This window comes from Barbus barbus (genome assembly GCF_936440315.1).
Source record: "Barbus barbus genome assembly, chromosome: 10".
Taxonomy (NCBI): domain Eukaryota; kingdom Metazoa; phylum Chordata; class Actinopteri; order Cypriniformes; family Cyprinidae; genus Barbus; species Barbus barbus.
In genome coordinates this window covers 750961-818287 of record NC_136738.1, presented here as the reverse complement: position 1 = coordinate 818287, position 67327 = coordinate 750961, and the positions used below count along the sequence as shown (strand labels likewise).

Below are 67327 nucleotides of genomic sequence, written 5' to 3'. Positions count from 1 at the left end.
CGTTCCTCAAGGTCAAATTGCAAAGGCTTTGCAAATCGCATCATCAACAGTGCATAACACCATCAAAAGATTCAGAGAAACTGGAGAAATCTCTGTGCGTAAGGGACAAGGCCGAAGATCTTTTTTGGATGCCCGTGGTCTTCAGGCCCTCAGACGACACTGCATCACTCATCGGCATGATTCTGTCATTGACATTACTAAATGGGCCCAGGAGTACTTCCAGAAACCACTGTCTGTGAACACAATCTGTCGTGCCATCTGCAAATGCCAACTAAAGCTCTATCATGCAAAAAGGAAGCCATATGTGAACATGGTCCAGAAGTTTATATTTAAATCAATGACCTACACCTGTGGTTATTCTGATAGGACACATGTGTGAACGTCACATATCCACTAAAAATCTACTTTGGACCATTTGGTTAAAAGACATTGCAACAATTATTCAGAAGTTCTTAAACTACTGTGCATTGTACTTCATTAATTGTAATGCATTAATTTTTACTCTTAAGTGTTTCTCTTTTTGTTTTAGGACCTGTTTAGGTTTTACAGTATAGATACTATTTTTCATGTTTCAAACTAATATAGACAATATTGTGAAGAAATCAAGGATTAAAAATCAGAATCAAGATAAAAGATTAATTGGGAGTTGTTCTCAAACTTGCATAGTACATTTCCACCACTCATTGTGAGACAGTATGTGATAGATTAAACACTTCTTATGGCAAGCCGTTAATCATGTTGATGTCACCAATTCAGCTTTCAATTCTAATTCTTGATATCAGGAATGGAACTTTTAACTAACAATGGGAATTGATATCAGGGATTTAATATGATTTTATATCAAATAATTTAATTTTTACTAGTTAAAATGCTAATTCTTGATATCAGAAATTGAATTTATGCAAGTAAAAGGGTTATTGGTGTCAGTAATTACATTTCCACTAGTAAAATGATGAAATATTGATATCAAATATTGCTGAATTACTCGCAGGAATACAAATTCTTGTCCGTGCTGAATTTGTTGTTGTTTTTTTACAATTAACCATAGTGCATAAATAGTGCATAATTAACTCTGGTATTAGTAAGATCGTGGTAGTCACAGGTAAAACTATACTCCATCACCATTAGGCAAACCCACACAAATCCTCCATAAAGTCACTTAAATTCCCTTGACATCAAATATTTAATGTTGGCATAAAAATAGCAATATTCATATAGCTACTGTCAGGGAGTTTCACGGTGCGTTCCAAACGGGATATATTGCCCTCCGAAGGGTACTTCAGAGTGAAAGCAACCATGGCCGCCATACTTAAGGGTCATTCCAAACCGGAGTCAAAACTAGCCACTTCAAAGGGCCCTTCAGAATGAAGGATTTCGAAGGGTACAACTGATGGACACTTCGGGCTCCCATGATCCTTTGCGCAGATTTTTTTTGGTCTTCTACATATGTCAGTTTAGTACTTACAAACACACTGATATAGTGAGCATTGATTGGCCTATTTTTAAATCGGAGTGTCTATTTACACTAAGTGCTAATAGCCCGCGTTGTTGGCTGAGGCTATTTACAATAACTCCGTCCACCAACTACCTATTTACGAGACTGGACCATGATGGTGACTGACGTGTGTGCTTTTGGTGTGATTGCGTTAGTCAACACTGAAAAAAGACCCTTTTCCTATATCAGTTTAGTAGCATACAAGGTAAGGCTAAGGCTTTTTGACGCTATCGACCCGAGCCTGCCTTTTGCCAAACTTTTTTTTTCTCCCTTTTCAAATCTCATATCACATTGGAAATGCATCTATTTTCTATTTAAGGAAATAATCAAAAAGTTGAATATAAAAGCATCGGGTAGGTGTAGGGAGGGCTTTATTGTTCCAATAAGGTGGCATCCATTTAATACTTTGAATTAAAATGATAATTTACACACTAAGTTATTATTGCGTACTGTTTTATAATGTACTACAATATTGAGGTGCAGATAATTGCCACTATTTGCAATACGTAGTATAAATTTTCACTTGTTGTAAATAGAACCTATTGCTATTTGCACTGTGTAAATAGTATCTATCGCTAAGAAAATATGCTATTTACATTTAGTGCAAATAGCCGCTGCCTTTTTAAATAACCATGCCACAATACAGTACTGTGTTTTCATTTATTTGTCTACGTAGGCTGTAAAATGCATAAGATGTGTTTGTGTAAACGGTTACCCAAACAGCACTTATTATCTCTTTGTGCCAAACAAGGATGTGGGTTTGTTTCCAACCACATATGACTGAGTTCTCATATGACATTCTGCTTTGTGCTAAAGATCCTTTTAGAGAGCTCCTAATTTAGCTTAAAAATTTCTAACCCTGCATGGTTTATCAACATATTCTGGTTTTGACATTTAAACAGCTGGCTGACTATATAGGACTGGCTTTGTGAATTTTGTCCAACCTATTGTCAGGTGCAGGTAGCCTAGAGATGAGAGCATTCAATGAGAGTGAAATGGGGGTTTTGCACATTTTTATGAGAGTGCAGTAAAGTAACTGCTATCTGAAAATCTAAAGAAAATGTTAATGCCCTACTTCACGCACCACAAATTAGCACATAACAACCACATACAATACATACAACATAACTGTGGCTTTCTATATGAGTGAGATACTTGCATCTCAGATGGCATCAATATATTTGGACCACAAATGAGGGGGTGACAGTTCCTGTCTGTCCGTGAGAAAGTCTGCTCACCTGCTTAATTTGCATTTTACTAGTGCATACATTGATTTACAAGATAAAAGTATGTTAAAAAAGAAAATTAAATAAAATTGTGTAATGTACAAGAAACCAAGGATTAAAATAATGTATTTAATTAAATTTTTTTCTTCCCACACCAAGACACTCAGCATTCATTACAGCAAGGGGAGGAGACCGTAGGACAGTAGAGGGGAACGCTGCTATTGGAGTATGTTAAAACTACTGTGTACAAACCTGTAATGTACTACTACAAATCTGTCTGAGCTGCAAGGATCTGCCAACATGGTGCACCCAGAACATCCCATCTTTGAATCCACCCTGATGAATAAGCTGACGTCTGGCAGTGCGTTTGCAATTGCTTTTATATTTCTTGTTTTTCAGTACACTTTCAAACTGGACTTTCAGTGTCCATGTAATGATTTTTACCAGTGGTTTTGCGGAATATATATTGGTCTTCCATTTTTCGGACTTTTTTTAATACTGACCTTAACCGCTAAAACATTTACAATTATTTCTGCATTGTGGTGTTCTTGTGCACGTGCGTTCTGGTCGCATAAGGCCTGCACCCCGAGTGAGGACAATCGTAGACCCTGCTCCTGTTCATCCTGCTCTCGTGCACGTTTCTGTCTGGCATGCAGAAGATTTTCCTGTAAACATTTTATGAGAAACCTATCTCTTTCTGCATTATGGATCATAACAGTTTTGATTGATGGTGACGCTGTGGTGTGCTGGAAACTGACAGAAGAAAACATCACACGATCAAACGATCAAATTCCTTGCAAAGAAAGCAACAGACTTACTGCTGAAGAATCTGATCAAATTAAACGTTATCAGGCTATATCACAGGTATGTTATTAACCATCAAATAATATGAATTTTAATGATTAATTAATATAAAAACTAGTGCTGGGCATTAATCACATCCAAAATAAGTTTTTGTTTGTATAGTGTGTGTGTGTGTGTGTGTGTGTGTGTGTGTGTGTGTGTGTGTGTGTGTGTGTGTGTGTGTGTGTGTGTGTACAGTAAACACACATATATAAATAAAAACTTTTTATTTTAAACTTATTTTTTTTTTATTTTTTTTTAATTGCTGCCCAGCACTAATATTAACACTTCATTATGAAACAATATACATTTATTCTTTGTAACTTTGTATACCGAAGCCCAACATCTTTTGTGGCAGCATGGATGTGAATACACTGACCATCAGGGACCGAAAACATGACCTATTTTAGATATTAGACGTATAGTGACCTGGTCCCGTTACGTTTGCCTGCAACATCAATTATTTGAATTAGACCTGCAGTCAATGTAATCAAATCTGTACTGATTGATCCATATCTTATTGTATCTAATAACCATTTGTTGTACTTTTGAAACAATTAAGCTGCTCATATAGTCGTTATTGTCATCCAATAGCCTAACAAATATATAGAAACAATTACACAGTAAAACTAATTCTAAACCACAAAACAATTAATGAAATCTATGTAAAAGGCAACAATATTTGGCCATTGTTTTGACCAACAGAAAAAAACCTGCTCCATTATGGACACAATTCCCCCTTTCAGTCAAAATCTGCTATCCTTTTATACCTTGTATGTTTCTGAGGGTGGTTTTAATGTGTTTGCTGATACACTTGAAAAATATGAGGAAGGTTAAAATTAAGAGTTTTGAACCTTTGAGATCAACATATAGTGTACTTTGAACGAAAATCTTGTAGTTCCCCGTGTGCTCGTGACGTTTAGCCATAGTTGTCCATTTACAAGCAGAAACTCTGAAATAAACAGTAACGTTTTTGATTGACACCCGCAATTTACAGCGTAACTTTTTTGTAATTATAGTGTACCTATTCTGTGCCTCCATGTAGGTATAAGGGAATAATATGTTTTTGGAGGGATGTCATTTTTAAATCATCCCTATTGCATCAAAATTTGTTAATACTTTACTATAGTTAGGGGTGGATCATTTTATCAGCTGTTTATTATTCAATGTTGGCATATATTAATATTTACTTTCATTTTAGACATAACCAACTGAGTCTGTATGTAAACCTTGTGTGTTTTGACAGTATTAGCGCAAAAGATAACTTAGTTGAGTAATCAGTTGCTCTAGACAGGCGTTAGTGCGCGCGCTTCAGGTGGACGCGCGCATGTCTGACCAGCACTTGAATGAAAAGCTTAACTGGCAAGGCTTTAAAACGCATGCAAATAATGCACTTTTGTGATTGTGAGTAAGTGCAGTGTTCTTCAGAGTAACTCTACCGCTGAGTTAACGCTGATGTGAATATTAATCGTATATTAATACGACGCCAGAACTGTAACTGATAGAATGTGCGCTGTAGCGCGATACTACGATATTTCTTCAAAACACATTTTTATCAAAAGACATTTTAAACTAATTTTAAATGCATAATATATTTTATTAGAAAACAAACAAACAAGCATTTTTACAAATTCTGCCTCTCATTTGCAACCCCAATTGAAGAATGACCCAGGTAACTCAAAATACTTCCAGTAGAAATCATTAGTAATTTTACAGGTTATTACCCCTTTATTCCCCAAACATAGTATATTATTCCCTTATACCTACACGGAGGTACTGAATAGGTACACTATAATTATAAAAATGTAAATTTTGTTTACTTGCGCTGTATGTTGCAGATTGTAATCTAAAGCGTTACCAAATAATCTAATAATAAAACTCTGTGATAACTATGCATATTAATGTAGTAACATTTTTTTTGTCCATAGGCATTCGGGTTGGGATTGCTTTTTGCTCTACCAATATTGTGGCTGTTAGTTTCTATGTGTTTTCAGTTTTGTAAAACATCCTACTACAAGTCTCTATTTGAAGACATGCGTGAAGAGGAGACCATAAGGTCCACGGAGGAGGGAATGCAAGAGATAGCAAGAACAGAGAGTAAAACAAAATGTATTGAAATTTTAAATGTACTCACAACTAATACTGTGGACTGGGAAAACATGTCTAACCGACTGATTGACTTAATCATGGAGAAAAAATCTGAATCAGAACCGTCCACAGAAACAACAGAAACCTCCTCTGTCAGCCCAGAACTTCCCTCAGAAAGACCAGGATCCTCCTCTACCAGGACCCTCATCAGCAACTGATCATTTAACAAATGAGGAATACAAGAAGTGTCACCATAAAGGCAATAAACATGAAAAGTGCTATAGTAATACAAAGTTTCAGACATCATTCAGAATAGTTCAAAGTAGACCATGGAGAAAAGTGAAAGCACATGTTAGGAAGATTTTCATTTTTTCTATAGGCAAGGCAAGTTTATTCATATAGCACATTTCATGCACAATGGTAATAAAGAAAGTAAATTAGTCATAAACAAATAATAATAATAATATTGATCACAGCAATAAAAATAAGGAGTTGAAAAAATAAAAAAAATTTAATAATAATAATAAAGACAAGAAATTTAAAAACATATTCTCAAGCTTTCTTCAAACTCTTCCGCACTAAGTGAGCGGGGGGGGGGGGGGGGGGGGGACACACCTTACTATTCCACTACTTAGGAGTTTAGTGCTCATGGAATATATTGTTAGCTATTTGGCATTCTGGATAGAATTGGGAAGATCATTCCGCTAGTAAGCAACAGTGAATGAGAATATTCTGGAAAGTGATTTTGTGCCTCTCTGTGATGGTAGTACAAGCAAGGCACGTGGCTGTACTGTATGTAAGCATCAATGTATGCGACTGGTAACCAGCGTAGAGAGATAAAGATGTGTAACGTGCACTGTAAAAAAAAAAAAAATTATATATTTTTTTTAATTATGGTAAAATTCCGGAAAATGAGTTTACCATAACATCACCTAAAATGGTAGCAACATTTTAGGTTTTACAGAGTTAAACATATTTCATTAACTGATGAAATATGAATATATCAACCTATTGAAGTACTTGTATCTGTTTTGAACCATTATAATACACTGATCAGTCATAAGAGTAAAGCCCCCACGCTCCCATCTCAAGGGTTGCCCCCCCTAAAAACATGACTAAAAACCATGCTGTTTATTGTAAATAACAATGTTTTATATTTTTAAATAATTTTGTTAGTAAAATATAGTGTCGTATGGTAGTTACATGTAACAGAATCACGTAATTAAATTACAAAATAAATGTAATTGTAATTATTACAGAGAAAAAATATAGAATTCAATTACAGTTACTAATGGGAATGTTAACAATTACAAAGGGGGTTACATCTGAATTTACACACACACACACACACACACACACACACACACACACACACACACACACACACACACACATTTAATTGACTTCTTTCATAAACTGCAGTGACTGCTCTAAAATATGAGACACCAATGTTTCAGGAGTTTGGGACACAGAATAGGACACATTTCTTTGATAATCATTAGTTGTCATTATTGCAATATAGCTTAAAAAAAGTTAATCATTTATTGAGTTTTGATCATATTAAACATTTGGTTGATGCTTGCTTGATTTGTAAGATGTTAAATGGTTATGCACCTCCTCCATATGCCAGTTTCCAATGCAGGAGGATGATAATGGCAGAGCAACAAGAGCATCTAGAGGAGACTGTGCTGTACAGTTTAGCTGTACAACATTTGGACAGTCAGTCTTTTCAATTAGAGCCATTAATTATTGGAATACCAACTGAATTAAGGAGTAGTACATTATTCAACATTTAAATATAAATTAAAGAAATTGTTAAGAGCTAGTCATATTTGTAATCATGTGTAATTTGTTTTCTCTCTCTTTATGATACTGTCATTATTATCCTTAGTGTTATTGTATGTAATTGTAAATGTTATTGTATGTGTATGCGTGATAATTTACTGTATTTTATATTTTTAGCTTGCCTTTTTAAAATCTGGCAACAGATGAAAATGAAACTCTGGCTTACAGTATTTTACTGTTGATTAACGAGCACTGTCCCTGTTAAATAAATACAATTCAAATTCAAAATAACTGTTTTATTTCCTATTTGAGTTTATGCATATGCTTTATTTTTCAAGATTAAGTGTTTTTTCCCCCCAGAGCATTGTTAGATGCCATGCAACAGTGTCAGTATTATAACAGAGCAATTTTGTCTTTACTGTTCCAATACTTATGGAGGGCAGTGTGTGTGAATATATATATATATTCACACACAAAACACAGAATATATATTTCTCATACAAGAATATGCAAATGGTAAATATTAGATTGCAACTGCATGAACAAATAAAGGTTTCTATTAGTTTTATTCAATATTTCAAATAATGAACTAAAAGGCCCCACCCTGCAATGACTAGAAGCCCCCAGTGGAGCCCCTAGTGGTGAGTCAAACTTCCCTGAAAATATAAAAACCTAAGTTATCTTTGTTTGCTTGATTCCCAGTTTATAGGGTTGTTAGCAAATGATAAAATGCTCTCATTTAAAAAAAAAAAGAAAACATGGCTCTTTATATATTATTTGACAATCTCTGGGGGTCAGTAGAGTAAACACTCTAAGTCAAATATCTGCCTATTTCCTGTGTTTGTTTGTTTGTATGCCTTGTCAGTCCGAGGAGAATGTGTACAGAAGACCTTGAAAGGAAGCTGAATGATGATCGTTGGATGACAGTGATATAAAAATGACGACAGTAATAAGTGCAAATAGAAAGATAAGATACAGATAAACATGTGTATGTGCGTTGTTCTCGAGTTCAGGTGTCATTCTGAACAGATGGATACTTTTCCAAATGATCACAGACTTCAAGGGCAGGCCTGAGGGAGTTCAATCTCCTTCCCATGAGTCTCTGCTGTCCAGGTTCTGTTTACAGAAAGACAAACATCTGCTCGTCTTCCTTTCGCCCTTTCTCATGCTCACTAGAGAGAGGTCATGTTATCTCTGCAATTTTGGGGATTTCTATAAAGCTTAACATCTAATGCACATAAACAAAAGTCACACTAGTCTAGTCCTTTATTCTGCTCTTTATCTCACGTTAATGAATATGTCTATTAGTGTGTTTTGTGAGGATATAACGGCTCTTGAAGTTTCTCTTAAAACACAAACACCCACCCACACATTTAAACAAAGTTATTATTATTATTATTATTATTATTATTAGTGTGTATTTAGAGTAGTGAGGTGCAAGGGCATCTCAGCATCTTCATGATTAAAGTTGAGGCAACAACCGTGACGTTCAGAAGTCTGGTCCTTCCTTCTTCAGGTTTTTATAGTCTGTGTTAATGGCAACAAACTAAAGAAGGGAAAAAAGAAGACATGCATCATTGATTGTATGGCAGCTGGAGACAGACATCAGTACTTTTAATATTATAATGCCTATTTTTAATGTGATTCTTTGATGCATATAATGTCTCTCATTATCATAATGCCAACGTTTCTAGGTTTCTTTTATTTAGAAAATGTAAATCATGTCTAAAACACATCAGTAAATGAGGTTCTGCTCTGAACGCTCTGCTTCACATCACAGGAAAGCATGCAGACTGGCGTCTTTACACTGCTGCTCCATCATATCAACCCGTGAGCATCTCGCATGCATGCAACTTTAAAACAGCCAACCTAGTAATCTAATGAAATATTTCCACACATGCTAGCATAACCAAATTTATGGCATTTACTTGTTGCCATATCAACACTATATAGAGAAAAAAGTGTGCCAAAAATCAAAAATCTTTTGAAGATATCGCTGCATATTTATTTTACCATAGTAAAAGCTAATTTCTGGCTAAAGTAAAATTTTCAACTCAGTTTTTAGTATTTATATAAAATTAGACAAATCTGCTACTTTAATCTCCAATCTGTTATTTAGCAGTTTGGGTAGTTTTTTTAATGCTTCGCTAACTAGTAGAAGACATTAACCGGTTTTGAGTTATTTATAATAATTTTCGTTTTCCTGTCTTTGCAGAATGAACATTTAATTTATATGGAAGCCTGTTTCTGCCAAACAAACAAACTAATAAATTGTAACACTGCGCTACAATGTTATTAAACCATGCTATTCTATGATATATTAGTGATTGATTTAAAAGTGATTTACACTTTTTTTACTTTAATACATTTTAATGAGAAACCACAAGATACAGGTGAATAAAGACTGATGTTTAATGTTCAGAAATGATTATTTCAGGAAATGTAAAGCATTTTGGCTGGTTTATGTGTCTCGTGTGGAGGGAGGGGAGTGAATGTCTGTGTTTCTTCATATATTTGCCCGTATTGTTTTGAACCAGGCTATACTGTATACAGTAGCTGTGTCTTGTGATCAGGCCCGTCTCAAGCATGGTTGCAATGTGTTTTTTGTCAAACTTCAAAATTAGATGAGATTAAATTCTTTAAAAAAACACCATTATTTTATTTGAAAACGTTCATAAATTTATTTTATTGACAAAATATTTGAGTTTGTCTTGTATATTTTTTGTCATTAGATATGTTTTTCATATCATGTTTCATTATCTTACATTAACATTTTAAGTTGTCATATGATCGCTTCACAATGTGCCCCTCACATGTTACAATGTACCCCATCTACGGGGCATGTTGTCACATTTCACTTCCACTCTTTTGAGGTAAATAAAGAAAAATATATTCACTGTAATTATGAAACAAAGTGACATATTTGTACTAGACAAGTGTGAAATTAATGTGGGTAAAAATTACACTCTGAACTCCACATGAATTTACACAAACTGAGAAGTCAAAAAATATTAGGTTGTGCCCTGCGCTCCCCTACATTGACCAGCATTTAGATTTCATTCCCAGTTGTGCTGAAGGAGTCAGACTTATGCTTATGTGCCGCAATTCAGACCATCAGGGAATTAACATCCACAGGAAATACCAAAACATCCTGTTCTACACTGATGAAGCCGCTTTGATGAGTGGTGAAATGTTCTTAGTCTTACAGAAAAACATGCAGATAAACTAGAATAAATTATTTGAGTCTCTTGTGTGCTTCTCTTGAGCAGCGCTATTCCGTTTCTCACACATCTATGAATAATCATCAGCTCCCCAGTCATCTAAAATGCAACTGTGACTGAATGTTTGCAATAATAATAATGCTAAGTTATCAAAAGGGCTGTGGCTAGAGAGAAGAAAGGTGGCGATCATTATCACGGCCCCTGTTCAGGGGTCCCCTGTGATTTCAATGCAACTAAAACCTGCTCTTTTAAATATAAATATGGAATATTGCTACACTAGTTTTAGTGAAGAAATGTGTACTAGACAAATCATAACTGGCACGATTGTTGGTTTTAACAAGCATGGACCCTTTTCACAGGCCGGTATGAGGCATTTCTACAATAATTAACATTATCAATTAAAAAAAACATTATTTGGTTATATTTAGTTATCACTGCTGATATGATGTCAACAGCGGGTGCGTGTACCTTGTACTGGTAGCTTGGACTGAGTTTATTCCAGGGTTCAGGGTTGCTGCTCTTGTTCCAGCTGTCGGGAGTCAAAGAGAAAACAATATGTCAAATAAACCACTATTTCTTTAGTACTGGGGAAAAAATGGACTACTAACTAAATAAATGTTATTAAACTGTCCAATATGTTCAGTGGCAGTTTTCTCCTGTTACTATTTTCTTACAAAATGTTTTTTTTCTTGCCATTAATGAGTTAATACTGTCACATACAAAAATATAATGTATTAAATGATTAATATAAATATTATCATGCATAGTATTTAATAGAATGACTGAATGAAGACTATGGGGTGCTATTGAAATGATTTTAGCTCCGCTTGAATTGAACTGAATTGTGAGTCAGTCAGATATTCTTGATACTTGTGCTGTTGACAAAATAACTTATTTTGCACAAGACAGATGCATTAAATGCAACAGTTTTTTTGTTTGTTTTTTGGGGTGGGAGGTTATGGAAATAGGACCACATTAATTATCAAAAAGAGTCAAAATTGAAAAAATAAATAAATTAAAATTGCTGTGTCTGAAGTTACTGTTAATATGCTTTACCCATTAATGTAATAATTCTCTTACGTGACATGAGGTCCTCTGGCAAGACGAAACAAATAAATGAACGCTCCACCCATGCCCAGACAGATGAAGAAAAACTGTGGGATGAGCTGGGAAAAATGATATCATTTGTAAATTGCTCTCTTGGAAATTGCTATAAAATAAAGGTTCATTGTGTAGTAATTTAGACGTTTGATTAGAATATTTTAAAGCTGAATATTGTTTTCTTTGTCGTCGTCAAATAGGATTTCTAATGTCATATAGATCCAATTGTTGTTTTTTCAAGGTTTCATTTTACTTTTAATGTTTTAAACGTTGACTTCACAGTAGATGAGTACATTAATACTATACTTTTACTCAAAAAGCATCTTTTCAATTGCTCAGAAGTTAAATGATAATAATAAAAAAATCCCACAAAGCATGCAATACTATTGGTAACATATTAGATACAAATATATATTTTTAGAAAACAGGTTATTACTCACTCCTGGATGTTTCCTGACCTGATCTCGGAGTTTCTGCAGCATCTTTCCTGGAGATTAAAGCAGAACTGTGTGTGTCTGTGTGTCTTACAGCTGCTATGAAGGGGGTGGGGGGTGAATGGGAGGTTGCTCAAGGAAGGAGAGAGAGGGAGAGGTTTAGACACTTTATTTTTACAAATTCTTACATTCATAATTCAGACATCATGTACATTGAAATGCAATTTAAATACTATTTAAAAACTGAAGACCAATTAATCATCATGTAGAACACATAGAACCTCATTAATGCACCACATTTCACAAAAAGCAGTTACATTACTTGTAAGACTGTAATATGCAAATTCTGTTCTTATTCTTGCTGCCACCAAATACATAAACATTACTTTAGGATAAGTTGCTGCCAACTCTAAGCCCTTATTTTTCCTTGCGGGCGGGCTATTTGCACTTAGTGTAATAAAGAAATCTTTTTGCTGCTTGTAATCTGAAAGCATAGATACGACTCTTAACATCTACCAAGCCATGTCCTCTCTTGCAAACTGGCAAAACAAATCACTGATGCTCAGACCCAGTGTTCACCACTCCAGGCGAAATTGACCAATTTCCTCTGTATTTCATATATGTGACCCTGGACCACAAAACCAGTCTTAAGTGTAAATGTTTCCAAATTGAGATTTATACATCATCTGAAAGCAGAATAAACAATAAACAGAATAAACAATCTTTCCATTGATGTATGGTTTGTTAGGATAGTACAATATTTGTCTGAGATACAACTATTTGAAAATCTGGAATCTGAGGGAGCAAAAAAATCTAAATATTGAGAAAATCTCCTTTAAAGTTGTTCAAATGAAGTTCTTAGCAATGCATATTACTAATCAGAAATTAAGTTTTGATATATTTACGGTAGGAAATTGAAAAAATATCTTCATGGAACATGATCTTAATATCCTAATGATTTTTGGCATAAAAGAAAAATGTATAATTTTGATCCATACAATGTATTGTTGTCTATTGCTACAAATATACCCCAGCGACTTAAGACTGCTTTTGTGCTCCAGGGTCACATATAGTGTCCTCAGGTTGATCAAAGACTATACACCTGTGCCACAGTGTAGAAGCTGCCAGGTTATTAGCGACCAGAACGCTTCCTCTGTACGACAACTGTGGTAATAGCCATTCCCACTTAGACAATCGGCAGATACCTTATCCAGCATAACCTCCCAATTTTTCATCTGATATTGAGCATTACCTATAAAAACCCATAAAACGTGAATGCCTTCCCTTCCCATCTCAAACCACCTGGAAGTTTTAGATATCCTACCTCATCCCACTGACCCATTATATAACCCTCACCTTTCTCCCAATTAACTTTGGCAGTAGATGCGTTTTCATAAAGCTTAATATTCTTATTTAAACTTCTAATATCCTCTTGCCTTGTGATAAACACCGGTATATCATCTGCATAAGCGGATAAAACCAGTTTTACACTTTCCATTTTGAAACACTACACCTTTTCAATCTTTTTTAAGTCTAAGCAAGAGGTGCAATCATTAAGCTATATAACTGCCCAGATAATGGACAGCCTTGTCTGATCCCTCTACCAACAGGTACTGGAGCACTAAGACCCCCTCCTGTCTTTACCATTGTATATACGCTGAACAAAATTATAAACACTTTTGTTTTTGCCCCCATTTTTCATGAGCTGAACTCAAAGATCTAAGACTTTTTCTATATACACAAAAGTCCAATTTCTCTCAAATATTGTTCACAAATCTGTCTAAATCTGTGTTAGTGAGCACTTCTCCTTTGCCGAGGTTATCCATCCACCTCAGGTCTTCTGTACTGCAGCTAAACATGCGGTAGAAGATTTAAATCTCACTCACCAAGCCATTCATTTAGTTATCAGATTGTATTTGTATCCTATGCAATAGGTTGTTTTTAATGTAAAATGTAATACATAATGTGATTAATAACTTATAAGATAGTAATATATAAATGCAAATATGGGTTATGTTTTTAAGCATTTCCAAGCATATATAATTACCTACAGCTGCAATACAAACGATTTTGTGGGTGGACAAAAATCAGTTGTTGAATAAGTGTGTGTTCAACACCGTCTCCTTTAGCTCATTCATGTTGTAGAGATCATTCCTTCGCTATTTGACTTCTCACGCATTACCTGTGTGTTCACTTGCAGGGGTTTTTGATCATTTCTAAAAACACATCCTCACCCATCTGTAGCAATATTTCAAGTCTGTGGTATATTGATTTATGCCGGAAAGTGCATTAAATTATGATTATTTATTTCATTTTTACCATTTCTTTTGTGTGTTTACATTTTGTTTTTAATTTAGCCAGATTCTGTCCTCCATGTAGAATGTATTAATGTTTGTAAGAAAGAGCATGAGTGATCATGCCTCGTATCTCAAACCTATGTTTGCTGAAAGAGCAGCCTGTCATCCAGCTCACGGTTATCTTGAAGATCTGATCTCTTCATCTGTTCCAGGAATGAATGGCAATAATGATGTTGGTTACAGGGGACAAAACACCAGACTACCGGCCACTGAGCTTTGAGCTGAAGCAGATGTTGGAACTGAATGAAAGATCAAAGATTGACAGCAAATGTCTCTCACTCACGCAGCAGGTGAAAGCACTGTGTCACGTCTAATACACACAAACTGTTGTGAAAGATGCCTGACCACAGCAACATAACATACACAAACACAAACCCCTGAGCCATGTTCGACCTTTGATGGTAGAGGGCAGAAAAACCATTGAGTCCCATGGATTACCGAAAAGAGTAGGAGGAAAACAGACAGGTGTCATACACACAATAAACAGCATTAATAATAATAATAATAAATAAATAAATAATGACAAGACAATGAGGTATACAAACACACATATGTATAAAGCCTATTTTTTATTTATTTTCTATTCTAATACTATTCTTTTTTTTTTTTTTTTAAATGCTCCCTTTTAGACTTGAACTCTATTCATTTACTAACTGCTTGTTTTCTTAAAAAAAAAAAAAAAACCTAACACTAGCTTCTCTATTATTTTTGTATTCTATCTATTTGTTTTCTTTTTATTTATTATACAATTGACTAAAAACAAACACAAGGCCTCTAACACTAACTTGCTCTATTCTTTTTTCTATTCTATCTGTTTTATTTTTATTTATCATAACAAAAAATTTAAAAACTTGCATATCATTGCTCTTTTGTTGATTTTGATTGCTTCGCTTTGGATAAAAGCGTCTGATAAAAGACGAAATGGAAATGTAAGTCTATGCTCACCAAATGTTTGTCAGGTGTTAATGCTCAGTAATATTAATATTTATTTAATAGTAATATTTCTTGAGATGAAGAAAAAACAGCTAGGACAGGGAAAGCTCTGGCTTCGTGTGGATGTGGCCTAAATGACACCTTCATGTGGTGTAGTGGTACATGTACTTTCTTGTTATCTTACAGTGGATAAATCTCAGTGACGTGTTTATGCTTTGTGCCTTTGAGTATATTATATCCAATGAAATATCCTCTTGTAAGCCTTGAATCTAATCTTGCTTCTTATTGTGAGTGTTGTCTTTATAATTTCCATCCAATATATAATTAGGTAACCCCACTAACTTTGTGGGGAAAATATTTCCAATAATGAGAGTCAAATATGAAATATTTTTGTATATGTCTTTTTTTTTAACAAATGTTAGCAACTGCATAAAAATGCCCTTGATAACCAAGTGTGGCAGTTGTGTTTTAAGGCTCGGGGTAATTATAGAGCTAATTTTTTGCACCTAGGATTTAAACCAAACCAAAGTTTCAAGTAGATATTTTCCCAGTCATCTGTGAAACCAAAATATAACTTTCTTTTCCACTGTCTAGACGTCAGACCAAAATTTGATCCTCTTACTCGCCTTTGGATAAAGCAATGTGAGAGTAAGCACATGCATACAGTATTTTATTTATTTTCTGCATTCACTAATAAATATATCATATTTTTTGCAAGCCTTTGCAAAGTTGTTGGGGTGAGACTATATACACACACACACACACACACACACACACAGCAACATAACACCAAAAGTATACTTTCCTATTTTTAGTTTAAAAGAACTACACTAATAGCACACTTGAATAAACTTGTTTTTTGTAAGGGTGACTGTGTTTGTCCTTGAGATGCTAATGTGTACTTTATTTTATTTTAATATATTTTAAAAAGAAAGCACATACACACAACAAAACATTTCACAAATGTAATTTTATGTTTTAAATGATAAAACAACATACTGCATCATATTCATAGATAACGTGATACTACAGATGTGTGTTGCTCTGCTAGGACATCTGTGTGAACTTGAGAAGAAATGAGTTCATACATTCACTAAATATCAGCGACAAGTGATTGAACAAATGTCTAGTTTTGGGGGAAAAGCTATCAAGAAAAGGGCACTTGTTTTGATATTTCCTTTCTAATGCAATACAATTTGAACATTTTAATACAGTTTTGAGAGCACTTTAAAGCTCTATAAGCTCAATATTTGTTTTAATATTAAGCAAGTAAGCAGCAGCTCCAGTTTCTACATGACTAATACATCCATACGTCTCTCCAGCACAGGTTTGAGAGGGGAATATGGGTGTGGAGAATCACAGCCCAATAGTTGGCGCGTAGATGATTCCCAATCCCGGCCGATCTCCAGCCTGCTGCACACACACGGATACTGTCTGTCTGTCCGGGCGGCCCAGGCCACGGCCCTCTTCACTGCCTCCCAGTACATCGGTCTGAATGGAGAAGAGCACAGAAGATTATGGATCTAAAAACACAAGAGTCAATCACTACACCGCATGCGGACGTGTGCTGGTACCTGGGCTCCTGGGACTCTTTTAGTCGGAGGAGAGACTCGAGCAGCCGTCCCTCTTCCAGCTTCTTCACCCGGATCAGCTGCAGCACCAGCAGAGTCGCCACCAGCCGCAGAATTTCAGCATGAGCCTTCACACCTGACACACAAAACATGAGACTGATTAACTGATTCTGACTCACAGACTGTGTCTGAAAATTAAAGATCTGATTATTTTAAACTATATTCAGATTCAGCCTGATGCATATTGCACTTTAAACTGCAAAGCACGTTCTCATTCTAGCAAGATCTGGGTCAATATCACTGTAGGGTGCCTTTTGGTGTCCTGTACATAACTCATTTGCTATGATAACATAAAAATCACTATGAAAGGGTGTGCTATATTAAGTTTTTATATTCATAACAAAAGCATAACTTGGCTCTTTAGATACATTTTCTAGATTTTTTTAGTTTTGTGTAAGAGGATGCATGCTATTTTGCTATGTCCCATGCACTGCTCATTGAATTTGAATGATAGTAGATACTGGCAAATCATAAAATTTAAAAAATATATATATCCTATTAATATTTTGTTAAATAAGAGATTACTCAATTTGAGTGTATTGATCATTTGGTAATAAAAACTATATTTTTATTTAATAAAAAAGACGAGTTTGTCCATGTCCCTTGAATGGTTGTCCACCCTGTCATATTGGGGAATCCGCCCCTTTAAGAAAAGGCCGTCCCCTTTAGTGACATCAGGGCAACAGATTTTGGTGGAATTTCAACAGCTGAAGTGAATAAGTTGTTTACTTTTCAATTGACAAATTTTCTTCATCTGAGTTTGCTTACTTGCTTTGTCAAAGCTTAACATGTCCACCCTGTCGGCATAAAATATGCCAGAAGTGATTAGAATACAGTATCTTCAAAATATGCACGTTTAAATATACCAAATTCTCTTCAACAACCAGATGAAATATTTAGCTTGTCACAGTTTGTTGTAAACTAATATGCTAATTTAAACTCAAAATGTCCACCCTGTCGGCCTCTTAGACTCGATAGAATGGACATAAACATGGCAGGGTGGACATAGCATTATAAACTAAAATGAATGGGGGGGGGGGGGGGGGGGTATATTAATGTGATTGAGGATGTAATTATATCATTTTTTTTAATAACCCTGTTTAGTAAAGGGACATCATACCTTTCAGAAAATATATTTTGCATCTTAATTTAGCAATGAAAACATATTTAACAGTAATATATATTTATATTTATTTATTTTTTGGAGTATTGTGAGGGTTGAGAAGCACTCTATGGTGATATTGACCCATCTACTATGATTGGCTGGTGTAACACAGTAAAAACACACACGTGTTTTTCTCAGTTTGTCTGGAAACAGTTGTGTTCACAAGGTACATATGGCACCTAAATGGCAATATGAACAACTGTCTAAATGGGCAGTTCTTGCAATATGGACAAGACCAGCAACAGGCATTTAAAAAATCGTCTTACCTAAGGAACGGATGCCTTTCTCTTGAAGGAAGACATTTGCAAAAAAGTCAACGTCCAGGTTAAGGAAGCTGCTCAGCCTGTCAGTGCACTCCCAGTATCCATCCTATATCCAAACACATCGCAGGTGTTCATATTCCCTCACACATTTACATACTATATAAAATCTACTGTATTAAATCATGTGTAAACACCTCATGTTGAAGTTCAAACAGCTCATTCCAGGCCACTTCTCGGACTCGTCGTAGTCTCCGTGACTTTCCCCGTGCTATAACATGTGAGGAACCAGAACCCAAACACTTGGGTTGTTTGAGGGAACCACCAAAGCCACCAGATGCAGTGAGAGAGCGTGGTGGAGACACTGCAGGTTTAGCAATGACCAAACCATCCAATGTCTTCCTGAAAGAATATGTTCCCGACCTGCGAAAAATAGCAAGAGGGGGAGCAGGGCTTGGAGTCATGGACGTGACATGCTGAGATGCGAGAAGATGAGGAGGATCTGCACAGACAGGAGGATTTAAGGAATAAAGCTCAGTGGCAAACTCTGTGGCAGAGGAACCGATTGCACACGTTTCTGTAAGGGAATCATGGCATTCTATCAAATCCAGTGATTCAAAATGAGGAAGATCAGAGGGAGGAGGCTCATAGGAGGAAAGCGGGGGAGACGGGGGAGCGGGACGCCTTTTCATCAAGAGGTCAGTTCTGGACATCATGGCATCAGCAGGAGGTAAAATCCGGCGAATATTGGGGAGACATTCCGCTGAGAGAGGAGCAGACATATAGTATGGAACCTGGGAGGCAGCTGGAGGGCGAAGCCTGTCACTCATGGAGGCACCACCACGAGGAAAAGATGGAGGAGGAGAACGGAGAACTTCCACTTGTATTTCGCATCGATGAGTGGCTTTAGGAATGGGAGCAGCCTCTAATGCACCAAGCTCAGTGGCGGGGCGAGGGGGAGGCATTGCACTCATTTTTTTCAGACAGCGTCTGGAAACATTACTGCTACCTTCAAAACGTGAAGGACGCCAGGAGCTACTGGAGCTAGGACGAGGAAAAGAGCAAACTGCAGATCTTTCTTTTCTAAACTTTTCAATATTTTCATAGTCATGCTCTAAATCATCATCAAAATCAGCTGCTATACAAGAACTCGGGAGATCTTCAGATGTGGAGCTACTGAGCCATTCCTGTAAATCCATCTGAAAAAAATTAAAATCACTGTTGTAAATACTAGAAGCCGAATGATGTCAACATTTAGATATTTATATTATCACTACATTACAGCTTTAATAGACAGATTTTGTTGTTACCCTAACATCATCATCTTCAGAACTACTAATATGCGCAGCCTTCAGCTTCTCTTCAGTCCAGCCCATATATGGCAAAATATCCACATCCTCCTCTGATATGATTTTAGGAATATCTGTGAATCCAGTGTCAAGCTCATTTTTTTTCTGCAAAGAGCAAATGAGGGTATTTTTAATTGTCATTCAGTTTAAAATGGTACACAGAAATTAATTCATTAATTCAATTACTTTGATTCTACCTTTTTGTGAAAAAAGTGATTCCCTGTGTGTACAGATGTTACTTTTTTTATTTTCAATATTAAACAATTAACTTATGTGCGAACTATTTATTATAATGGCGTGACTGACTAGATACAAAACATTGGTAACACTTTCTATGAAGCCCATATTTATAACATTATAAGGGTAAGGAGAGTGGCGGCGATGGGAATACCCTTATAATGTATTATAAATATGGGCTGCACAGACATGTATTTTTAGATCCTTAAATTAGCAGCAATCATACCCTCTCTTCAATGGCGACAAAGCTTGTGAACTGGGACAAGATGGAGAACTCTTTACTGAGCTCAATGATGTAGGACTTCATCTCTGCTTTCTTCCCCTGATAAAGAGATAAAAAAAACGGCAAGTAAAGGTCTGCTGTTATATATAATCTGCCAGTTATATAAAAAATATAATCGTGCAGCCAAATATTGTACCTCGTGTTCTGCCTCACTGTTAGCTAGAATGCCATCTTCATAGTCTCTGATGATCGCTCTTGCTGTTAATTTGTGAAGGAACTGCACACACACACACAACTCTTCAAACGCCTGATAAACAATTGATAACGTTTCAGATTATATGAAGTATTTAAGATGCTCACTCACATTTCCCTTTGACTTTTGTAGTTCTGTGGTGGAAACCATTGTTTTGATCTCTTGTCCACTCAAATCACCAAACAGTGTGGCCTAAATGAATAAATATTACACAATTCAAAACAAATCAACGCACAAATAACTGGGCAATTCAGCTAAAATGTACTAATCTTGATTGTTATCTTGATAAACCTTGCTGTTTAAAAAAATTCAGTTAAAGTCTAGTTAAAAATAATTAAGGCATGTTTTGCACACTGCTGGTTACTAAATAAAAAATTATATGAAGAATGATATTTCATTATTTTAATTTATTATATGCACCAATCATGGGACTGGAACTGGAAAATTGCATAAAACATTTCTGAACAGCACTGCATGCCACTGGCAACAATATAAAAGTTATCTGTAAAAAACATCAGTATTTAGCCACAGTACATATATTTTTACTGAAATATTTTGATTCTTGATACTTCTACATCCAGTCTTCATACACATTTTTCAGTGATTAAGCAAATTAATTGTTGATTTGGAGTTTTGAATCAATTCAATGAAACAGTTTGAACTGATTAACAAAAATTAATAAAAACATAGCAACCCAATCTGTAACACTGAAGAAACACAACATTTACCACTACATTCATGATGTTGCCTAATTTTTATTGTGAATATTCAATATATGGCCTAGGGGTGTGCGATATGACCAAAATCTTATATAATGATATGAGTCATTTTACATCACAATAACAATATATAGAGGTAAGAGATTTTCTCTCACTGTTGTTTGATTAATATGAATGGCAGGCAGACGAATATTGGACAGCTTCCTCTTTAAGACCGAAGTCTGGATCCAATATATTGATACTGTATAAGTGTTTTCTTTTCCAGCTGTTTACTCTCTCTTAAGACCTAAATCACTGTTTTAAAACTGCAGTGCTTAAAAATGCATGCCCATGCTACAGATGTAGTCCCTCGTTTAGGAACGAGCTCCTGGTTTGGTGGCGTGTAAGATTGCAGTCAACCAGAAGATGAAAAACGTTTTATTTCGTCCATCCGATATATATCGTCATATCGCACAGCCCTAATATGACCCATTCCTAATAACAACTGCAATTAATAACAATGCAGTTTTTAAGTAAAGCCTGTCTACCTGAGTGCAGTGTGGCACAAGTCCGTATACGAGAGTGTGACAGTCACTGAAGAGAGCGTGAAGCTGTGAGGGGGCTTGAACAGGAGGCAGCGCTCTGGGATTAAACTGCTGCCACTTCACTGCCACTGATCTGCAGCCTGGAGACTCCATACGCTGAACCTGAGCGCGCACCTGAAATTACCCACAAATCTCTTCAACTCAAGCCTCAGACTCAAGCCTGGCCCATATTGCAAAGATAATGTTTCCTTTCAAGTTATTAAAAACAATACAATAATGTGTGTGATTCACCTTCTCTGCCCAAGTGTGTTTCATCTTTGTGTCAAAAAATTCATATGTTCCTCCACCTGCCTGAGCTAAAGCTCTGAGCATATGACGATTAGCTGTCAAGCTAGACAAACACAAACACAATCAAACTGTATGTTCAGAAATTCGTTAAAAAATAAAGGAGAAACATAAAGAGATGTGTTCAAGGCAGACCCGAGTCCGCAGGTGAAGAGGCGCGTGTGGCAGGAGTTTTCTCGGACCAGCTGTAGGGTCAGAGGCTGGTTCTGAACATGTCCATCAGAGAGCAGCAGCATGTTCCTCGCTCCCCGGCAGGGAGGCAGCAGACTCAGGCTCCGGAGAGGCCGCCACAGATCAGTGCTGCCACCAGAGCCGCCACACGACTGAAGAGAGGACAAATGCAATGATACGCAAAGAAACTGAGATTCAGAACCATCTTTAAACATGTGTAAACTTTACTCACCATAATAAATTTTCTGGCTGCTTCAGATGCCTCATCTAAAGGCACTGGTGCCGGAAAAGCTTCCCTGTAATCTGTAAAAATGCACACATTTACCCATAATGCTTTACTAAAGTAACAGGGAAATGAAAATGTCCACAAGATGACAATATCAGACAGTTTCAGTGAGCAGTAACCAGTCGACCCGGATTACTTCTTACCCGAACCCGATGTGCATCAATTTATTTATTTTTTTAAAAGAAAGACCCGACCCGAAACAGACCCAATGAAAGTAGACCCGAGTCCGACCCGACCCGATGGCATTTATTTTCGAACCTGACTGGACTCGAATATAAACGCCATTGATGTGTGCACAGCCTGCAACCCCGCAGTCAGTCAGGATAAAAACCTTGCTGTCCTGCTGACTGATTACTTTTGTTCATTTATTTACTTATTTATTATTACTTTATATTTTTGCCTGTCTGATAGATACATGTTATTTCTGAGTTCGGCTTTCAATTGTGACCGGATCTGAAAAACGTAATAGCTTGATAAAAAAACAAATCGATATAAATTGTGTATTTAACAACATTATTTACCTAATCTCCGGTGAAGAGCTTCTGCATACAAAAAATGAAAAGCCCTGCATGAACAGTAGATTTTCCTAATCTCATATGGATTTCAAGGTTACAAACATAGGCTATGTTCCTTTTCTACGTGCATTTCTCAAATGAACTTGTTCGCATCCAGTATGGTGTAAAATAATTTGGGTCTTATCGGGTCCATTTGAAAACAAAAAAGCTAATTTATTTTAAAATAAATTGCTATACAGTCCGAGGCACTCATAGAAGTTTTGGACCCGAACCCCAAGTTTTCAGATCCAAGTGGACCCGTGAAGACCTCTACTAACCAGTGCTGAAAGAGATGATGTTGATCTTCACTGAGCGGTCCAGAGATTTGAGGACTTGAAGGGCAATCCTGCGGGCGTTCAGCATGGCGTCTCCCCGCATCGACATGGAGGAGTCCAGAAGAATGACCACATCGCTCACACTGGACGGACCTCCAGAGCCGGACACCCCGCTTGACTTAAAGTCTGGATAAAACACCAGCATGCAAGCCTGCAGGGATCAGATCCGCATCAGTGTTCATTTTTGTCAGGGAGCGTAATATGGAAAGTGTCAATCTTTGTGTGCAATAACCATGAAAGACAGGAAAACAGATTAGAGTGATCATTTCTTTACCTGACTATCTTTATCCGGATGGTTCTCGACCCACATCCTGGGCATGTGGATATTAGAAAGACTGAAGGACACCTGTAACCCTTCAGATCCCAGAGTCTGTCCCGGTAATGTGCTGATCACTGCCTTACAGTCTGTCCTCTGAACAGACAAAACAATAATACTGTTAATATAGGCTACTTCACGTTAGTAAGACGATGCACCAAAGTGTGTTACTAACCTTGGTTTTGATAAGGTGTGAAGAGCTCAAGTTGATGATCTCATAAGGCATTTCAATGGACATAGACAAAGAAAACTCCCTGAAGAAAGAGAGGGAACAAAAGAGTTGAATATTGAAAAGAGATTGAAAATGTTTTAGCAAAACCATTCACTAAACAGAACAATGCAACAACCTTGTAACCAACTAGACCAGGTGCTACTGTATATAAAGCTTGATGTTATGAAGGATAAAGGTTAAATGTTAAATGATGTTACACATGGTTTGCTACATGAAATAATTGGCTTTTATATTGTTGCTCATCAGCAGGTGCGTTTTAAGTTAATCTTGAATGAATTTCCCCGTGGATTCTCCAGTATTTGGGATTCTCACCCCTTTGACTGAAGCTCCGTCACACCAATCTTTTCCACAGTGGCCTGAAATGCAACACAGGTGTCAGTCAAAACGCTAACAATCAGCAGACCAAACAGGATTTTAAATACAGTGACAAAAGAGCGTCGTACCTGAGTTGTCTGATTAAGGGCGGCTCTCTGTTGCCATGGTGCCACGCTGCCAGACAGTGAGAAGACTATAGAGCCTGATCTGACCACCAGCTCAGTGATGAACGTCACCTTGATCAAAACTGTGGCTCCAGGAGGAAGATTCCCCACGCTGATAGTAAATACATCCTGCCTCACATAAACACATGACCTTAAAGAAACCTTCTGATACATTACCACACACACACATGAGCTCCAGATCAGTTACAGTAACTCACAGGTGCATCCTGGTCCATCAGGTAGGCTCCGTGACCTTTCTTTATAGCTTGCTTGTACTCCTTACGAGCCTGCTCCTTTTCCTTTACCTACAGGACAAAACATTGACTTCTATGTTAGACTAAAAGTAGACTTTCCTATTTTTAGTTTAAAAGAAGTATACTAATTGCACACTTGAATAAACTTCTTTTCTTTTTATACTGATGAGAAAGAGGTTGAAAAAGCAGAGACTGCATTTGACAAATTCTGAATGACTCTCACCTTTCCAATGACGTGTTTTCCATTGATAAAGGCTTCAAATCCACACACTGCTGCCGTCTCCTCCAGTGGAAAGACATACTTCGCCTCAATGGGAACAGCACTCTGGTTTGTGTAGGTCTGAAATATGATGACCTGGTGGAAGTGGAGAGAAAGTTAAGGATGTGGTTAGAGTTGGGAATTATACAGTAATAATCTGGATCTATAGCTGTGGCAAAATGTAAGCCAAAATAATTAAACTAAAAGAAAAACACAAATCCAAGACACAAGATGGTTTAATCTGTGTCTGTCTTTTAGTTTGTTCATGCTTTCTGCTTTAATTTGGAAGTTCTTATGTATGTACGCCCGTGGTCTGATTGTGTCCATCCCTGTTTTGTTCTAGTTCTAGTTAATTAAGCTGTTTTGTATATAATTTAGTTATTTTAGTTTGATTGCATATCTTTAAATTGCACTTCCATATGTGAAAGCCTTTTATAATATTTTTTGACTTGTTTTTTTTCAGTTTATAAAAAGCGTGTTTAACATTTAAGAGAAACAATGATACTTTGACAGCTCTTCTCTCACATACTAGCAGTCCACAGCTGTAGTATCATACCTGACACAGCAGGTCCATCAGCTTGCACCTCACATTGACAGCCTGTAGAGGAAGTTTCTGACCGCTGCTGTCCAGCAAACCTGCGTTCATCTCCTCCAGAGGATTCTTAGTGGACTCCAAACCCTCACTGTCATCACTGGACACTAAAGAAACACAGAGCATCAGATATCTCTGAGGAATCTAGCGCTCCACCATGTAAAAACTGTTATTATTAGGGATTGTTAATTTAACACAAATGTAATTATTTAATTTTAAAGAACACAATTAATTCAATCCTATCCTATGTAAATTCTAAAATGGTTTGCTTTATTTTTGCAAATATCAATAAATTGAGGTGTATTGTGATTAATTAATTTAATTAAAAATGTTGATCAATTTGACAGATTAAAACAGATTCCTCCACATATAAAAGCTGGTAATAGTCTCTCTCTCAGCATGTCCTGTTCACTAAACTTCAGTCTCACGTAGCCAGACCTTCAGACTGACGGCAGAAAGTCTGGAAACCTTGGCCGCTTTGAATGGCCAAGGCCCGCCCAAGAGACCACATGACTGACAGGTAAAGCAACCAATCACATTTCGTTTTTTGCTGTGTCATGTTTAGGGATGTGGAAATGTCGCCACAATAACAGACCAGTGTGCCCAGAGTCTATGCATGAATCATACATATTTACATATTACATAGTTACATATTTCACTTCAGATTTTCACATATTTTTGAAAATCCAGCGTTTAGGTGATCCTGATAAGCGCTCATCGTCACAGTTGTAAACACAGCATCTTTGTTACCAGATGGAACATTAAAGAACGCGACATATACGTCTCCCAGAAATCCTGTTTAATTTAACCAATCCAATGTCGACTTCAAAACTCCTGATGTCACGAATCCTGTCCATGGACTTCCATCCGCTTGCCACCAGAGGTCGCTCTTCCGTTACACTGACTCTCACAATACACAGACTGTTACATATCACTCCAGACTACATTTCCCATGTTCCATTGCACTGATTGGACTCACCAGCTGTAACAAATCACACACACACTATTTAACACCCAAATCGTCTTGCCTTGTCTGTTTCTTTTCCTGCGTTCTGATTCTAGCCTGTGTATCTTGGATTAACTGTGTGCCTGGCCCTGTTTTGGATACTGTTTGCCCCAGCCCGGACTATTGCTCGTGTTTACGGATTAACCCTTTTGTCAAGCCCACTGAATATTGTTAGCCGTCGACCGACCACGCCTGTTTTGGATTATTCTCTTACCTTGCCCTCAATATACCAGTTTGCCATTGTTTGAACCATGCCTGTTATGTCTCTGCAAGCCTGCAGATGGATCCGAACGTCTCATGCCCTGATCATTCCGTAACACCTGAAGTGTTTCCAATTTTGTGTGCCATATGGATCAGACATTTAGCCAACGGTCCGTGGGCGTGACGACTGAGACTAAACTTTACTCACAGATATCAGGTGTTGTGTCTGTGAGCTCCACAGAGGTGTTGATTTGAGGCTGGAACTCTTTTAACTCGTCTCCCTTCAGACTGTACTGCACCACATACTTCAGTCTGATCTGCTCTGTGTTATAGACCACAAACTCATCATCCTGTCAAAGATAAACACACACACACACACACACACACACACAAATGCACATCAGATCCCAAAAACACAAGCAGAATATTTAAGCACACAGGAAATGAGCAAAGCACCTCAAATTCAGAGAGTCTGTTGGGAGAGCGTTGGACTCCATGAACACTGTGGTAGCCGTCAGGAGCACAAGTCAGAGTGGTGTCTTTCTTCAGCAGGTCCTTACACCGACCCAGAGCCACTTCACACACCAACAGCAGCCGAGAGCCGTCAGTCTCACTGGGCTTGGAGTATTTCACACTAGTCCTTTAACACAGAGAAGAAACCTGCTGACTGGCTAAAATCTCCAGTTGTCATCATGAAAATGGATTCACATTATCAATAAATTTGTTATATTAATCGATGACTGAGTAATGCTAAAAACAACTGACTTCAGAGAGTCACTGAAGTAGATTCCTCCTCCGAGATTCCCGATATCCGTCCTCTCAATTCCATGCTGTTCGACTCCAACCCTGGGCAGCAGCAGACCTCTATAAACAATGTTTAAAACATTTAAATGTACAAATTTAAATTCACTTGGTGCATTCATTTTCATTTATTTAGATTTTAATATCAGCCAGAAGAAACTTGATTCAGCCACGTGCAGTGTGTCTGTCTTCACTCACCCCACCACAGTATATGTGACCCTGGAGCACAAAACCAGTCTGTATATTTGTAGTAATAGCTAAATATGCATTGCACGAGTCAAAATTATAGATTTTTCTTTTATGCCAAAAATCATTAGGACATTAAGTAAAGATCATGTTCCATGAAGATATTTAGTAAATTTCCTACTGTAAATATATCAAAAGTTAATTTTTGATTAGTAATATGCATTGCTAAGAACTTCATTTGAACAACTTTAAAGGAGATTTTCTCAATATTTAGATTTTTTTGCATCCTCAGATTCCAGATTTTCAAATAGTTGAATCTCAGCCAAATATTGTCTGATCCTAACAAACCATACATCAATGGAAAGATTATTTATTCAGCTTTCAGATCATGTATAAATCTCAATTGACCCTTATGACTGGTTTTGTGGTCCAGGGTCACATATATGGTATGTGACAGACATACTGTAAGTGTGTGTGCTGTTTTGTCATTGCATGTAAACAAAGGTTTTTTTAAGAATGAGCTCTAACCGTGACAGTATTCCAACAAAACTGCTGGGACTAGAGGAGTGGAGGAGGGGTTTAATGTTGCCTAAATCCTCCATAAACATCTGAAGCTCCACCCCTCTGCTGACACGCAGTATCTGCTGAATCTGAACAGGCCTGTAGTCGATACAAGATTATCATAATTATTTGAAGACATACTCTGAAATATATTCATGTTTGAACTTCAGACCACAGTCAGCACAATCATGTTTACCTGTCCTGAAGAAGTTGAGAGACAACATGAAACTCAGAGTTTTGTGGTGGAACGACCTCAATGCTGCACCTCAGAGCTCGATACTTTCCCAGAGACGAGGGCGAGGGGCTTCCCAGAGTGGCCTCGCTCACATTTACAATATCTCTGATCAGCTGCAGACCACAGAAGAGATACAAGAGTGAAAAGGTCAGATCTGCACTGTTGAATTAAAAAGGCAAATTCATCTACCAAAATCTTCAAATGTGAAGGAATTTCACTCAGTATTTGATTTTAAAGCATTTAAACAGTGAAATCATTGTATTACAGTAATTAAAAAATCTATGTATTAATTAGTAATGAACTATTTATATAACAGACAATGATTTTTAAGAATAATGAGAATTACAAAACAACAAAAAGTAAAACCGTCCAGTAACAAAAACACGAAGAAACTCATGAAAATAATATTATTATACCAAAATCTTAATGATCCTAAATAATGATGTACAAATTAACTCAACTCATGATGTGATGAGAGCAGTTTATTATCATTTAGAAATTTTGAAGCAAAAAGAGTGGTCTGACTTTGTTATCTTTCTGAAAGCTGATACCTGACAAAGGTCCAGTTTCTGAGACACAAGCTTGTGTTTGGACGGAGGGTCTGTCATTCTGAGGGGCAGAAGAGTGTTGACCTCCTCCAGCAGGGCTTTGACTTCATCCTCTTTCTCAGTCTTCTGTGCCTGCAGTAACAATCCCTCCACCCTGCTCACCTGCAGCAGCACAGAGCCAACAAACACAGCGTTAAACACAGCAGATTCCTGTCAGCTTCTCTACTGATGATCTAAGCTCATTCTCACATCATTGAGGCTGATTCTGGAGACAGGGACGGTCAGGATGTTATTAAGGGAACCGAGAGCTTCAGTCCAAACCAGCTCCACAAAGACACCAACGTCCTGAGACAATGTGCTGCAGTTCAGCTTCTCCTCCAACAGCAGCTGCCAATCAAAAGAGTGAGCAATTACGTCTAGGGCTGGATATCGTTCAAAGATTTCCGATACCGATACCTTGACATTGATACTGGTTCCTGAACGCAACTTTTTTTCGATACCAATTTTCTGAAATCAATTTAAACAAGATGACATTATCTAAAAAAAAAAAAAAAATTCTTTCAGCTTACTGACATTTAAAAAAAGACTCAAAGACTCAAAAAAATATATCCAACACAAAAGATCAGTGCAAATAGTTGTAATAAAGCTCAAATAGTTTTCAGTTTACACATCTGTTGGGCTGATGCTCACTGATGTTGATGAGATTAACCCCTTAGGTATTGAATTTTGATACCGAACGACAAGACGTTTTTCGACACTCGATGGTATCGAGGCAATTTGGTCGGCACCTAAAAAGTATCGAACTCGATACCCAGCCCTAATTACTTCACAGCCATTACTCACATGTTATACATATATCAAATAAATAAAAACAGATCTGTGTTGTGTGTATCTAACCTGCTGAAGGCTGTAGGATGCCAAGCGGTCAACCTCAGGGGGAAGTGTGTGTGTCTTTGTGAATCCCTCGGTCTCCATCTCCTTCATCAGCTGCAGATATGCTTCCACAGCATCTTCAGACGTCACGCAGAACACAAGCTTGTCCTGAACCACTGCGGTCTATAGCGAGAGAGATAGAGTCCATCACTGTCACCACAAGACAAATTCAGCATCTGTGTCACCATTTATGATCCAGATATAACAACATTCAGGATGATCAAACCTCAGATTCATGCAAGACTGAACACAACACGCGATACTGCTGGCCTGCTCGGCCTTTGGCACTCTGCAGCTCCAGAACAGACAGAGTCTTGGGTTTGACCTGAAACACAAAAACACTTGCAGATATCAAAAACACATTCAAACAGTGGTGGGCACTAATAGAATCAAGAACGTGTTAAAGGGGTCATATGATGATCTTTAAAATTATTTGGTGTAACAGAATATGTTGACATGCTTTAATGTTCAAAAAACACATTATTTTTCAAATACTGCACATTATTGTAGTTCCTCTATGCCCCGCCTCTCTCAAACGCATCGTTTTCTACAAAGTCCCTCCTTCCAACAAACATAGTCTGCTCTGATTGGCCAACTGACCCAGTGCATTGTGATTGGCCAAACAATACAAGCACGCTTCGGAAATGTAACGTCCCTTTCCATAATCGCGAGATTCAGCTTTCAAAGTAAATATAAAGACAGTTAATAATGTCCTTAGTTTTACCATCAGTTCAAGCCCGAGAGGGGAACAGAGTCGCGTGACAGACATAATGATGATGCTCATGTTTGCAAACAAGCTGCGATTAAGACGATTTCTGATGGGCTGTACACTCCACTGTGATGTGACCCTGTCTCTCTCTTTCACACACACACACACACACACGCACACACACACACACGATGCGCAAAACTCCACATTTGAACAGTCAATAGCAAATACTTAAACTAATAACAAAACATACTTACAGTCGCTGATTCAGAAGCACCAGATTGTCAGAGCAAAGTCAGAATGACCTCCTCTCCTAGGTTCACGAAACAGTCGTCCATAAAATGCGTTGCACAAATTCGAACATCTGGGTTGTGCTGTTCTGTTGTAAGTAATCTTAATGATTCCTAAATGCATCTGCTTTCAGAAGGCCAAATAAAGTGCTTTTGCTTTCTCCTAGAAACACACAGCGTCTCCCTGACACGGCTGCATCAACACTACTGCTGTTACTGAAACCATGCCTTCTGTCTTTGCGTGAACATTTGGGCAGCATCACGCAAATATTTCCACATCATGACGCAGACATGTGGGGTGTGTTTGAACGAGCCGTTTTAGGGGGTGTGGACGAGTGTTAACTTTTATAAAGTATATTTGGTTTTGAGACTTTAGTCTTTGAAACTTCAGGAATATTATCTATGCACAATCAGCTTGTAACACTCCAAAGAGAAAGGAATACTTGAAATCGCATCATATGACCCCTTTAAATGGGTCATCATACTTACATTTTTCACTATTTATTTTATTTTACCCCCTGATGTCCACTAATAATTTTATTGTGATTGATGCATGAAGTCACTCACCCTCTCAAAAACCGAATACTTGGCCACTTGAAAATATGAAGGAAATTCAGGCAGGTCATGGTCACCTTCTTTGTAAACTCTGCATAGAGTAAATGAAAAGATGCAGTCAGGTAAACAAGCACATCTAAACAGGACAAGTGCTGCAGAAACTGATTAAAAAAACAAAAACTGTTGAACAAATTCAAGAACTGACAATGACAAAAAACAAGAGCGCACCTGAACCTGCCAGGACGGGGTCCACCCTTCTGAAGAATCTCAGCTTCAGTCTTTGGGAGTTCTGGGTGACCCTTGAACGTCTCTTTTCTTGGTATGTGTGTCGACACTTTTATATCTTTATGGTGAAAAACAACAATGTCATCAGTGCCACGAAAATACATGGTTTAATCTCACTTAATGCTCTCATAACCCAAATATAATGTCAAATACATTTCTCAACAAAAATGTACTGCAACACATGACCAAACATATTCAAACACAGAACCAAACACACCCAATGTCAACAAATAAAACTAATCTGGCTGTGACACTCCCATCTGTTCTGTACCTTTGACCTCCTTTCACATCTGATGCAATTAAACCTTACAGGATCACTTTAGACAAACAACTGACATCTGTTCTGCTGAAGAGAGACTAAAATACATTCACAAGGCAGTGCTTGTTTGGCAGCCAGTCTGAGAAAGTGCTTTGAATAAAAACCTAAACCAGGTTTCTAGATCACAGTGTGCCAACTCTTAGGAAAAAGAAGTTTATTCAAGTGTGCTATTAGTATACTTTATAATATACTTTAGTTTTATGTACTTATCAGAAATAGACTTAAAATGGCATTTAAGTATACTTAAAAGTTTACATTTATATACTAGAAAGTGGGCCAATTTAGTCCCAAGGAGCATTGAAATAGTACACTTACAACTATAGCCTACTACTAGTACACTGATATTTGCATACTTACTACATTTAGTATACTTTCAAATATACTTAAACTTTACTTAAGTATACTTAATAAAATAAACCTGAAATACACTACTTTTTGGCAAAGGCAGTTTTCTAGATCACAGTGTGCTAATACAAGCACAGAAACTAGCAGTCTTCATGAACTCCTACCTGAAGGAGGGAGGAATTGAGAGGAGGGATATGGCAGCTGTGGGGTCAAACTATGCTCCGTCAAAGGCAGGAGATGCCCTTGGTCCAGACAGCTCCACACATACTGCGTCCCGACCACTGGGATCTGCAGCTTCTGGATGCTGCGCTGCCGGTTACTGCTCAGATCATTCACACTGCTAGTGACTACAAAAGAGCACTGGAGGAGATAAACGGAGGTCAGAAGAGAGACTGCAGCTCTGTAGTGACTCAGTACAATCCTTCCAAAGTTGCGAATTTAACTTGTGCGCAAAATTGGAATATTGCATAAAACATTTGCGCACAAGCACCGTTTCCATCAAACGAGTCAAAGAGGACAACATTGTCACTTCCTGATAAACTGACACTATAAATCCCTAAGAAAAGTATGAGAAGCTACTGAATATAATAATTTTCATATATAATAAATTACTTGCGCCACAGAGCGAGCGGAAGAAACAATGAACGCGGCCATTGCTATCGGAGGTGGATGCTGCTGTTTGTGAACGCTGTTGTGTAACAGTTCTGGGAGGCAATTATACAGAAATACTTTGATGACAGACTTTGTTCAGGCGTTTCAGAATGACCATAACCAGATGCTGTGGAATGACATCGGTCTGCTGGTTAGTCAGGTTTCGCCGTCCCATAGAGCAAAGTCATATGACTTTTTTGATGCGCTTGGAGGAATTTATTCGCAAAATGCATTTCCATCTCCCATCATTATTTGCATTAACCCTTTTTCGCACAAGTCAAAAACCACCTCAAGTGAGCGTAAAAATATTTTTGCGAATTAGGGCATTTTTATTCGAAATTCTGTGTTTCCATTACTTGTTTCTGAAAATGCACACAAAAGCAGGGTGATGGAAGATGAACATTAATTCTAAAAATGCGCATAAAAAACTTATTTGCTCGACTAAGTAGAATACATTTCTTATCCGTTGAGAAAGCATGCGACGGAACACTTTTACCGAATAAATTCCTTATTGCGCATTTAAAAAGACACGTGACTTGCAATAGGACATAATAGGTGTGTTCGACTTGAAGCGGCGCTGCGCAGATGATCAGTGTATCTGCTCGCTCTGAAGCTCTTTATTGTATATACACAAATTATTATATACAGTGCATTCTCCTACTGCAGATTTTTTTTCTTCTTTGTGATATTTAGCGGAAGTTAATCAGGAAGTGACGATTTTGTTCTCTTCAACTCACAGGATGGAAACGATGCTTTATTCGCAAATGGTTTATGCGATATTCCAATTTTGCAAAGTTCCAAATTTTAATTCGTAACTTTGGATGGAAACATTCTGTTAGTGCTTATTTATCTATCTATATATATATATATATATATATATATAAAGCATTATTGGTAGGCTACCTTTCATAAAGGCACGGCCCCCTCTAAGCTTACGCTTAGTTTTTGGCACAATCAGGAACAGCTGATCGGAGAGAACGGGTAAGGGTGTAGCTGCTCAGAAATGTAAAGTGGGGCAAGCCCATTTAGGGATTTAAAAACAAATATAAGAATTTTAAATTGAATCCTAAAATGTACAGACAGCCAGTGAAGCGAAGCTAAAATGGGGAAAAAAAGGCTTTTCCCATAGTGTCTTTAGACAAGACGCAGTACTCGGCCGTATCTCAGGGAACCGAGGTCATGGTAGTAACGTTTTCCTTTTTAGAGCTATCCAAAATCAAAGACAAAACAGGTTATATATGAGATTTATTATGGATTTTATCATATAACAAAACATCAGACAGTATCAGCATTGGCTGAGTGATACTCTGGGGTGGTGTACTATCAATATTCGTTCATTCATTCATTAATTTATTCATTATTGACAGAGAAACTGGCTTAATAAATGAATGCCCGAGATTTACTCGCTATTACCGCAGCGCAGCACAAGATCAGGTGGCGGCTAGAGCCTGTTTTTTAGAGTGGGGCATGTTCCTGTTGCAGGAACTAACAGAAAACCACAACTGTTAGTAGTTGCACCTTTGAAAACCAATTTCTTGCCTATATCTAAATAATCATTTGCTTTTAGACAGAGACAGAAAGGTAGTTATTAGAAAGAAAATGAGCACGTACCTCTTTGTTGATGACATAAGAGATGTTTCCTCCATTCTCCAGAAGAGCTAATCTCAGCTTATTCTTCTCTTTAAAAGGCAGGTTCTTCACATCTAACACCACAGTACAGTTTTCAAACACCGTCATGATGCCAGCGGTGTCTAAACATGCCGAGAAAACAGAGAAAGACACGAAAGCTACAGTAAATAACTATCATATGATAAACACCACTGTATTTCCGTATCACCACAAACAATAGCCCACACATACAAGATAACTCCACTATTCATTAAATAAATCAGACCGCTTAATACATATACTGATATATAGCTAAATGAAAGAAATCAAATGAACTTTCTTTTGACAAATTAATGAAATACTCGGATATAATGCAAATCCTACTGCAGTGTTGTGCTGTCAAAGCAGATGTTACCGCGGACAAAGTCAGAGTCGAGTGACAAGTTTAGGTTTTAAGAAAATACATGAAGAAGTAAGGACCTACCCTGCGGTGTAAAATCCGGTAAAAGTGCTTCCTGACTCGTTCATCCAGTAAACACACGCCTCCCGGAGATAAAACACCCGACGGGCTCCATCCAGTGGTCTAAACACAGCTTCCTCTGTGTAAACACACACACATTTTATATTTAATTCATTTTCTCATTTCTACACCAGGTTATTTCTGTTTAAGACTTAAACAACTAAAATAGAAGCATAACACGTGACCTAAACGCATGTCATACATATCCTTCCAGTAAATGCATGCAAACACAGCATCCCTCCAACCAGAGCTTCTGTTGTGGGATAATCCCAGTGATCCCTCCCTTTCCTCTGCCCCATCCACTGAGGAGACGAAGCAGCGGATATCACGGAGGTCGTGTTACAATGTTGCGATTTCTCTCAATCCGCGGTGCTTTATAGCAGCATCGGTCTCTGTTGCATGGGTTTCGTTAAGCATTCTTGCAGATATGTCTCGGCACGCGGTCTTTTCGACTTATGTACTCAGAAATGTGCCCATCAGGACAGCTGTCATAGTCATGGCCATGCTTATCTTCTTCAAATATGTGTTCACATGCCCTTGCACAACTCCCGAGGAAACTGTCCTGCACTGCTGGCTCTACCTGTGCCTGCCGATAGGCATCCTGTTCTTCTCGATGATCCTCATGGACGCTCGGCTCCTGAAGATGTGCAGGTGCTGCTGTTATCACCCAGAGCGTCGTGGACAGGAGGGCAGGTATTACTGCGCTGTTATTTGGAAACACCTGCTCAATGTCTTTTATGCGGCGTCGCTGTGGATAATCGTTGCATTTATAGACGGGGACTGGTACGTGTGCGTGCGGAGCGTTAATGTGACCGGTACCGGGGAACAAATCGCGTGCAAGGATCTACCGACTCCACGAGAAGCAGAGACTCTAAGAAAATATGACAGCGAATCACGGGTAAATCTTCTATACTGCCTTTTATCAGTTCTATAACTATCCTACATCTCTCCCTCTATTTTCTTCATTCTGCGATAGTATCTGTCGTAAAGAAATAAAACGCTGTCCCTTAATGAGAAATCAGATTTGCCCACCTTTATAAAGGTGCAATGAATAAAAATCCCCTGGTAGCTAGAACACCATTGCACATGCTTATGTGGATTTTCTTTAAATCACCTTACTACACTGTAAAAAAAAAAAAAAAAGTTAAGCCAATTTAAAAGCTTCAGCTGATGTTTGAGTTTTCATTTTTTTAGGAAATTTCTCAACTTTTTGTTGTATAAACTTAAAACAAGAAGTTGAGAAAACTCAAAAGTCTGCTGAAGCTGGTTGCCTTAAACTTTAAACTTGCCCAACTTTCTTTTTTTTTACAGTGTATAATCACTGCTAAAATAGGCCTACCATAACACTAAAGCATGGTTGTTACTAGCAATAAAACACTGCTAATTCGCCATTAACTATCACCGTCATCAAAAATGTGTTTGTGTGATGCTTAAAATATGCTAAAAATGTCAAGATTGAATTTTGCATTATTTATATTATAATATAGTATAGTATATATCGCCTATTTAGCAATATTTAGATTTATAGATATATATTTTCAGCTTTCATTTTAATTTAAGTTTAAATTTGTCATGTGTTTTTGTTATTTTATATTGACTAGTTTTAATTTTTCTGTTTAGCTGTCTTTTAGTAACTTTTAGTTTTTAATATTTCTTTAATATTGTTATTTTAAAGATTTAAGTTTGACATTTTTATTTTATTTTAAGATACCAAAACAATTTTAGTTTTAATTCTTTCAATTTTAGTAATTTTAATGATTACCTTTGTTATTATTTTTGTTGTTGTTGTTGTTGTTTTAGTTAACAGTAATTGCACACTGGTCTGAAACATGATGCAGAATTGCCACCGTTAATTTTTAGAGTAATATTTAGATTGCACTTACATTAATAGACATCTTTACCAATTCAGTGTGCATGTTTTCCAGCTTTTTTAGGTTTATGAATCTTACCTTTGTAAATTTAATGAAAAGCATCAGGATTTCACTGAAATGAACTTGTGAAAATGGTGTATTGTATTTATTCTTCGCTCATTTTATATTATATTCTGCACTGGCCTGTGCTACTTCTCATATTTTCATTCATCTGTTTTTTTCTTCTTCTAGGTAATTGGCCTAATTCTTATTCTTGGCCTTTCATTTTTGTTGACGATAAGTTCATCTCTCATGACCCAATGGAAGCCGTATTATAAATCGCTCTATGAGGTTTATGTGGAGCGGGAGACTTCAGCCATTCTGGAGGACAAACTACATGAAAAAGCTGTGGAGAGAGCCAAGCATATCAGCGAGCATTCCCTGAGGAACTTTCCAAATCCACACATGAACATTCAGGGTGATGCTCATCATGCTCAGTATCAACAGTTAGGGAACACTGAAGAAGACGTGTGGCACAAAATATCAGACCCAGCCCTACATTTAATGGAGTTGCCATAGGCAATGTGAACTTTATGCCTGCTTCCTGCATCTTGCCAAAGGAATAGTGTTTTCACATTTATTTGCATATTCTAATGCAGTTTTAATAATTGTGGGTTTATTTTCTGTTTAATACTGAGGTACAAGCTAACTGTTACAATATTGCATTCAATATGTGTCCCTGGAGCACAAAAGCAGTCTTAAGTCGCTGGGGTATATATGTAGAGATATCCAACAATTCATTGTATGGGTCAAAAATTATCAATTTTTCTTTTATGCCAAAAACTATTAGGATATTAAGTAAAGATCATGTTCCATGAAGATATTTTGTACATTTCCTACCGTAAATATATCAAAACTTCATTTTTTATTAGTAATATGCATTGCTAAGAACTTCATTTGAACAACTTTAAAGGAGATTTTCTCAATATTTAGATTTTTTTGCTCCCTCAGATTCCAGATTTTCAAATAGTTGTATCTCAGACAAATATTGTCCTATCATAACAAACCATACATCAATGGAAATATTATTTATACAGGTTTCAGATGATGTATAAATCTAAATTTCGAAAAATTGACCCTCATGTTTTGTGGTCCAGGGTCACATATTGTAAAAAATGCTATCCAAGAGGTTCAATGGAACGCTGAATAAAATACTGAGGTGCTAAGGAGGTTCGTGTGTGAGTATACACATCTGTTCAAAAGTTTCAGTCTGTAAGATTTTTATCTTTTGAAAAATAATATTTTTATGAAGCATGCATGCATTAAATAAATAAAAAACGACAAAAAGACATTTATAAAATTACAAAAGTTTCTATTTCAAATAAATTCTGTTTTAAACTTTGTATTCATCGACCCCTTAAAAATATTTCACAGTTTCCACAAAGATATTAAGCATCCCAGCTGTTTTGAAGATTGATGATAATAATCAGAAATGTTTCCTGAGCAGCAAATCAGCACATTAGAATGATTTCTGAAGGATCACGTGACACTGAAGACTTCGCTATAGTTCTGATCGAATGAATGCATCCTCGGTGAGTGGAAGAGACTTCTTTCAAATCATACCAGCCCCAAACTTTTGAATGATATTGTGTGCAGTTATTGTTACAATAAGAATTTCAGATCCAATGCACAATAAGAAGAAAGAAAAGTGAATTCTTTATACAAAAAGCTTTACAGTTTACAAAAAAAAAAAATTATTCTAAAAATAATTGACTATGCACTCAGTTTTTTTTTTTTTTGCCACAATATATGAGCAAAATTAAAAGGGCCGAAAATATAACATTCTTCTTTTTTTCTTCTTTTTTTGTAAACAAAGTTTTGTAAAAATGATTGCATTGTTTACTCTATTAAAGACCATTGGAATAGATTCTATTAACTCTTTTGGATTAGCTTGTACTGAGCTGGAGTGAAGAAGTCAATTGAGGCAAGTGTTTTCTATAATTAATTTTTTTCTATAATTGATTATATTAATAAAAAAATTTATATATTTAAAAATAATCCTTTAGAATATAAAGTTATACCTGTATGTATATGAATGATAATTATTTGTGAGCTTTAAGATTCTCTTCCGGCTCTCTTCACAGTACAATTCTTCTATTGAGCTCATCACTGTTGTGCATGACTTGCATCTGCTGAAACACAACTGCTTGAGTTCATTCAGGTCAGTCTGCTTTAAAATATAGCTGAAGTTTGTTCAAGTATAGGTGGACAAATGTGATTGTTTGGGGGCTTTATTGTTGTGGAACCAATTATATGTATTATAGCGTGATGGTCATATTGCATTTTTTATGAACCACATGTTTTAATTGTTTTAATATGAATAAACATTTTTGATATTTGGTATCCCAGTCCATGAATATTGAAGTATTTATCATATGTGTAATGGTGAAGGTCAGTTAAAAGAAGAATAGATGAAAGGGGTGTATACTCTGCAGTTCCTCCATCCCACCACACGAGGCTCCTCCTCACCAGTGTTACACATTCACTTTTGTTTTATAAAACACACTGTAAGTAGTTATGCATGTGTGTTGAGAAGCCAAAGCTGTTCTGCTGTATTTTTGTCTGGCTGATTTGTAGACTGTTTTGATAGATGGCTCTAGCTAAAGCTCAAGGCCATGATGAGTCCTGCAGAGTATAAGCTGTGAGCCGTTGTGCCTTTGACCCCGTGTTGCTCCGGAGGGACTGATTCATCAATGCTCTGTGGTTTTATTTGCCTGTTGACATTAATATTGATTTGAATTTGCATAATCTAACTAACTAACAAGATGCTAAACATGGGTTAGATGGTGTCATTTACATGTACACCCTTAACAAAAAGTATACTTATTAAAGTATACTTAAGTAAAGTTCAAGTATATTTGTAAGTATACTTTATGTAGTAAGCATACAAATATCAGTGTACTAGTAGAATACTTGTAAGTGTACTATTTCAATACTCCTTGGGACTAAATTAGCCCACTTTCTAGTGTATAAAAGTATACTTTAAGTATAACAGTAGTACACTTTGAGTACACAACTAGTTTACATCAATGTTTTTAGCTTGTACTGCAACTATACTAAAAGTGAACTTATAGGTATACTGATAGTTTACTCAAATACTTGTGACATTTTTAGCACACTTTGAAGTATAGTCTCAGTAAACTACTAGTTTAGTAGTTTTATACTGCAAGTACACTTGTAAATGTTCTTTAAGTGAACTTTATATCATACTTTAAGTTTACTACTATGTCCCTATTTAGGTATTAATTTGTATATTTTGTTGTATGAATATTTGAACAGAGTACCTTTTAGCACTCGCAGAAAAAAAGGTACAAAAGCTCTCACTGGGGTAGTACCTTTTCAAAAGGTACACCTTTGTACCTCAAGGGTACATATTAGCACCTTAAAGGTACAGTACATATTAGCACCTCCAGCGTACATATTAGCACCTTAAAGGTACAGTACATATTAGCACCTCAAGGGTACATATTAGTATCTTAAAGGTACAGTACATATTAGCACCTTAAAGGTACAGTACATATTAGCACCTTAAAGGTACAGTACATATTAGCACCTTAAAGGTACAGTACATATTAGCACCTCAAGCGTACATATTAGCACCTTAAAGGTACAGTACATATTAGCACCCTTTGAAAAGATACCGCCTCAGTGACAACTTGTATACCTTTTTTCTAAGAGCAAGGGGTAAATAAAATACGAAGATATTTCTTTGAGGGATACTGTCATTGACAAGCTTTTATACTGTTATTATTATTGGAGAGAAGTTTCATGTACACTTTATCTTGAATTTCTACAATAATGTGGAACTAATATCATGTTCTTGTGTGTAAACGTATGTTATTTGCTGTTTTTCCTTCAATAACTACATTTTCAAGGCTGTTTTGAACCTCTGGTAAGATTGAAGTCGTCTTAAAAGGTTTCTTGCAGTCACACATCGGAAATGTGCTATTTTCTGAGACAGCATAGGAAATGTGGACTTGTGGTCCAGTTCTACACAGCTGTGATTGAATCTGTCCTCTTAACCTCTGTGTTCGTCTGGTTTGGCTCTGCATCATCGCACTCTAAGAGGAAATAATTGGTTGCCAGCTCTCCTCACTCACAGATATAAGCATCTACAGTAAGACGGAAATGAAGGTGGGAAAAATCATAGTCAACCCATCCTACCATAGCCATTTTCTTTTTCACTGTCTCCCCTCACAGCAGAGAACAGTTATGCCCTGAAAACTAGGACAAATCCACACCTGCACAGCTTCTTTCTCCAGGCCAACATGGTCAATTCCCTCAGCATTGCTTTGTAACCCAGCAAACCTTTTTATTCACATTCCAGCTTCCAGTCATTTATCTTAAAGCATCTTGTTAAACTTTTTTGTTTTCTATGCAAAATAATTCTCTTTGTGCCCTTAAGCCATACCATAATGTCAGTGAATAATGATAGCATGACCAAGCCATATTGTATTCTTAAAGAATTTTAGCACGAGCTCACTTACCAAGCATGATATTTCACAAAAGTGAGCTTATGAGCGATAAAACAACAGAAAAACTCTTCAAAATGATGAGCAAATTTTAAATGAATGAATGAAATAAATAATAAATACATTTAGACACATTGGTGTTGTTAACTTGAGGGGAAATGACTTTGTACTTCCACTAAAGTTATCTTGCGGTCAGTTCATGGTCAGACTAGACTTAGTAAACACAACATTTCTATGGACACTGCAATGGTCGTCATAAGATGTCTTGCTCTCCAGCATCTTATTAAAACGAAAACAAAATTAGACTTTTTTGTTTGTCTAAAAGACATCATCGCTATTGTTAAAACAAGATGCTAGTATTGGATATTTTATAGTTTAGATGCAGCATTGCTGGATACTTTGTAAGCATACTTTATGTAGTAAGTATACAAATATCAGTGTACTAGTAGTATACTCGTAAGTGTACTATTTCAATACTCCTTGGGGTTATTTTGATAATCCACTTTAAACATTCTACTAACTATAAGTAACTTTGTAACTACATGTCTACTAACTCTCAGTAGGGTAGGTTTAGGGTTAGTAGAATAAGTTGACATATACTTGCAAAGTTCCTCATAGTCAGTATGTTGTGGACCCATCAAAATAAAGTGTTAGAAGATATTAATCAGACAGTCTACTAATACTCTAATGACTGATAGTTGACATGTAGTTGCAAAGATACTTACTGTTAGTAGAATGTCTAAAGTGGACATCGAAATAATGTGTTACCCTCCTTGGGACTATATTGGCCCACTTTCTTGTATATATAAGTATACTTGTGATGTATACTTTTATAGCATCCCTTTTGTCCTCATCTTAGGGAAGTTGTAATTGTATTGGAGCTATACAGTTCATCTGAGCTGTGCATTAATTTGAGTGATGAGGGAGTGGCTTGATGGAGCGCAGGAGATGCAGATAACGTTATCTTGACCCTTAAGAAACCTTAATTAATACGGTCACGGAACAAATCTGCTTCAAAGATCAAATTAAATGAATTGCTAATTACAACACTGAAATAAAAATGTAAAGCCTGTACAAATACTAGAAGTCGTGAATATAAATAAATGGGAATCATGTAATAAAATGACAAATAAATTAAAAACAGTGCACAATTCATTTATCTATTTACATCTCATTTACATACTTATATATATATACATTTATGTAGTTTTGTTCGCTTGGCGGTTTCCTTATAAAGGTCCAGAAATTCGTCAAGATTTTCGTCAGGTGTGTTTTTTAATGATATGATGTCATCACGTTGCTGTCTTGCAGCCAGCCAATCACTGCACTGCTGCTGATCGTGGTTTATCCATACATCTTCCCTTTTCAGGGAACGCGCTGTAATCTTAGACAATTTAATCAAAAATTAGCCAGAGATCAGTTATCAGGATTAGAAGATCAGGCAGATGTATTAAGTGAGGTATGAAGAACGGACCCCAGAGTATCTGCTTGTAAACAAAACATTTTATTCTAGTTTCATGCATTCTTTTTTAAACACTTGAATGTGGGTAAGTTTCATAAATAAATAAACATAATTTTGAACAAAAAGCTGAAAAAAAGATTAATTGGATTCAGAATGATATCAACCGTCGCATCTCTGATCAACACAGTAGTGTTTAGCTGATTTTGTTTTTGACTAAATGAGTGGGTTTTTTAGTCGGTTGAGTGAATAATTCAATGATTCACTCATAAAGATTAAAATGACTCGCACATAAAGATAGTGACTTGTGACCACTGAAAAATCCCCACCACTAACAGTCTATCTGGAACAGACACAGTGCAGATTGTATTTATTTTCTCTCAGTAATACTATCCTGCCTTGGCTCTTCTCAGCTTCAGGTTCTCTCACACTTTCAGCAGTACTGAACCCACAACATTAACTCTTGAGGAGCGCCCACCCACACGCATACAGCCAAAGATGTCAAAGCATCTAACCTCTGTGTTTGTGCAAAATATTCAGAAATTAAAAGAGATTAAAACACATTATGGCTTTACAAGTAGTAAACAAGTGTTGACAACAGGTGGTCTTTGCATCCAGAAGCCCACACATTTTCCTCAGTTTGTGATTTGCCAGAAAACTGCAGCAAGAAACATTCTTCACAAAATCTTCACAACCTGTAAATGATCATGAGTTTTCCTCAATCATCTGCCTCCTCTTTGTTTAGGCCTATTCCCTCAGAGCTCTTTCCTGAATTTTCTATATCACCTCCCACAGCTCTAAATACATCTCCACTGACATTTTGATAAGTTCTTCTTCTCTCTCAGCACTTTCATAGATTGAAAATGAACATTCAGTCATCCATAAACTGTATGTATTTGTGTTGTGAGAAAGCCCCAGATGCATTTTCACATGGCTAATGTCCATATCCTCCTAATGGCCTTTCTGATGGCTTGAATCTGATTTAAGGGCCATGTGCTTCATATTTATGGAGAGCAAAAGAGACACAGGGAAAGACATAGAGGCAAAGGGGAGTGAATGATTTCTCCTTTTTTCTTACAGCCTACGTAAAAGTGCGTTTGGTGCTAATTTAAAAGGTTTATGAGTGATTAAAATGGTGTACAATCACATGAGATGAAGACTGTATTCATAATAGTTTTCTATAAAATGTGTTTTTATTATATAGATGATACGAGTAGTGATGTTTATTCTGAGTACAAGTCCACACTCTGGCAAAACCTGCTCATAAAAACAGCCCAAACGTTAATAAACATACCTTTTACAAATCTATTTTTAATTATTTTTATGAAAGTGTAATCTATTAAGTGTTTTTAGGCAGGAATTTGTTAATTAGACCAAAACCAGGGGCCATATTCACAGCATTCACTTAAGATTTTAAGGCTAAAAGTTGTTGACATTTTGGAGCAACTCTAAAAATGCCCCTAATTTTAGTTCATTTTTAATCTAAGAGTAATTCAGTAGGACTGATTCAAAACAATCAGAAGCATACATGTTATTGTAAATCATATGTGTCCCTGGAGCACAAAAGCAGTATTAAGTCGCTGGGGTATATTTGTAGCAATAGCCAACAATACATTGTATGGGTCAAAATTATTGATTTTTCTTTTATGCCAAAAATCATTAGGATATTAAGTAGAGATCATGTTCCATGAAGATATTTTGTAAATTTCCTACCGTAAATATATCAAAACTTCATTTTTGATTAGTAATATGCATTGCTAAGAACTTCATTTGAACAACTTTAAAGGAGATTTTCTCAATATTTAGATTTTTTTGCTCCCTCAGATTCCAGATTTTCAAATAATTGTATCTCAGCTAAATATTGTCCTATCCTAACAAACCATGCATCAATGGAAAGCTTATTTATTCAGCTTTCGGATGATGCATAAAGCTAAATAAAAAAAAAAAAAGAACATTATGACTGGTTTTGTGCTCCAGGGTCACAAATTATATACACAATTTCTACATAACCCCAAAACTCTAGACAATCCCCTGAGCATATGACTTGATTTTGTCACCCCACTGAGTCTGTAAGCATGAGAAAACAAGATGCACAATGTAGTCAAAGCTAAGAAGACCCTTATATATGGCTTCAGGGTGCTGTAGAAACACAAGTCATCTCTGTAGAGTGAATTCAATAGAACACAGATCAATATGATACACAACATACGCTTTGAATGCAATTAAAAGTAAGAATAGCTATAGAAGAATGATGTTTGTTTGTATGTTTTGTGATTTTATTGTTTTATTAACGAGCATACAGGCTCAGTACAGTTCCATGTGGGCGAGCAGTGCAAATTACAAGTTATGGTGTGTTTGATCATCGAAGCTCCTGATGGAGAGTTGGTGAAGTGCCAGGTGACCTCTCAGCACCTTACATTAAACATAACCTTTCTACAAACATCATTAGCATCACCTTTAACAGGAGACACTGTTGGCCTGATGGCCTGCACAGCTGTTTACACAGCACTATATACATTTAGCGCAAGCAAATTAGCTTTAGTGTGAGCGTAAAAATATCACAATGCTTGTATTTGTGCAATGAATGAAAACACTGGCTTTGTATGCCATTTAAGGGAGGTATTTGGTTTAATGTTTTTTCTTTGTCCTGGTGAAATATCCATTATTTTCTTGGCAAGCTTAAGAGGGAATGAAATGTGTATGCCCAGGGAAATGTTGCTTTTCTTTTGTGTCTGTCGTTTACCACAGGGAACAACTTCTCTTTTAATCCACCTTTGTTGAAGATAGAAGGGATTAAGATGAATAAAATTGAAACTGACTCTGGCATAAATAAATGAAAGCTCATCTGGGTCTGGGTGCAACACAGGCTGAAAGGAAAAAGACCTGATTCTGTTTGACTCTTTCTACCATCTTAATAAACTATCTGTCTGTTATTAGAGGCTGTGAACTTAGAGAAGTGCATATATGATACAGATCTATATTATTTGAATTCACAATACAGAAGCAATGAAGGCTAAATTATGTTTATGTAATATTTAAAGAGGAGGCATGTAATTTTGTTGATTTAAAAAAAACAAAACTTTTTCTATGCCAGATTAAAATGCAGAAATGATTGCCTTCTCTGTTTGATTGAGCATCCCAAGTCTCAGCCATCTCAACACTGACTCAATCACTTCTATTAGATTAGAGCAGAACTAGGGACAAACAGGGAAAGTTTTCAGAAAAATCGTTTTTAGTCAAAAGACAGAGGTTCAGGATTGTGCTTTAGAGGGATAGTTCACCCCTAAATTAAAATTCTGTCATTAATTACTCACCCTCATGTCGTTCCAAACCCTTAAGTCCTCCGTTTATCTTCAGAACACAAATTAAGGTATTTTTGATGAAATCTGAGAGCTTTCTGACCCTCCATAGACAGCAATGCAACTGAAATGTACCCAGACCCAGAAACGTAGTAAGTTTTTTCATCAAACATATCTTAATTTGGGTTCTAAATATCAACTTATGGGTTTGGAACGATTAATTAATGACAAAATTTTCATTTTGGGGTGAACTAGCCCTTTAATGACTTTAATGAGGGAAGGAACTATAGTTACATTATAAATTACATAATCAAATAAAAAATGACAAGTTGTAAAATTATTGATTTAAAGATGTTGATTGTGTATATAGAAACATTATATTCAAAATTAATTTTAAGATGTGCACATATAAATAAGCAGTTTGGAATTGGATTAGTGGAGGTTTCTGAGCAGAATCATGGGTAATGTAGTTGTCACCCAGAATTTTAAACACCATCATTTAAAAAAGTTGAAATAATGCATACTCGATTGCTTCATTGAAAGCATATTTCATCAATTAACAACCTCATGGCTCACAGTATGTCTGTCTTCAACAGTTTATAAGTTATCATTAAAAATCAGTTCCCCTGTGGAGATAATGAACTGTTCTTCAGATTTAAAGATGAAGTGTGTAATTTCTTGCAGTTTGTTTAAGCCCTTTGATGTTAAAAACCATGCTTTGATGCTTTATATCATGATACTAAAATTGTTACAATTTTAAACAAAAAATATTTTTACCAATTATTTCAAGGTACTTTCATGCAAGTACTATTTTAAACGTCCACAAATGTGGGCCTATATAATTTGTTTAAGCATCACAACCAATGGCGTAAGTGTGGGGCGGGGCTAAACAGGAGTCTTTGAAAATAGTTTAACAATTCTGTTTGATGGCACTAGAGGAGCAGATATTACTTCCTCTTAAAGAGTCGCTTTTTGAATCTCTGCAGCTTTGCGGTGTCAGATAAAATAGTATACATGGCATAGACCTATATAGATATTTCATTTTGAGCTTAGACAAATTCACAGCCCATATGAGAGCCATTCATTCTACCCCAGATTGTGTCAGATATTCACTGTGCTCTGAGAACAAAGAATCAACACTTCATCCTCAAAGAGAATTCAGTACCAGGTGTTTACTCCAATCTGCCTCTAGCCCCATGCTATTATGGCCAGAGATATTAAAGGCCAGAGAAGGTGAGGACGGGGCAAAACTACCAACAAATAAAGCAACGGGACTGAATGGGAATGCTCCCAAGAATGAACCTCAATAAAATGCCCCTGTGTATTGTCATGATGATTAACCTATTATAAAACATGTATGATTTAGAAAGATTAATAAGTTTAATAAAGTGAGATTGCTTGTCATTGTTTTTTTAGTTGTTATATATTTGTAACATATGCATATTTTTCTGTAGTAGGAGGTTTCATGTATTAATTATGAGCGGGTGTGGGTTAACATAATATGCAGCAATGTTAACTGATGTGTTTATTAAAAATACTAGCAACTCAACAGTCAAACTCATCAAACATGAGGCTTACTGTCAGATATTAACCACACCATGTCAGACAGTTTTGACATATTGTTGGATCCTGCAGCAACTGAACAGCATTGCATTTAGCAAAGATAATAAATCATAACTGTCAGTTTTTAAAATTGCCTTGTAACTATTTACATTTTATACTTTTTAAAACACTTTTTACAACGTTACCCATCTCAAGCTGAGCATGTGTCAAGGGAAGTGTCTCTGATTTTGCGATGCGTTATTCACTGTGTCACACGTCATGTAGAGGTTGCAAGGTCCGTTATTTTTGTTCTGTGCTGTCATTTTCAGGAGGTCAGCACTCTGGAATTTTTAATAGCTTCTTTTTGGTGTCTCTAAGTGGTGGGTTAATGTAAACCCTATGTCTTTCTTTGAGGCCTTTGAATGGAAGAGTGCATGCCTGTGAATAATTTGTGAGGTTAAAGGCTGTAGAGATTGGAAGGCAAAACAGAGCCATAGGATTCTGGCTAAGATTCAGCAAAGACTCTGGGCTGTTATAAGAGCATTAGGTTAGGGCTCCTGTGCATTAGGGCGTATTGTAAAATCCTAGTGGCCTGTTACTCTAGGGCCTGTCTTTATGCTGGAAGGGATGTGGTCGATGGTCATTTCAATTAGAATTGGCAGGAGAAGGGCAAGGATTCCTTAATTTTTCCATGCAAGGACCCACCTAGAGAAGTATAATTAAGCTTGAGACCCACCAAAAGCTTGGTAGACTGAAATGTGTTCTCTTTAAGTTGATATTTTTGTTTTCTTTATCATATTATAAAATGTTTGGATCAGATGATAGGAGGGCCCTCATCTATTATCTTGGACAAAGGGGGCCCTGAAGTCAAGAAGGTAAGATCCACTGCAACTGGAATGTTTATGTTATGTCTTTATAACCTTAAACTAGACCGCCAAGCCCTATCAGCTACCCATATTATGTCCAATTAGGCTTTATCATTCTAATATCATCTCCAGTCTGCTGTCTTTTAAAGCATCAGGAAGTGAAATGAGCTGTATCGAGTTAATGAACAGGACTGAAAACATCTCACCATGGGTCATAAGCTTAAATAAAGCTTTATGGCGGCAAAAACATGATGCCTCGAAGCAAGAGGAGATGTGTGTCGATTTCAGGATGTGGATGGATTCCACCTTCTCCACTTAGTATACATAAACAAATTTCTGCAAAGAGCAGATATGAATCTTTCAGTATAGCCTCTCTGTGATATTTGCATCCTATGGTGCTGGTAATTTAGAGAATCTTTATCCGTGTCCCCGATTTTCATCAATAAAGGCTAACAATGGCTTGGTTTGGTAATTGTTGTGACTGGAAATCTGAGCAAACGTCAGCGAGCCAATTGAATGTTTTTCTTTTTTTCTTTCTTTAATTTAACCAGTGCAATGCAAAATATCCTTTCACTCTATCTGCTTTCATGAGCTCAGTTGGAGAGATCAAACATGCTCTACTGAAACCATCAAAACCAGTGCCCATCATCGCAGGACTCCTGCGGCTTGGCATCGGGCAGGATTCTTCATCCTTTACTCACACAGCAACAGAGCCTCAGTCACACATCAGTCACACTGTCCTCTGAGGCTGTGTTCTTGCTTTTCTTGTGGGGGAAAAGATGCCTTGACTTTACCATATATTACGAGCTTGAGCAGATTAGAAGGTCTGCTTTTCTTGACCAACATTGCCGTTCAAGTCAGTGCTTGATTTTTGTGGGTGATTTTTAACTGATTTAACTGAAATGTTTAATTTCTGTTTTAACTGAACTACAGTGTTTAAGTAGTCTTGTTTAGCACATAAACAGGTTGAATAGTTGTGGAACGTATCTTGTAATTGCAATGTGACTATATATTTGTAACGAATCCATTCCGTCCGATTGCCACCAGAGGTCGCCCATCCACTATATTGACTCTCACACCACACAGACTGTTACACATCACCCTGGACTGCATTTCCCATCATCCATTGCACTGATTACACACAGTTGTACCAATCACACGCTCACCTGAAAGCTATTACACACACTATATAACACCCACTCAGATTTAAGTGGCTGAGTATTGTCTGCGTTTATCGCTCTCCAAGTGATAGCTCTTTACAGAGCTAGTTTATTGTCTTAGTTTTAGTGTAGTTTATCCTGTTTGTTACCCGAGTCATTCATGTCTTGATCCTACCCTGTGTATCTCGTTTCTGTGTTATCTCCGCCTGCTCTGAAGTTTATAGCCTGCCTTGGATTACTCTCTCATCTTGTCGTTTGGACTCTGTTTGCCCCTGCCTGGACCATTGCTCGTGTACCTGGATTACCCCTCTTGTCAAGCCCTCTGGATATTGTTCGCCTGTTTACTTGACTACTCATCTGTCTTGCCCTCTATATACCTGTTTGCCATTTGTTCGACCCTGCCTGTGTTTTGACTGTCTATTAATAAAAGCTTGCATATGGATCCGCAAGCCTCACGTCTCGTCGGCTCCATTACAATATTCTGCAACTGCAACACTGTTTCTCATTTGTGAATTTTATATATTATGATGTGACATTATATTTCGCAATGTAACTATTGCTCACACATATATCTTTATCAGAATTGTCTCTTGTTTTATGACTGTACTGTATATCTCACAATTTAAACATTATCGCAATTTAACTGTCTCACAATTGCAACTTTTTATATCTCTCAGTTGCGAATTTGCTACAGTGTGGCCATATCTCACAAATACAACTTAATTTTCTATAATTGTGACTATAAAGTATATCACAATTGCGACTGTGTGTTGTTTTGTGACTTTATAATCTTACAGTGTGACTTTATATATAACAATGGGACTTTAACTTCAGTTTGATCCCATCATTTTCCCTTTTTCTTGTTTTTCTAAGGTGGCTTCTATGATTTGTAGTTCTTTGGTTTTTGGTCTTCCTCAAGGAGAGTACCTCAGTGTTTCTGTGACTATTATCTTTTTTTTTTTTTTGTGATCATTTTTGTGAGAAACTTTGAATCCATATAACATGATCTCAGTTTAAACAAGGCTGTTTATCATAGTCCAATTAGCCTCTGCTAGCAGATACCATAAACATTTTTATCCACTGACGACTATTCAAACTATTTTTTCTTTTCACGGGTCATGCAACAGGGTGGCAACTGTCATTGAGATGATGGGAATGCTAATGGACATCTCTCTCCAGATATAGTAGGCATATTATAGAGTTTAACCCAATCAAGTCCTCAATAAGCTTATGAACCTAGTGACAAACAAATATTCTCTTTTCAACTTTAATCAAAGCAAATTCACATCTTTTAACGTAAAAAGGCAGAAATGCAGATATACCGAGATGCAGCGAGGCAGTTTTCAGAGAAAGTCACCTATCTCTCTTGGCCCTGTACTCTGTTCGTCTCTATCTCTAAAGGCAGCACATGCACACATGCATGAAATCAAAGCTCATTCTCTCTCATCTTTTCTCAAGGCCTTGATCCCTTTTCAGTTTTTCACTCACATACTGCCTCGCTTCCTTCATTTTCTCTCTCTGCCTATGATTTCCCCCATATATTTCTTTCTATTCTCTTTTCACTCCAAATCACTTCACTCCTCTCTGTCATATTTGCTTTATTTCCTCTAGGAATATCCGCAATAGAATTTACAGATAATTTGCAAAATAGGTCGCGGTTTATCACAATATTTGATGCATTAATACATTCTTTGTTTAAATAAAATAAACATACAAAATGCTTGTGACTGAATGGACATCTGTGTGCTTTGTAACTGAAATTTCAAGAGCACAAAGCAGTAATATATGCAAAAGCCTTTGCAAAATCTGGCCTATTGCATAATGTTCTGCTGTCTCCACAGTACATTTACAGAAAGTCTAAAAAAAGCTCTCTTTCTCAATTGCACACACTCCTCTTCACACCTGCATCTTCACATTAACACAGGTCATTAGCACTTATCTTTCTTCTCTGTTTCCTCCTGCATTCTCCTCTCTGCCAGTAAAATCTCACTTTTTATTTCCAGCTATTTGAAAGCATTTCCGTCATTTTGCCACCAAACACTCATGCGTTCTGTTTTGCTCACCAATGTCTTAAATCCTTTGCAAAGACAGTCTAGCATCCCCTGAGACACAGCTTGCTCGTAAAGTGACAAAAAAAATAAAAATCACACAAAAACAAAAACTCTGTGTGGAGCAACAACAAAAGATAGTTTGTAAGTTATAGTCAAGTATACATAGTGTTAGTGCGTCGACATGCCCTTGTTCTATTTACCTGGCAGGATCCAAACTCTGAGGGAGATATTTCCATGATCAGTAACAAAACTCTCTCAATTAAACTCGCAGGAACTTATTTGATAGTGTCAAGAATGTTCTTTTCTTTCTGCTCTGCTTTCTTAACATCTGACGCCCATCCATCCAATTATGCAAAATTCACTTTTACATGCTGTTTGAACATGTTGTATTGGCAGTGTGTGCACACAACCACCCTATAATGATAAAATCCACCCGCTCCTTTTTTGAATCCCCATAAATCAGAAGCAGTATCTCAGAACAAGCCGTTGGCAGAATCTGTAAAATGTGATGTCACACAGGATCGTTGATGGAAATCCCGCCCTGAGAGAGCCACACACAGTCCCACATTTAAATGCAGCATTCAAGTAAGAAATGTCTTCTTATTGAAGCTAAAGACATTATTCAGTCCAGAGCAGTGAGTGATTGTCTGCTTTTATTTTATTGTTTGGGTCATATTAACAGCGTAGACAGCATGTATGAAAAACTGACCCTTATGACCGGTTTTGTGTTCACAAGGTCACAAATGTGTTCTGTCCTATATTTACACAGCCCTTGGGTTAAAAACCCAAATTGGGTTGGGTTTTTAACCCAGTGTAGGCATTTTCAAAATGATATAATAAATGATCTGTGGGGTAATTTGAGCTGAAACTTCATAGACACATTTTGGGGACACCTGAGATCTATATTACATCTTGGAAAAGGAGGCATAATAGAGGCCCTTTAAGATAATAACTGAAAATATGTTGCATTACTGAACTGGGAAGGACATTTCCATTTCCTAACATGTTTTGCATGGTTCTGAATGAGAATAAATATTAGTGTTTATCTGTACAAATTTAGAGGAGTTCTGTCATGTTGTAGTTTTGAGGGTTACCATTGTGGATCTTAGGCTGAAACAATTGAGGATTGGTCTGTTTGTTGGTTCACTCAAAGAGAAATTTGCCAATACAGCGAAAAGTCTTGTGCTTCCTGCCAACATACCCTACATATACTATCCTTGTTTCTTGCTGCTTGTAAAAAGAAAATTACATTTACCATGGAACCACAATTGAATTAAGTTCAGACAAAGAATAATATATTTATTTCCCGCAACGTCTATCGGAAAGTCTTCCCAGAAGAATGGAAGCTTTTAGGAATGTTCCTCTCAGGGGATGATGGGAAGGATAAGATACTAATCAGCTACGGAGCTCTAAGAACATCCAGGGGCGTCACCATAACAAGCTACTTCAAGGAGCTAGCGGGGCTTTCCAAAAGACATTTGCATTACACTCATATCTGTGCACATGTAATCTCTGAATCTTCTTCCTTCTTTTTTAATCCTCCTATTTTTCCTGTAAATGTGCTCTTCTTCTGCAACTTCCTGTTTGTGTAAATGAATGCATGTGCATGAATCACTAGTCCTGTAAACCTTATTTATAGCAGCTGATTGACACTGTTTGCAGGGCAAGATCTGTAAACAATATTCGTGGCCTTTATTGCTTGCTATGTAAACCCTTTTTGTAGTATTGACTACAATTTTTACTAATTTACTCGGTAGTAAATTAACACATAAACACATTAAATTAAACACAAAATTTAGTAGAAATGTTTAAAACATATACTCTAATAATCTTAATAATAATTGCAGTTCACTATTGTGGTCTCTCATCTTAGGTTATACAGTAACTATGCAAAACCACAGAGTTTTAAATAATCATTCGCATGAACTAGTGGAATTTTTATTCACAGTCTGCTGATATATTAGGAGGGGGAACAGTGTGTTAAACTAATAGCTTGCACTTGCAAATCTGGCCTATTTATTTCCAACTGGCACTTAACACTGAATAATGTGTATTCGCTGGTTGAATTCACAGAACATGTCTGAGCTTCTCTCAACCATCGAACGCGAACACAGTAATGTGTTTGTGCTAATGAATGGGAGTTCCTAGCATCTTTGGTCACTTTATTATCTCATGGTAGTTGTTAGGCAATAAATTAGTAGGAGTAAAATGAATGCTGTTTTGTGGCCAAGTGCAAGAGGTGTTTTCAATTTAAAAGTAGTGCGGCCATCACTTACTGCAGTGTTATTCACTCTGTGTTTGCCTGTAAAAATAACTATAGATTTTTATGAAAAATCCAAACTTCAGCACTTGTCCTTCTTGACAGCTTCATAATGGAAATATTGATGAATGGATGTGAATGTAATTATGTTTGATTTTTATTTGTGTATTTAAACACAGACCAGGTGGTTTAATTTGAGCACAGACCATACAATAATTTATTTGCTGACAAAACAGTAGCCAACCTTTTTCAGATGCAGCAAGGACATTCTATTATAAGGTCATCATGAATCATTGTCAGCCTCTCTGCTGTGTGCGTGGTCAAAGCGTCAGTTCTGTCCTACTGACTGCTCTCTGAACAATTAATGTTACAATTAATAATCGTGCTATGGTCTCGTACACACACACACACACACACACACATATATATAAAATATATATTAGGCTTGCTCACTGATGGATAATTTAATTAAATTTAATGTAATATTTAATTTAATTTATATATGTATGTTTAGGCTTGCTCACTGATCGGTTGTAAAGCATTATTTTATTTTATTTTATTTTATTAATTTAATTTATGCATATATACTTTAGGCTTGCTCACTGATGGGTTGTAAAGCATTATTTTATTTTATTAATTTAATTTATGCATATATACTTTAGGCTTGCTGACTGATGGGTTGTAAATTAAATTAAATTAAATTCAAAATGTTTTTTTTTTTCAGGTTGATCTGCTATACAGCCAGTGCATTTGAATTTGAACAATTGCTGTAATTCAAGACCTAAATAAATAGTCCAAAACATTTTAAAACCCTGAAATACAGTTCAAACCAACCTTAGTATCTGTCACGAATCCTGCCCTTGGTCTTCCGTCTGATTGCCACCAGAGGTCCTCCTTCCATTATATTGACTCCCACACTACACAGACTGTTTTGCATCACTCTGGACTGCATTTCCCATGCTCCACTTCAATGATTACACTCTCTCACCTGCAACCAATCACACACACTATATAACACCCACTCAGATCCTGCTCAGATCACTGAGTAATGTTTAGCGTTTATCACCGTGTTAGCTGATACCTACTTTACTGAGCCTGCCCTGGTTTTCCTAGTCTAGTCATAGCCTGCGTCCCAATGTGCATACTATCCATCCTAAATTCTATGTGATAGTAGTAATTTTCAATATTATTTAGGGCAGATAGGGTGGATAGTATGCACATTGGGACACAGGGTTGCCTTGCCTGTTTTTCCCATGTTCATATTCTTGCCTGTGTATTTTGGATTACTCTTTCGTCTTGCCGTTCGGACTCTGTTTGCCCCTGCCTGGAGTATTGCTGTGTACCTGGACTATCTCTCTTTGCCTTGCCCTGTTGGATATTGTTTGCTGAAGACTGATCACGTCTGTCTTTGGATTGCTCTTTGTCTTGCCTATGCCATACCTGTTGTTGCTGTTGTCGACCCATGCCTGTTTGTGACTATGTTGTGGAATAAAGCTTTGCATATTTATCCACACGCTTCCTATGTTCAGTCCACAACAGTATCCCAATATAACTTTTAATTTGTGTATAATTCTATATCATTTGCAGATATTGAATAGTTCCAGGGTGTTCAGTTGAACATATGAGGATATGTCTGCCCTGTTCAGGATGGATATATAATTACTGGAACCTAAAACTTGTAAAAACTTTTGACTGTCACTGTATATGAAGTGAAATCTTCTCCATACAGCTCCAAAGTTTAGCAATAAGTTGTTTAAATCTGTCTTTCCTAGGCAGGTGTAGCTGGTAATATGAGCTTTGTGGGCTTGTGAAACAGCACAACCATTCTGCCTGAACAGCAGCTAATTAGCAGATTGTAGATGTTTTATGATGATGGAGTACAACACAAAACAGGACAGCAGCGAGAAGCCAATTGCTTAGCAACTATAAGTCAAGACACTGGGCAGCTGGCAACATAATAGATTTTTATCAGTTTGCAGGGCTGTATATCCAACAATCTCCGTCAATGGGGACATTTGGCTTCTCCCAAGTTATGTTGTTTTGGTATCTAGTATCATTATTGTCGTACTTCATTGTGGAATTACTCAAATATGTCTTCAATAAATCATTTTGCATCCCTGTCAGACAAATAACAGTGACAGCTACACCGAGAGCAGATGAATTAGTAATAAGGAGACATACGGTACAAATGCTCTGGGATTTTCAAGCATATAATTTTATGCGGCACCCGGCGAGGGAGCCACTTTAACGGAGACGCTTGGGATGGCTGGCACAAATATTGTTGAAGCAACTGCATCACTAACAATTTTGCAGAGAGAGTTACTCGCATTATTTGTGGAGGACGGATAAAACTCACTTTTGTTCCGCTTGTTAACATTTGTACTACAAAATACTAGTTAACTTTCCACAAAACTTGTCATATTACAATAAATATGTCACATTATAGCGGAAATGTTTGGTCTGTACCAAGAACACAAAAGTGAAAATGTCATTTAGCACAGAGCAAGAACAATCTTTTGCTATTATCGGAAAGCATTAGGCTAGTTTAAACAATATTGCATGCAGCATCGCCAAGAAAGTTCACCTTTTTTTAACAACACATTATATCAGTCATAGACAAGATAAATATATCAACCACTCAATCTGAAACCTCTTAGCACCCAATACTCTTATCTGAAGACAGCTCACACATTCACCTGCGCTGCTCGCAGAAATGCCACAGTCAATATGACATTTTCCCTTAATGCTCCTAGCGGAAGTTTATATGTGAGAGCAAAACCTAGCACAAGACAAGCCGTCAGCTCTTATCACACAGCTAATGACAAAACATTTGTACCAGTGTGGTAAAATTTGGTTTTGTCCTATTTATCTCTGTCAGCTTGACATTTTCACCTCAGAGTGTTTCTTTAAGTCTCTTTTTTTAATGGCATTGCAACGCAAGCATTTCTAGATACTTAAGATTGTCTCAGCTTGTTTTCCTCTCTCCAAAAAACAGTTTCTGTAATTCATCCCATGCCTCGACTCGTTGTTAACGCTCCGACGAGTTCGACAGTGACAGGTGCAAGCAACGGATCCACTGAGCTGATGACTTCATTAAATCAATTAAACCCATCACTGGGTCGCTTCATTGCCATCCACACGCTCGCTGCACCAATTAGTTTCTCCCTCTTGGTGTTTTTGAGCACGCTTCTCCCATTTGCCACAGTGCTGCTCCACAATTAGCAACCAAACAAACAAAATCTTGCAGTTTCCAGATAGCATCAAGATCTTAGTTTGTGGCTCAGTGAGCTTTGTGTGGGTGGGTATTACACTTACTGCAATCTGTGATTACAACAAATCATTCAATTATCATAACTGAAACATACTGTATATGTAACTAAACTGGGCTGAAGTGGCCTGTTCGTAAACGCCTTTTATGGATTGCACCTCATAAGATTTGAATCTACAATCTTTGGGTCTCAAGACCAGACTGCACCACTTTCTTCGCCAGCATCTGAACCTTGGTCAGCTGCTTGAATGATAATTATCAAATTACAGGCTACTGAATAAATGCACTCTGAGAAAAAAAAGTGTAATATGTACACTTTATGTGCTGATATGTACCTTTAAGGTACTAATATGCACCTGTTTGGTACAAAGGTACCTTTTGAAAAGGTATCACCCATTACATCTTTTGTACCATTTTTTGTTTCTGATAGTGTGCAATATTAATTCAAATAAAAAGCTCAGCTCGTTGTCTTACAGCAAAAATAACATTCTTAACCACTAATTTAAATTTTTAATTTTGTTTCATTTTCCAGTAAAAACATCAAAATAAACTTTAAACTAGCTAAATTTACATATATAATAATAAAAATATATTCATAGAATATATATTAAACTAATTATATTATATTATACAACAGTTCTGTCTGGTTCTAGAACCTGATTGGCTGATAGGTGTGCAATATTGGAGTCCAACAGAGCTCCTTGTCCTCTTCACCGTTTGTATCACTCCGCTTGCTGAAGTTGCAAAAAAAAAGTGAAAAAGTGTTGGCCCCCTTCCTGATGATTTATTTTTTTTGCATGTTTGTCACACTTTAATGTTTCAGATCATCAAACAAATTTAAATATTAATCAAAGATAACACAAGTAAACACAACATGCCGTTTTTGAATGAAGTTTTTTATTATGAAGGGAAAACAAAATCCAAAATTATTATTATTATTTATTAAATTTTTTCATAGTTGGCTGATGGTCTGAATATCAAGCGTAATCTCAGTGCTTTGCTGAAAGCGCAGTTGTGTGGTCACGGCTGATGTGACCTGAGGTGGCTATCATCAAGCCGTGGCTGATGAGTGATGAGAGGGGACATCTGCTCCTCATGTTCATCCTCTCACCCACATCTGGCTGGCATTCAGACCAACACAGCTTGCTGTCACACACCATCAAAGGCCTGTGGACAGTGACAGCATGTGACATGCAAGAACAAAGACAGCCACGTTCTTCATACTGTACGACATACAGAGAGCGAGATGCAGAGTTCACAGGATCAGTGTTTTGAAAAAAGCATTTCAGAATGAAATAGTTTTATATGGCAGGTTTCTAGAGAACTTGCCTCAGGGGCCAGACCTACATTCGCACTCCAGCCAACCTGACGCTCAATCATAAATCCACATACTAAACTATATCTATCTAGCTAGAAGATCAACTCCCCTAAATGGACATCACTAACAAATCTTCAGTGTGTTCTGGTACATTCTGCTACAAGTGAACTTTTTACTATTCTGAAGAAAATATGATTGCAGGAATGATCACATTGCTTTTCAGATGCTAAGGCGTTCTTAGTGTTTGTAGCTTGTTGATACAAAAAAAGGTACAGAATTGTCATTAGGACAGTACCCTTTCAAAATGTACTAATAGTGGCTTTCGCACCAGAGGAACCTTTTCAGCTGCTAGAACTATTGGCGGAATTACCCGCTTTTTGGCGCATTTGCATTAGGAACGTGGTTCTAGGAACTCCGTTTGGGGGAACTAAAGGCGCTTTCCCACTGCGTATTAGTTCTAGGAACTAGCAAGCAGGGTGGCTCCTAGAGAACCAATTTCTCTGGCCGTATTCCTGGTTGCATTCGCACCAGCCGTGGAAACTCTGAAGCAGCCGACAACAATGTCTTTTTTAGCGGCATTTACAAATGTCAACAACTGGTGAATGGATTACGCCGTTATCCGTGAGCTGGTTTTGTTGTGTGTCGTGGGTTTTGTGATAATGGAGATGGAATGTAAACGCACAAACTAGCATGAAAATCTGACTAAATCTCCTATGACAACTTGCAGTGTTACATATCATCGAAGCTGAGAAAAGAACACAACGCTGCAGACAACAGGTACATGCGGTTATTGTTCGTAGAGTAAATATTTTTACACTGCTTTTTAAAAATGTTTTGGCCAATCAGCATACAATTACGTCACTAATAGTTCCTATAGAACTGTTTTAGACTCTACTCTGAAATAAGAACTAATCTATTTCCTCCAAACTTGAGTTCTTAGAGCTAAAATCATTCCTAGTTCCTGCGGTGTGAACGCGCCAAAAACTGGGAACTTCTGCCAATAGTTCTAGGAATTATGAAAAGGTTCCTCCGGTGCGAAAGCCCCTTCAATTAGCTCCTACATCAGAAGAGGCTTTTGCACCGTGTAGTTCTGAGAACACAGTTCTGGGAGCTAGCCGGCAGGATTGTTTAGAAAGCAATTTTCTCCTCGTACCCTTTCTTGGTTGCATTCACAGCAGCAGGAACTCTGAAGTGGCCGACAGTGACTTTTGAGCATTTTGGGGTATTGCTAGTTTTTCTTGGTAGTTGCTGGCGTGCCTGTTTTTTTTATTTTACTTTATTGGTATATCACACAAGTGAATCACAGTTACTACTTAGAGCGGTTTCACCGAATCCCTAACAAACCTAAGCATAAGCAAAAGTGTATTGGTAAGAAAAACAGTTTATAGTGTGCTGTCTCAATCTGCAGTCATCAGCACACCTCGTACCTACATCTCTGTGGATTCAGTTTGCAGATGAGCCTGTTTTTAGATGAGAGCTTAATTCAGCCCTGACTTCCCGTTTCACAGGAAGCTTTGAAGGCAGCTTGTTTGGCCAGTCAAACACTGTTAGGTTTATTAAGTCATAATGAATGTTGAGAAATATTGAGCATGACAACAACGGTGTGGTTCATTATTCGTGGTTACAGTCTCCTCGAGCTGGCTCATGGTGTTTCAGATGTGCTGCTCTGAGGAGGAGATCTAATGCACATTCAAACACTAAAACCTGACTTTTTGATTGTATTTCACTGTATTTCATTTATTTAAATGCTGTTTTGAGATATTAGTTACCGACAACCTCTGACATTAGGTTTTGTTTCTCTCCTGACTCATAGCTGGCTGAACTACAAGACTACTAATCCACTCATAGTTGTGACAAATCTGTGTATGCAAATGAAAAAGAAGAAACCGGAAGCAAATGGAAAAACTCAAGAATGTTTCAGTGATTTGTCATCCGCCTCATTACAGCATGTTCCATTTCTGTGCATTTCATTTTGTATAATGGACTTAGTCACAGACCAATGGGTGGGCTTAGTCACTCTAAATGTATCCTGGCCAGTCTCTTGTTGTAGATTTGATATATTTCCTTGCAGTAATCTCCACAGTCACAGCCCTCTGACTTTAGCCCTGTTTGGATGGGACTCGTTTTCTCAGAGGAGGTCAGGTTCATTTTTGTTTTAGAGAACATATCTTTGTTTTTCCTCAGCCTTTTTAACAACCTCCCAATATCGTCTGAATCAGTACATACAGTCATTAACATTCCACATTGATAATTGTAGCAAAATAGTAGTTTGGTATGTAACCATGTTTTTTTTCCACAGAATAAAGTAAATCATACTTGTTTGGAAACAACATGTAAATGAACTATCCCATTGACTGTCTATCCTTTAGGCTACGGAAAATGCTTGATCAAAGGATCACTGTGTTAGAAATGATCATTTACCCCAGATTGAAGCATCCTAATAAGACCTCATCTTCATGTTGTGCATTGGCTAAACACCATTCACCTACCTGTACTTTTCAGTTGCTGTTATTTATACAGATAAAAAATATCATCAAAAGAGCGTTATACAATCCCACCTAACCTGCCGTTTCATGCTTCATTTTCTAGAATGTAAAGAAACATTTAGATGAATGTGAATTCTCGCTAACAAATTCATCTGACTCTTCAACTATTTTGGTTGCATTCTATATAATATCAACTTTTTTTTTGCTGCATCTGAATCCTTGAGGAGCATCTGTGGAGATGCATCCGTTTCCATCAATTAAAACATAATATTTAAAGCGACACACGCACATCAACCGTGTACAGTATGCGCAGCTTCTTACATGTGCTGACAAACAAATTAATGAGTTATGACTTTTTCCAGTGTTCTGGAAATATAGAATCCCTAGTACTGTCAGAACAACTAGAGAACTAGATCCTGTAATAGATTATTTACATCACATCCATCACTTCTATGTGGCATCACTGCTGTTTGACTTTATTTACGCAAGACTGCCTTTATCAGTCATGGGAATACAACACTGCGCTGCAGCACTATCTTATTGCCAGCAATTGAACTGTCATCTGTGAAGCTGTTTATTGATTCTCTCTGTGACCTACAGTGAGAGAGTTTACGCATGATCTGTCTCTGCTCAGGTGAAAGATTCCAGTTCGCAACAACACCGTATCAGAAAAAACAGCTTTGTTACAGCTTTGCAGAAGCTTTTATGTCAACCGTGTGAAGGTATCTGATACAGTGTTTTCCTCTTCTGCACATTAACACAGTGTTTTAAAAGGCAAGTGTGTTATTTAATTTAATGGTAAAATACAGCACTTTACATGATCATTGTCACACGTGCCTACTGCGCTGGAGCGAGGAAACACGGAGATGTAGGAGTTTCACAATTATAACAGTTTTTATTCATCCAAATCAACACACAGGGAAGCCAGGAGACACACATGTAGCACAGGTAAGACGAACAATACCGGACATCAGACACAGGGAAAACCAAGGCTTAAGAACACGGGGAAATCAAACGAGGAAGAACTGAGACAGGTGAGGAGTAATCAAACACAGACTGGAGACTAATGAACTAATGACACCAAACGAGGACAGGAACAGGAAGACCAAATATGGACATAAGAGGGAGAGAAACACAGGACATGGGGACACAATTCTGACACTCATATATCCCTGTTTTTGCCTTAGAGTAAAAAAGTATTTTTTTTAATGATTAGCATTTGGTAATGTTTCTGAAATAAGTATATTATGCCGATTAAGGCTACATTTATGTAATTTATGCAGTTTATGCAATCCTTCAGAAAGCATTTTATTTTGCTGATTTGGTGCTTTTTCATTATTATTTTTATTATTATTATTAAACTTTATTATGAATTATGACAAATGACAAAAACACAATAGATTAACCAAAACCTTAATTAAAATTACAATTAAAATGGAACATTTTAGTTTAACAGCTGAGGTTTAGCTTCTTAACTTATTGTGTCTATTTTTTATTTTATTTTATTTATGTTGCTAATAATGTTGCTATTTTTATTTAAAATGAATGGTATTCTTTTGAACTTCAACCATTACCATTAATGGAAAAACACAGCTAAATCTGAATGCATGTTATTGTTAAAAAAAAAAGGTGTTTTTAGCAAGTCCAAACATCTCCATGCTAATTAGCTGAACCATGACTCCTCTGTCCCAAAACAGCTAATTTGGCTCAACCACTGATGAGAATTTTAGGCCGGGATGAACTGTTCTCAGGTGTCTCCAGGAAACCTATTTATAACAATCATATTTTTGCAAATAATTTTTACAGACACAGCAAGCAAGGGAATGCGGGACAAAGAGAAAAAGGTCATAGTGAGCGAATCTCTGAAATCAGACCGAGAGACATGTGGTTAACAGGTTATTTGTCATCCTTTTTTTGCAGCTATTAAAGCAAACATCAACATGACCTGAGCAAGCCTTGCTGTTCTAAGGGTGTGCATACAGTAGCAACCAGCAGACACAGACTACAGGGAATAAAAGCACTTCTTTTCCCACTTAGTAAAATCTGATAGATTTTAGTATGTGCCCCTGTGGAGATCTCCATGGTAACAGTTAGCATTGAGCTTGCCGAGCTTTAACTGGCGGCCACTGTGAGAGCTCTGCTGTGGATCTGAAACAGTGTGATCCAAAGTCTGAGTCACGACTGAGTCACAACTCAGTCCTCCCTCACTGGCCTTTGAGTACACTGACATACTCGCCCGTGTCTTTCTCCACACACCTCACCCATCAAGCGATGTAAGACCTGCCCTGCCTCCCTCGTCCCTCTAAACACTCACAGTGAATCATGTTTATTCTAATGCTCTGATCACGCCTAGCATACGTTTGGAAGAGACAGGCAGGTTAAACAAATATATTAAAAGTGAATTATATATGCCAGTGGTTTTTCAACTTTTTTATGAACAGGACGGAGCAGAGGCCTGTTATGTGTGTGTTGCAATTTTAACCTAAAAGCCATAAAATTCTATTAGTGTGTTTACATACGCTGCGATGCACAGTAATCATTATTGATGTATGAAGTCATAAACTTGTGCATTTCACATAATGAGGGATGACCAAGGTTATAAAACTAAAAACAAAAACAAATGCACTAAATAAACTTATTTTATTTAGTTTAACTTGATGTACTAAAACTCATGATGATATATTTAGACATTTTAAATCAATATTATTATATAGATATATTATTAAATTATTTAAAAACGTTTATTCATTATTTAAAAAACAAAAATGAAATAAAAATGACAAAAACAATAAAACGACTAAAGCTTTAATTAAAATTACAATTAAAATGTAACGTTGAAATAACAGTGAAACATTTAGATAAACTTTAGCTTATTAACTTCACTTAACTTTGTTTTATATTTTATTTTATTTCAAATAAATTCCCTTATTATGATCCTAGCAAGCAAATCCTAAACAAAAAAAGGGAAATACATTTTTTACATTTATTTATTGAAAAAATATATAATAATAATTATTATTTTAAAGGTTAACTAACACCAATGGTTTTAAAAGCAAATGCTCAGAAAGCATATATGCGTGGTACTCACATATTGGCCATTTAGTGCATATGCTACAAGGCTGTATGCAAAAAGACAACATGTGAAATTAAAATCACATAGATGAAAGTTTGAGCAGGAGATATGTGATCTATTGTAAGATGGTGAACTCTCAAGCCTGGAGTGTGTGGTTAGCGTTGGGGAAGGAAAGAGTGACAGCTCTCCTCCCCGATGCCTCTTTCAGGCTGAGCTGCTGTCATGGTGACTGACTCCTCTGGGTGCTCTACACCTGAGACAGCTTAAGCATTGAGAAGAGAGAGAGAGAGAGGATGGGGGAGGGCTGACCTGCCACACACACACACACACACACACGCTCACACACACACACACACACACATACACACACACACACACACACACACACATACATACACACACACACACACACATACACACACATACACACACACACACACACACACACACACGCACATACACGCACACACAAGAAAAGTGGGGACATCCCTTAGGTTTTTATACTATACAAACTGTATGTGCTATTGCCCTACACCTAAACTTAGCCCTCACAGGAGACTGTGCATTTCTACTTTCCCAAACAAACCTCACTCTATATGATATATAAGCGTTTTGAAAAGTGGGGACATGGGGCAATGTCCTGAAAAGTCACCTTCACCTTGTAATACCTGTCATACCTGTGTCATTATACGCATTTATGTCCTCATTTGTCACAAAAACACGCACACACACACACTCATGCGCATGTACACACACACACACACTAATAATGCTACAGCTCATGAGGAGCTCTGAAGAGATGTATGCTGTGTGTATTAACACTTAGAGGTGACTGACATCGGCCCTCCCTCTCATCTCAGAGAGTCATAAATATGCTTTAAGCATAAGCCTCTGTCATAACTGTCACTTGTCTAACTAATTACCACTCAACACATTCATTTTGCTATATATTTGCATTTAAGATACATTGCCTGACTTCATTTGCATGAAATGCGTTACCAAAAATACATATGAATGTCTTTGTTAACACACATTCATGTGCATACTTCAGGAGAGGTATATGCCATCTTTAATATAAAGTTCATATGTTTAAGAGGAATATAATTATAATTTGACCACATGGTCAAATGGCCCAAATATGCTAAGTGCAAATGCAGCTCATCGTTGAGTCATATACTGACTGCATAGCAAAATAAGTAAACTGTAATAAATAATGAGTAATGTCCTGGCAGGATATTACAGTACCTGTTTTGCTAAGTTTACAAACACAACACAATGTAATGCGTAATTCAGAATACAGCTAAAACCCCTGTAAAAAAAATCAGAATAGAAAATTCCCTCAAATTATCACAGTACATTGTGCCTTATTTTTACAGACTTTTCTTATACTACACTTTTTCAAGAAAGGAGAAAACACTTAATTTATCTTTTGCCATTGACCTCAAATTCCACAGTATTTTGACTCAATGATTTTCTGTCTGGATGCTCATTTCTTCTATTTTTATATTTTATATCTTCCATCATCTAATGCCCACTTATTCTTTAAAAACACTATAATTTAATAACACTGGTAAATTCAATCTTTCAAAATGAATATCCAATCTATCAAAATTAATATTGAAATTATTTTTTTACTGTAATTATAATAATATGATATTATAATATTGATAACGATGAATATTGATGGATAAAATCACTTGTATAATTTAAAATGATTGATGTTATTTTTTTGTGTGTTTTATACATTTATTTAGACCAAGTAGTGTAGAATTTCATGATGTAGTTTTTGTCTTTCCATGTGCCCATTTTGAACCTAACCTTTAAACAAACCTTATTCCTTTTTTGATTATTATTCACATGTTGTTTGTTTTTATATAAAGCTGTTCACCTCCCCCATATGCACATGCGCACACACACACACACACATACACACACACACACACACACACATCTTTGACTCAAATTGACTCATTTATCTATAAATATATAATATGTAAATATTTTCTAAATGTATACTGTATGTGTGTGTATTTATATATACATAATAAATATACACAGAACACATATATTATGCAAACAAATCTTTTTTGTATGTGATTAATCGCGATTAATTATTTGACAGCACTAGTGTATTAGACAACACAGAACAGCATGTGTATGCATTAGACGAGATTATTATTTATTATGCATCCGTTTCATCTTCAACAACAGTTTTGCTTTGTGTATCACCACGTTGTTTGTCTGAAAGGATTTTGGAGTTTTGCATTTTGGACAGTTCTGCCCAAAGTGACATGATTGTTGACCAGGACACTGCATTATGGATGAGCTACAGCCACTTATTTCTCCCTGAGCAACCTCTCCGTGTCTGTCTCTCATTCTCCTGCCTCTCTTTCCTCTGTGTGTTGCTAAGTGCATTATACAATTGTCAAGAGTGAGGGGAACAGAAAGAAGATGGGAATGTCACTGTGAGTCAGTGGGAGAGAGCCAGAACTTTTAAAAGAGAGAGAGAGAGACACTGTGGCATCCCTTGTGACGAGTGCACACACAAACACTGAGGACACTAGCTCAGTGTGAACCGAAATCTCTCACAAATAAATCCGGCCTGTGAAATTGGCAAGCACCTCAGAAAGTCAATGAAAGTCATCACCAGTCCACCTGGCCAGAACACAGTCTGTGTCTCTCTGAGTTATTATGTCTGCTTCTCTGTCCTCTGTGTAGTCGCTTATGATATGTGCTAATGCAA

At 36.9% G+C, this 67327-nt stretch overlaps 3 protein-coding genes across 4 annotated transcripts; 1 reads left to right on the top strand and 2 right to left on the bottom strand.

Annotated features, from left to right (window-relative positions):
• Positions 1 to 6788: 6788 nt before the first annotated feature.
• ndufa4l2a (NDUFA4 mitochondrial complex associated like 2a) lies at positions 6789 to 12285 on the bottom strand. Its single transcript, XM_079426909.1, has 4 exons — positions 12200 to 12285; positions 11739 to 11824; positions 11127 to 11187; positions 6789 to 8983 (listed from the first exon to the last, which is right to left on the bottom strand). Exons 1-4 carry the CDS (start codon positions 12239 to 12241, stop codon positions 8927 to 8929), a joined length of 246 nt encoding a protein of 81 aa, XP_079283035.1. The 5' UTR covers positions 12242 to 12285; the 3' UTR covers positions 6789 to 8926.
• A 4149-nt stretch (positions 12286 to 16434) lies between these two features.
• Positions 16435 to 35645, bottom strand: parp4 (poly (ADP-ribose) polymerase family, member 4). 2 transcript variants are annotated; one of them, XM_079427359.1, is made up of 35 exons: positions 35606 to 35645; positions 35385 to 35499; positions 34904 to 35043; positions 32806 to 33001; positions 31921 to 32035; positions 31705 to 31783; positions 30365 to 30463; positions 30103 to 30261; positions 29455 to 29592; positions 29209 to 29367; positions 28619 to 28770; positions 28390 to 28521; positions 27640 to 27738; positions 27331 to 27514; positions 27083 to 27224; positions 25632 to 25774; positions 25040 to 25171; positions 24781 to 24867; positions 24527 to 24691; positions 24396 to 24439; positions 24027 to 24105; positions 23810 to 23947; positions 23479 to 23686; positions 22593 to 22663; positions 22325 to 22512; positions 22136 to 22235; positions 21848 to 22018; positions 20713 to 20793; positions 20545 to 20625; positions 20352 to 20447; positions 19850 to 19993; positions 18737 to 19738; positions 18546 to 18648; positions 17058 to 17190; positions 16435 to 16974 (listed from the first exon to the last, which is right to left on the bottom strand). In XM_079427359.1, the coding sequence occupies exons 3-35, from the start codon at positions 35027 to 35029 to the stop codon at positions 16773 to 16775; spliced, it is 5148 nt and encodes a 1715-aa protein (XP_079283485.1). In that variant the 5' UTR covers positions 35030 to 35043; positions 35385 to 35499; positions 35606 to 35645; the 3' UTR covers positions 16435 to 16772. The 2 variants fall into 2 exon arrangements, with proteins under 2 accessions (XP_079283485.1, XP_079283484.1); XM_079427358.1 differs by lacking the exon at positions 35606 to 35645 and having other exon boundaries at positions 35285 to 35392.
• An 82-nt stretch (positions 35646 to 35727) lies between these two features.
• LOC306876000 (calcium homeostasis modulator protein 5-like) lies at positions 35728 to 39012 on the top strand. Its single transcript, XM_079426884.1, has 2 exons — positions 35728 to 36318; positions 37523 to 39012. Exons 1-2 carry the CDS (start codon positions 35848 to 35850, stop codon positions 37847 to 37849), a joined length of 798 nt encoding a protein of 265 aa, XP_079283010.1. The 5' UTR covers positions 35728 to 35847; the 3' UTR covers positions 37850 to 39012.
• Positions 39013 to 67327: the final 28315 nt, after the last annotated feature.

Excerpts from the sequence above, each read along its gene's own strand:
- ndufa4l2a (XM_079426909.1), bottom strand. The coding sequence starts at position 12,241 with ATGCTGCAGAAACTCCGAGATCAGGTCAGGAAACATCCAGGA. Across the intron at positions 11,825-12,199 it reads AGGTCAGGAAACATCCAGGA|CTCATCCCACAGTTTTTCTT; the intron begins GTGAGTAATAAC and ends CATTTTTCCCAG. Across the intron at positions 11,188-11,738 it reads GCCAGAGGACCTCATGTCAC|CTGGAACAAGAGCAGCAACC; the intron begins GTAAGAGAATTA and ends GACTCCCGACAG.
- parp4 (XM_079427359.1), bottom strand. The coding sequence starts at position 35,029 with ATGACGGTGTTTGAAAACTGTACTGTGGTGTTAGATGTGAAGAACCTG. Across the intron at positions 27,739-28,389 it reads TTTGTTGGAATACTGTCACG|AGGTCTGCTGCTGCCCAGGG; the intron begins GTTAGAGCTCAT and ends CATTGTTTATAG. Across the intron at positions 22,664-23,478 it reads CATCATCTCTTTCAGCACTG|ATTACAGGGAAGCTTTTCCG; the intron begins GTTAGTAGAGGT and ends GCATTTTTACAG.
- LOC306876000 (XM_079426884.1), top strand. The coding sequence starts at position 35,848 with ATGTCTCGGCACGCGGTCTTTTCGACTTATGTACTCAGAAATGTGCCC. Across the intron at positions 36,319-37,522 it reads AATATGACAGCGAATCACGG|GTAATTGGCCTAATTCTTAT; the intron begins GTAAATCTTCTA and ends TTCTTCTTCTAG.